Below are 72,089 nucleotides of genomic sequence, written 5' to 3' on the forward strand. Positions count from 1 at the left end.
CAGGAGAAATAGATCATCACACCTGGACAGGTGGTGGGGTTTTAAAGACGGTTCTCCAGGGCAGTTGCTCATATAACCACTGAGGGGATGCCCCGGTACAGGACTGCACAGGTGATTGTATCCCCTAGTGGTCACTCTGAGCCATGCAGGCTGCAGAAACCTGGTGACTTAACCAGCTACCACTCCATCCACCAAAGACTTGGAGCTGAAAGAGATCACCCTTAAGGTCAGGCTTTTACTCTGAGAAGAGGAGAGGAACACGAGGACATGGTAATGAGGCTATTTTGCATCATTCATTAGTGTCAAAAGTGGCAGTATCTCTGGTTGATTTAGTACTTTTAACTTTAGTGGTTAGCCCTTTCAGTGGAGAAACGAGTCAAATGACAGTCTTAGAGAATGTGACTGCGCATAAGAAAATGACAGAAAATTGTTATTTTTAAGTGTCAGTGCTAAGAGTAACATTTATCTTAATGACACATACTCTGTACCCAAATTCGTCATTAGATTATTTAGCTCTTTTCTGATTGCTTCTTATTAATTTTCCCATAATGCTATTTTCAGCAGTGATTCCTCTCTCTGTCCTGACATAGGTATTTCTCATAGGTAATTTGGCTGTTGAAGATTTTACTTGTGTATCTGCATTCTGTTTAATGAGGACATTGGGATGACCAGCGGACCCAGCCACTTCCTTCACTATTATTGACTGCAGCCCTGCCTAGGCTTGTCCACTGGATGCTCTGCACAGTGGAACCAAGTGGAAAACTCTGACGTGAAGCATGCAAGTTGTTAGGGGTGCTTTGCTGTCAGCACCCTGCTGTGCAACCACCTGACACAGGCCTGTACTATGCCAGAGCCTGTGTGACCGGAAATCATAGCTGTCAATATCTTATGTGCTCAGCTTCAGATCTTCTGCCTGTGATCTGTCCTGTGGTGTCCACATGGATGGAAATGTGAGATGGACATTAGGAAATGAGGTGGGGCTGGTGCATTGTTCCAAGCTCCACTCTGCTGTCGACACTGTGGGAGAATCTGGGATCAGTGGGCAGGGCTGTGACCCCATGTACCTCTGAAGTAAGACAGATTTAGTGAGAGTGTAGACAGTAGAAGACGGAAGGTGATGCTGAGGTGGATTTCTATGGGATACTCGAGGGACAGCAGAGAGTGGGCAGGAATCAAGACTGTTCAGCTCACCTTCATTTTCCACATGGATTGTCCACATGGAAGCTGAGACATGTGTTAGAACTCAGCCCCCGGCCTGTTTCCATGGTCCCCACTGACAATGCTGCTGAGCAGCGCTGAGGTGGGTTCTCATGTCTGGGCTCGTCTTGCTGTCTGCTGCATGTGAACTCTGAGAGACAATTCTGCTCATAGGTGGGCTGCTTCTCTCTCGAGGGGCTGAGGGTGGAGAGCGTGGGGCAAACCCTGTACATCAGCACCCTCCAGAGTGGGTGGGGGCCGAGAGGTGAGGCTGTCCCTCTGTCCTTGTGGATGCCTCTGAGAACAGACGTGTGCCCATCTGAGGAATGGGCTCCTGTCGGAGCAGACGTGTGTGTGTTCGAGAGCAGGAAGACTGAGCTCAGTCATGGGGTATACAGATTTCGTCGCTGTTTCTTAGAATGCCCTTTTTTGAAAGGAAAAACAAAAGTCTCACAGGAATCTAGTAAAGTCACAATCTGCATGGACTGGGCATATGTCACCTGCAAACGGAATGTTACTTACTCTTTACTTGTCTGCAGCGAATCAGTGTGAACATAGAGCACTGAGAACAAGGCAAACATGTCCCCGGGGACAATGAACAGCTGGAAGAGGAGAGGAAGTCTATGATCACTTCAGGAAGCAGGTTCTCAGCCCCTCACTGCACTTGCTCCTAGGCTACATTCCCATACACAGTGTACGCTGACCACCCCCTGAAAGTCTGGAGCACTGCCAGGTGTCCAGGACATCCCTGATTGTCCTGATCACCCCTCATGATTAGGGGAGGGCCTTCTGGCATCCCAAGTGTCCCATGGTGGTCTCCAGTGCCCTCTGTGCCCTAAATTCCCTCTGTGTCCAAAAGGTTCACCCCCTGATGTCCTTACTGCTTCCCGCTGTCCAGGAGGACCCTTGCTGTCCTGCACACCTCTTGCTGCCTGGGCTCACACTGACTTCCCCTCACTGTGTGTCTCCTGCACAGTACTGTATGGCAGTGGTTGGCAGCTCTCAAGCTGGTCATTTGTATATTTGGCGTGTTGTTGGTGTGTCTGGAGACGGTGAATCAGCCCTCCATAGAGTCTGTTTAGTAGGTGCTTGCACAACCACCACTGATGGTTGACACTCACTCAAGCCCATTCTCTGGAGCCAGGTGGGCCCAGCTCATGCAGCAGGTATGCAAGGTGAATCCAGAGGCTGCACAGGAGAGTCTCACAGACAGCCGCCCACCAAGTCAGGCCACATCAAGTGTCCCCCAGACTGCACCAGGTACAGCTCATACCGGACACCGGAACACCTGCAAACACAGAGACATCCTGCTCAGGAAACTGTCAAACATCCCATTTCCATCACTCATATCTGCACCCATGCTCAGTATCTTTTGTTCTCCACAAAATACCTTGTAAAATAGCAGCAAGGAAAACCCAGCTGAGCACAACTGCTGCCCGAGAGCTCCAAAGGGCAGGAGTCCACGGGGGACCCAACCTTGAGCTCCAGGGTCAGGGTTCTCATCTTATGTTGCAAAGGAGAATTAAAAGGCCAGGTGGACAGCAAGCAGGGAAGCGCAAGTTTTATTAAAGTGAAAGTAATGCAGGTAAGAGAAGGGTGCAGGCAGCTCAGACAGAGTGTCTCCCCGAGCTGTGTGGATTAGGGGCTTTTTGTTTTACTGGGGGATGAAGAAGCCTGGAAATGTGGTACTTGGAATGCAGCTGATATTATAACGATTTTACAGTTGGCCAAAGCTGAGCAAAGGACAAGGGGAAGACTCCGGAGCCATCTACCTTGTCCCCTGGACTTCGCTTGTTTCTCATGTCAGTCCCACAGCTGGAGTCCAAATGGGAAGAGAGCAAAAAATAAGGGGAAAGGGAGAAATTTCAGAGGCGCAGGAAGAGTGTCCCAAGTCCATCTATCCTTCTCTCCAGCCTTGTCTTGTCTCTCATGCCACCTGGCAGGGGTAGCAGCCCAAGTCTGTCCATCTTGTCTCCTGGCCTTGGCCTGTCTTATGCCACTTGGGGAGGGTGGTGCCGCCACCCAAGACCCCCTATCTTATCCCCGACCTCAGCTTGTCTCTCATGCCACCTGCGGGACAAGCAGCCCAGGGCCATCTGCCTTATCTCCAGGCCTTGGCTTGTCTCCCATGCCACCTGGGGGTGGAGAAGCAGCCCAAGGCCATCTACCTTGTCCCCTGGACTTGGCTTGTTTCTCATGTCAGTCCCACAGCTGGACTCAAGATAGGAAGAAGGCAAAAAATAAGGAGAAAGGGAGAAATTTCAGAGGCACAGGAAGAGGGCTGAGTAAGGAAAAAATTCCAGAGCCACATCCTGCAGGGGAGGGAGATTGACCCTAGGCTAAATATATTGCCTCATAAATCCCCCTGAGAGGTTTTCAGACCCATAATCATGTGAGGGTGTTGAGGGACTGGAAGTCAGGCTTTTGCAGCTATTTCAACTTAAACAGGGCATTGTCTTTATGTACCCAGGGACCAAAAATCTCTCCCTGCCTGATCTAGGGGTTCCAGCTTTCCTTCCAAAATGGTGTTTGTTAGAGGAATCAGCTTAAATCCCTGCAACATCATCATCTTTATGTGCAACTGTTGTAATCTGGAGAAGACAAAGTTAACGATAAAATTAGAAGTAGGCTAAGACATAGGCCAGCAAAGCACACTTGGGATGTGGGTGCTAGATCCAACAATTAGACAGACCGTTTTCCTTAGCTATGATGTTAGGAAAGTTTACGAAAACATTGCATTCCCGTGCTCCTCAGAGGGGCTGAGTATAGTTTAGAATTAAGAGGAGTAGGGTCATATTGATAGAGTTACTAGGTTATGCGCATAGTCTAGAAAGGAGGGTAAGCCTGATCAGGAGGAAGAAGCCGAGTGTGATATTACGGAGCAGATAGTCTCAAGGTCAGAGTCTGACTGAGATCTAGGCAGTGACTGAGATGAGCGCCTTGGGAGGGAGTGGGGAGGACAGGTTCCAAGAAGAATAAGGGCCAAAAGAAATTCAAGCAAGGACCTCGGCAGCCTTCTGGCTAGTCACCTTCTTATCCTGTAGAGGGATCCCTGCTTCTGCTTTTTGAAGAGTAGAGCCTCCTCTTGGAGGCTCCCACATAAGCTGTCAACCTGGTGTTCCTGTAAGAGCCTGGGGAGAGAGTTTTTATTCCTGGTAAATGAACCCAGGACTGTACACCCTGTAATTTTATTGTGGTGCATGTGGCGAGGAGAACCTGATGTGGCCCTATCTATAACCGAGAGCCTTTTTTTCCAGATTTTAAGGGGAACCCAATCTCCAGGAGATATGGTTCAGAGATGCTCAGAGGTATCTGTGGAGGACCTGTTGGACTTGTCCCAGACTGATAATGTATTTTAGTTGATCCTGCACCTCTGAGTCAAAATATATGCTGGAGGATGGGAAGGGCTTCCCATACACATCTCAAAAGGACTTAACTTTAAGTGAGACTTAGGAGACACTCTGTTCCTTAGGACAGGGAGAAGCCGGAGCCAGGTCTCAGAAGTTTCCTGGCATAAATTGCCCAGGATCTTCTTTAGAGGTAGTTGGCCCTTTCACTGGAAGATTGTGGTCTCTGGGAAGCATGCAGGTGACAGTTGATGCCTAAGGCCTGAGATAGCTAGCTGTTCAGTGACTGACCAGGGAGTAAGGACTGCTGTCACCCTGGAGGCTCTGAGGCTGTCCAGATCTTGGGATAATTTCATTAAAAGAACCTTAGCCACTTCACTTGCTGGGTAGGGAAGGGTTCTATCCAGCCAGTGAAGCTAATAAATACTAGCAGGTAGCAGTAACCCAGAGAAGGAGGCATTCGAGTGAAATCTGCCAGTTGTCCGAGAAGGTGCCTCCCCTCTGTACTGGATGTAAGAGCAGAGGGGGCTTTGCCTTCCCACCAGGTTCATTGACAGAGCAAAGGATACAAGCTTACATGACCTCTTTAATGGTCTTAGGAATAGTTAAAGGGATCGAGTTAACTATTAACTAAACAGTTTAGTTAAAGGGATGGAATAGCATTATGTCCCAGGTGGAGGGAATCTTGGAGGGCTTTTAACATTTTCCATTGATCCTTAGTGGGAAGCAAGCAGAGGGCCTGTGGCATTAAAGCCATCGTGGGGACATGAGCTAGCAACCCTCTTTGCTGCTGTATTGGCAAGAGAATTTCTGCTGGAGAGCTCAGTGGCATCCTTTTGGTGTCCTTTGCTTTGGAGGACTGCTGCCTTTTGAGGGAGTTTTACAGCTTCTAGCAGCATGAGATTTCAGGACCCATAATAGGGGAATGTCATGCATTTAAAATTCACCATCCTTTCCATATGGCTGCATGGGTGTGTAGGACAAGGAAAGCATAGAGTATATGCTTATGCTTAGAGTATATGCTAACTCTCAGGTCCTTGCCTAACTCCAGTACACAAACGAGAGAGATCATTTCAGCCTTTTGAGTGGCGGTGCCAGGTGGGAGAATTGGCTTCTACAGTCTGCTGAAGGCTGATGATAACACATGCAGCCCGTTTGATTTCCTGTCCAACATAACTGCTTCCATCAATAGCACTCCTTATCTAGATTCTCCAGGGCCTGGTCTTCTCGGTCAGGCCAATTAGGGAAAAAAAATCGGTTCAATTGTCTCAGGGCAGGACCGAGTGTCCTCCTGGTCTTCATGAGTTCCCTTGGGCATCAGAGTGGCAAGATTTAGGGCTTGGCATACTTTTAGAGAAAGGTCAGAAGGAATGAGGCCAGTGGTGTCCTTTGGCCTCAAGGACAGTTTGGAACTGATGTGGGGTGTAGACCTCAAGGGATTACCCCAGGGTGAGCTCAGAAGCTTCCATTAGCATGGCTGTGGCTCACACTGGTAACAGAGTCCGACTGTTCAGAATATTTCCCAGCCTGGGGATATTTCTGAGCTTTGGGGTGATAACCCCTAAGGCGATTCTCTGTCTCTCTGCCATGAACAAAGTAAAAGGTTTTTCTAGATTAGGGAGTCCAAGGGCCAGTCCTTCTGTCAAGTCCTGTTTAAGGCCCAGAAGTCTCTCTGTAGTCCCCAGTTCCAATCTAACAGCTCTGAAACATGTCCGTTGGTTGCCTCGAAGACAGGGCTTTGCCGTTACCCAAACCTGGGGATCAAAATTCTGCAAAAACCTGCCATTCCCAAGAAAGTTCTTAGCTGTCTCTTACTTTGGGGAATGACCACATTTAGGATGGCTTTTTCCCAGTCTATGGAGAGGGACCCACGAGTGAGATGACAGACTAGACACTTAATAGTTGGAGAGAAGATTTGGGCCTTAGATGGGGAAACCTGGCAGCTCTTTTCTCCTGGGAAGTTGAGGACCAAGATGGCATTAGCATCAGAATCTTGTTTAGTGGGGCTACAAATTAAAATGTCACCAACATATTGGAGTTCTGTTTCCAGCATAGTTTGGAGTTCCCAAAGGTCTCATCCTAGAGCTTTCCCAAAGAGGTGTGGGCTATCCTGGAACCTTTGTGGAAGGATAGTCCAGGTGTAGTGGGCAGCTTCATGAGTGTTAGGATCAGTTCATTGAAAGGCAAACAATGGCTGGTTTTCAGCGTGAAGGGGGATGCAAAAAAAAAAAAAAAAGCATCCTCAAAGACTAACACTGTAATCCGTTTTGCACCTGAAAGAACTTGAGGTCTTTCTGATGGAGGGCCATATAGGGAAACTATATTCTTTGCCATTTTGTTGACAAAAGAAGTGTAATTGTAGGATTGTGCTATAGCTTAATTTCCTATTTTCTGGACAAACCTCTTGTTCTCCAAGTTTGTATTGGGGCCAGGCCATATTACAGAAGAACACCATCTTCTTCCACTGTATGCCATCTAGCTTAAAAGCCTTCCAACTCTCTAGAATGTGACTCACAGGTGAGTCTTTAGGTACCGATGAAGTATTCCCCATTGTGCCTGGGATGGGAGAAGAACTAGAATTAGGAAAGTGGATTTCAAGGGCAAAAGCATGCCCCCACCACTATCATTTAGCCAACATAGTAGGAGCCCAAACTGAGAGTTAGGGCATCCTTGACTGTCCACCATAAGTGGTCTGGAGGTTGGATGACCCTATGCAATCCAGAAACTGCCAAAGTCTTGATGCCTGACAACTCCAATGTTTCATGAAAAACTGATGGTTGCAGGTCAGAAAAGGCTGAGTGGTGAGACAAATGGCTTAAGACTGAGCTAAGAAGAGACCAGCCCTCCTCTAATGTGTATCAGAGAGTCTCGGGTAATGGCCTGCAGTAGGAACTGTGGGTCAGAGCTGGGAATCTACATAAATTTCTCCGAAGGCACCTTGCAGCTAAAACAGACCAAACAGAACAATGTATGACTCTTAGACAATAGACCTTTTCTCGAGGATCCTTCTTTGACCAGTTCCATTCCCATGCTCTGCTGGAGACTCAAGCATAGTGGTCTGGGAGAAACAGAAGGAGAAAGCGAATGAGGCACAAAACAATATTATAAAGGGGAAAGTCAGAATCGTGGAAATCAGGACATGACTCGGGTGCGGAGGAGGCAAGTCTTTTGAGGCCAGGAGATCTGACTAAGTTGAAGAAGAAAGGGAGCACCAGGACAAGTAAAATGAGAGAGGACAGAAACAAGAGAACAGTCTCAAGAAGGCTCAAACAGAAGACAGAAGGCTGACTCTAGAAAGGGGAGAGGAGAAGAGGGAGGAATCCAAGACAAAGTGAAGAACGACCGGAAGGTGAACTGCCAGGAGTGATTGCTGCAGATGAACGTTCTTTCATTGTGTGCCTGGGTGTACTGCCTTGAGCTCAGAGGGAATGCCTGATGCCAATCTACCCTGGTCCAGAACCCTATTATCCTGTCATGGGAATCTCCTGGCTGTGAGCAGGAGATGGATTTTAAGGGCTTGACGCATGCCTGCAGTGCAACTGGGGCTCTTTAGACATGGGCTTAGAAATAGAGGGGACAAGGAATGCACAGTAACTCTGGTCTTAACTCACCCTAGATGGAGGATTGGCATCATCATGAACTGGTCATTGGCCAAACTCTGTGTCATTAAGTTACAGTAAAGTGAACAATTCCACTTTCACCTGATAACCTCAAAACGAAACATGCCAATAATGTCTTAGTATTTTTCTTAAAAGGACTGTGATCTTCTGGACTTCATGAAAGTGCGTCACGGACCCTAAGACGACCTCAGACCACATTCTGAGAACCTCTCATTTACTCTGTGTCTTCCCACTAGTCAAGGGCAGGAACTATTCTTCTGCTACTTTATGTGTTCCAAATGTCTATAGAGAAATGCCTCTTAATTACATGATAAAAGGAGACAAAAGACAGACTGGGAGTAGGCAAAAATGACACAGAACTTGACAAGTCCTTCCCAGATAAGATCCCTCTATAACCGACCATGCTTCCATAGTTCCTAGGCCCACATCAGCAATGACTAAAACAGTGAAAGGACAACAAAAGGATGAGGGAGGTGAACAATGACAAATGAAGTAAAAATATGTATTCAGTACACAACAAAATATGCACTGAAAGCAAGACTTATATGGGAGAACAGCAAAGGAAAGGATTTATGAAGATCGATAACACAAAAAAGATGAGACAGAAGTGGGAGAAGCAGCTCACGCCTCACCATGCCTGCCCCACTCACCGTGACATCCCGAGGCCGGAACAAAAACTGTCGGTTCAGGTTGGACTTGTCAATAATGTCCATGTCTGTAATAGTGACTGCCCCGCAGCCTAGACCTATCATGGCAAAGTTCTTGAGCAGCTCACAGCCAACGGCCCCTGCACCCACCTAGGAGGTGCACAAGGAGAGAGACAGAGGCTGGTTAGTGAGACTGAGTGTAGCGAAGCCACAGAGTTAAGTCCTTTATCCCCTCAATCCCCCTGTAGAGACAGCAAGAGCGTATGAGTCTAATACTCCACAGTGAGGTCCCAGGGCCATAAAAAACTGAGGGTCACCTAAGGAAGGAGGCTGTAGAGGGCAGAATAAAGGAGGCCACCAGAGGCGAGGATAAAGGGACAGATCAGGCTTGTCCTTGGTATGAAGAAAATAGAAAAGAAGATGAGACAAGGATGTAAGAAACAAGATTCTCCCTCATGAGATGGGAGGAGACTCCAGATGAGGTGATGAGAGGGTATTAGAGATGAAGGTAGCTGGTATCCAACGTGGTCACTCACCAAGAGGTAATTCTGCCTGCCTAACTTCTCTTGAAGGTCTGAGCCAAATACAGCCACCTGCCCATCGTAACGGTTCTGGCACTGAGTCACGTGAAAGAAAGAGGGTCAGAGAAGAGCTGTTTTACACAGACTTGCAATAACCCTTTCCCCATGGGTCCCACCCACATACCGGGAGACACTTGTCTTCTATGAGGGCCTATTTGTCCTTGGGGAGACACTCAAGGGCATCAAAGTACAGCCACTGCATGAACTTCCTAGAGCAGGCCTGGGCAGGGGACAGAAAGGGCATGTGGTCTCCAGTTAATTAAACCCTGAAGACAAGACAGGAAGCCACCTGGACCATTTCTAGCCCTTTCATTCTCCACCCACACCAACCTTCATGACCTCTTGGGCAGCCAGGCCCCCAATGAAAGCGTTCATAGGTTCCAGGTCCCCAGCAGCCACATGTGCCAGTTTCCAAATGAGCTCTTCATCCAAGTCGCCCTGCTGTACTGTTGGCAGGGCTTAGGCATTCACAGTCTGCCAGTTCTGGTGCATACTTCTGGTAGGACAGAAAGGATCAAAAGAGAATTAGTCAGGAAACTATGGGGACAGGGAGAAATGGGTGAGAAAGTAGACAGAAAAGAATGGTTGGCTTTGGACCTGGGACTCAGGATGGCTTTCCCACCCATGAACCTCATTGTGGGGACAAGGGGATGGGTGTGCTGAGCACAGAACTGGTACAGGGCCTGGAAGCCAATGTGCAGCAGGGCAGGGCAAGAGGACTTGGCAAAATCTGTTACCACAAAATCTGGCTCTGCCAGCGAGGCTGGCAAGGATTTATTAGGGAGAGATATTGGGCTCTGAGAAGAGAAAGACCTACATGTGTCTGCAACCCTACAGCCCATCCCCCACACATTCTAACAAAACTGATCTTCTTAGGTACTCTGACCTGACTGACGATGCCTCCATGGTGTAGTCAGAGAAGCTGGAGGTACTGTTCAGAAGGGATCTACGAGAATGAATAGGACAGATGTGTATCTGTCAGTCCATTCACCAACCGTCCTGCCCTGCCCACCCCCTCCAAATCAACAGCACCACCAAAACAGCAATGTAAAAGCTGTTCTCCTCCAACTCAGATGTTGGAGACCTTGGCTCTAAGCCCTGTTAATACATCAGAAACCTCTACTCCTTCTGCCCCAGATCTACTGCAGACCCAATAAGTCCCCTAGGCTAACGTACCACACCAGGAAATACAAAAGCAAGACCTAAAGAGTTCTAATGGTAACTCAAGAAATTCTCTACAACGAATCTCAGAAATATTAAAGTAACACAAAACAAAAACAAACAAACAAACAAACAAAAAGCAGAACACACTTCCATTAATGCCCACCTAAAACAAACAAACAAACAAAATCATAATTAGGAATAAGGTGACTAGCAGGCTGATAAAAGCAGAGGAGTGCAATCCTTACTAAGAACAGGGCATTCTAAGCTTAAAATAAGAAAAAAAATTGCTTTAACAAGATAGTAATGAACTTTTAGCAGATAGAAGGACAAATTGAGACAAGAATGACTGAAAAGGGGAAGATTCAAATATTTAAATTCACAAAGGGGAATGGAGATAAGGCATGTGCAGAAGAAAAGGGACAACTGTATATATGCCACTATCCTTTTCATATTTGTAATGGTAACCACAGGCCAGATTTAGAAAGGAAGTATGTAACATAAAACAAGAATGATCAGAGGGAAAACCCGCAAAACCCAACCAAAATAAAGAAAACAGAAACATAAGAACAAAGAAGCAATGGAAACACCAAGCTACCAGAAAGCAAAAATAAAATGGTTATAAGAAGATCTCATATTTCAATAATTATCCTAAATGTAAATGGACTGTACTCACCAATAAAAAGGCACAGAGTTGCAGAATAGATAAAAAAACAAAACCCAACCGTATGCTGCCTCCAGGAGGCACATCTCAGCTCCAAAGACAAAAATGGACTCAAAGAGAAAGAGTGGAAAATATTTCAATCAGATGACTTTCATAGAAAATTGGAGTAGAAGTACTAATATTGGATGAAATAGACTTCAAAATAAAGAAGGTAAAGAAAGATACTGAGAAACACTTTATAATGATAAAGGAAATCAGTCACCAAGAAGAGATCACACTTATTAATATCTATTCTCCCAATCAGGGAGGCCTAAAATATTAAAGCAATTACTAACAGAACTAAAGGGAGAAACAGACAAAAACACTATCATAGTAGGGAAGCTAAATACCCCACTGTCAGATATAGACATATCATCCAAGCAGAAAATCTATAAGGAAATAACATCCTGAAATGATACTTTAGACCAATTGGACATAATTGACATTTACAGAACCTTCCATCCCAAAACAGCTGCTTATAAATTCTTCCTTAGGGCACATAGAACATTCTCAAGGATTCACCAAATACTGGGACACAGAGATAGCCTCAACAAATATAAGAGAGTTGAAATCATACTACCATGTTATCTGATCATAATGCTTTGAAACTAGAGATCAGCTGTAAAAAGAAAGCAGGAAGAACCACAAATAGATTAAACGACTTACCACTGAAGAAAAACTGGCTCAGAGAATAAAAAGAGATATCAAGAAATACATATAAATGAATGATAATGATAATACAACATATCAAAACTTTTGGGACATGGAAAAATCAGTCATAAGAGGAAAGCTTATATTATTACAGGTCTACCTCCAAAAATAAGAACAATCTGAAATAAACAACCTAACACTTCATCTTTAAAAACTAGAAAAGGAAGAAGAAATGAAGCCTAAAGTCAACAAAAGGACAGAAATCATCAAAATTAGAGCAGAAATAAATGAAATTTAAAACAAACAAACAAAAAAATAGAAAAAATAAATGCAACAAAGAGCTTGTTCTTGGAAAAGCTTAACAAAATTGACAAACCCCTGGCACACTCACTAAAAAAGAAAAGAGAAAGGAAACAATATCAGGGATGAAAGAGGAGAAATTTCGAGACACTGCAGAAATACAAAAGATACGAGAATACTATAAAAAAATATATAACACCAAATTCAATAATCTAGAAGAAATGGATCAGAACTTAGAAAAATACAACCTTCCTAGACTGCATCAAGAAGAAATGGAAAATCTAAATAGTCCAATTAGCATACGGAAATTTAAACAATCATCAAAAACCTACCAAAAAGTAAAAGTCCAGGACTAGATGCCTTCACCAGTGAATTCTACCAAACATTCAAAGAACATTTAATACCTATTCTCCTCAAACTCTTCCAAAAAATCAAAGAGGAGGCAATATTTCCCAACTCATCTAATGAGACCAATATTACAATATTACAGGTTTTGTCACCAAAACCTGGTAAAAATATAAAACTACAGACCAATATCTCTCATGAACACAGATGCAAAAGTCCTAAATAAGATACTAGTGAACTGAATACAGCAACATATTAAAAAAGATTATACACCACGACCAAGGGGCCTTCATCACAGAGGCATAGGGATAGTTCAACATATGCAAATCGATTAATATGATACACTCCATAAACAAATTAAAAATAAGAATCATATGATCATATTAATAGATGCAGAAAAAGCCTTCATCAAGATACAGCATCTATTTATGATCAAAACACTTAACAAAATATGTATAATAGGAAAGTAACTTAACATAAAAATGGCCATATATGACAAGCACTCAGCCAACATTTTACTTAATGGTGAGAACTAAAAATCTTCCTTCTAAGATCAGAAACAAGGCAAGTCTGTCCATTATCACCACTGTTAATCAATATAACTTTGGAGGTCCTAGAGAGTGCAATTATGCAAGAGAAAGATATAAAGTATAAAAGTCATCCAAATAGGAAACAAAGAAATCAAATTGTCACTATTTGTGGATGACATGATTCTCTATATAGAAAACCCTAAAGATTCCACAGGAACACCACTAGAAACAACAAGCAAATACAGTCATTTCTGGATACAAAATCAATGTTCAAAAATGCATAGTGTTCCTATACTCTAATAATGAAGTATCAGAAAAAGAAGTAGGAAAAATAATTCCTTTTTCAATTGCAATAAAAAGAATAAAATACCTAGAAATAAATCTAATGAAATAAGTGAAGGACCTATATAATGAAAACCGTAAGACCCTATTAAAAAGAAATTGAAGAAAATACAAAGAAATAGTAATATATTCTGTGTTCTTGGATTGGAAGAATCAACATAGTTAAAATGACCTATTATCTGAAATAGTATACATATTTATTACAACCCCCATAAAAATCTAACCAGTATTTTTTAAAGAAGTACAACAGAAAGATCATCAGATTTGTATGGAAGCACAAAAGACACTGAATTCCCAAAGCAATCCTGAGAAAAAAAGAAAGAGGCTGGTGGCATCACTCTGCCTGACTTGAAATTATACCTCAAAGTGACAGTAATTAAAATCGCATGGTATTGGCAGAAAAACAGACACAGAAAGCAGTGAGACAGATTTGAGAGTCTAGAAGTAAATCCACATTTACATGGGCAAATAATTTTTGACAAAAAAAAAATACAGTGGAGAAAGGAAAGCCTCTTCAATAAATGGTGCTGGGAAAACTGGAAAGCCACCTGCAAAAGAATAAAACTAGACTGTTGTTTATCAACACACACCCAAATGAAATCAAAATGGATTAAGGACCTGAATATAAAACCTAAACAATAAAATGCATAGAAGAACACATAAGATGAAAGTCAAGGACCTTGGACTTAAAGAGGATTTTATGAATTTGTCCTCAAAGGCAAGTGAAAGAAAATCAAAAATAAATGAAAGGGACTACATCAAACTAAAAAGATTCTGCTCAGCAAAAGAAACCATAAACAAGGTAAAGAGACAACCATCTGAATGGGAAAATATATTTGCAAGCAACACTTCCAATAAGGGGCTCCTGTCCAAAATATACAGAGAACTCATATGACTCAATAACAAAAAACAAACAAACAAACAAAAAACAATCCAATGGACAGAGGACCTGAACAGACACTTCTCCTTAGAGGATATACAAATAAATGTGTCCAAAAAATAAATGAAAAGATGTATATCACTAGTTATTAGGGAAATGCAACTCAAAACCACAATGAGATACCATCTCTCACCTGTTAGAATGGCTATAAGCAACAGTACAAGTAATAAATGCTGAATAGGATCTGGAGAAATAGGAACTCTCATATACTGCCGGTGGGACTGAAAATTGGTACAGCCACTATGGAAAACAGTATGGACGTTCCTCAAACAACTAACAATTAATCCACTGTATAATCCAGGAATCCCTATACTGGATATTTACTGCAAAGACTTGAAAACTCCTATCAGAAAAGATATTGACACACTGATATTCATAGGAGCATTATTCACAGTGGCCAGGATATGGAAGCAACCAAAGTGTCCTATGATAGATGATTGGCTAAAAAAGCTGTGGTACATATAGACAATGGAATATGACTCAGCCATAAGAAGAGATGAAATACTGTCATTTGAGACAACATAGATGGACCTTGCAATAATCATACTATGTGAAATAATCCAGACAGAAAAGGCTGAAAATCACATGATATCACATATGTGGTATACAAACCTAAAAACAACAAATGAACAAGACAAACAGAGAATCATGTGCATAGACCATGGAGTAGTGGTTACCAGAAGAGAGGGAAGATGGAGAGAGAAAAATATAAAAAAAGAAAATCTTTAAAAAATTATGTATATATAATACAAAAAACCCCAAACCAAAAAACACTGGCCTTTAAAAAAGAATAAAATAAAGTTAAAAAATTACTAGACCATCAGTCTGTGCCTTAAGTTGTCAAGAAATTTGTAAATTCGGGGGCTCTTATTGATTCCAAAACTTGTTTTGGTCCCACAACTTGGTTGGCTATGTGCAGTTTTCACCCGTAATTTGTGTGTTTAAAATCTTCCAAGTATCTCCTTCATGTAGTAATGATTTTCTAGAAATTTTTGTGTCACATGAAATATTTCAAACAGCACTTTTAATGATATTGCTCTACTAAATTTATACAATGGATGGATTAACAAATTAACACACCAAAAGATGAGCAAATTGGACACAGTAAAAGAAAATATCCAGTATTATAATAAAAAGTCAAAAAGTAAAACTCAGTGGCTTAATAATACGTAATGGCTTTCTGGAAAGAGAAGATTGGGCCGGAGGGAGTGAGAAAGTATTATTTTGAAGAAAAATGTGACCACTAACTTCAAATATGATAAAACCATAAACTCACGGACAACATAAATTCAGTAAACAACATGTAGAAAAACAAACATGGAGAAAATTACACTAAAATACACCATAATCACATTGCTTAACAACAAGGGAAAAGCAGCATGCTACCTACAGAGGAACAAGGACCAGAAGGGCAGCAGGCTTCTTGTGGACAATAATGCGAGCAACATCTTTAAAGCGATGAAAAACATGTCAATCTGGAGCTCTACAGCCCCGCAAAAAATATCTTTCAACATAGCCGCAAAATAAAGAGAATTTCAAGCTTAAACTGTAAAGCTCAATGACTCACCACCAGAAAAGCCCACACTATGACAAATGTTAAAGGGCATCCCTCTTGTAGAAGGAAAATGATACCAGATGTAAACCTGGATCTACAGAGAAGTAGTACACTGGAAATGGTGACATGTGGGTAAAAATAAATTTTCTTCTTTCTTCTTTAAATCGCTTTAGAAAGTTAAATACCGAGACAAAACCAATGTATTGACAAGTTTCAGACCCACAACAATTATGAACAATAGCAAATGGTGAACCACAACCTGGACATTGTGTTGTGAGGCCCTTTTACACGTGTGCAGTGAGAAAGGATTACTTTGAGACTATGCTAAGTACACTGAAAGTTGTATACCACATCTAAAGCAAGCACTTAACAATGAAATACAAGCAAGACACCAAAATGGAAATCAAATCAAACGCCAGTGGTATAAACCTCTTTGGCCACTGGTTCAACACAAACCTCTTTTGTAAGGTCCCATGAACACAGTCCTCCTAAGTCCTAGCTCAGATTTCAGAGAGGCCACTCCACTTGGCCTCTGGCACAATTCAGGCTACCAATATGCAGTCACCTCTTGGCCTCTGAGTGAGCACACAAGCTAGAGTCACCTCTCATTTGCTCTAAGCAACTTGTCCTTGCCCTCAGCCCCAGCTTACCCAGAACTTTGATCTGCATGGGGCCGGTGCCGTTGAGTTCATTCGTGTCCTGGACTTCTGTGAAGGAGACAAAGTCACCGCTCTCGAATCCATGCCGGACCTCATCCAGGCAGGTGACGACACCAGGGCTGTCCTGGTTGGAAGAGAAGTGAGCCTCAGAGATAGGCTCAGGGCAGCAGGAGAGGACAGGAATGACTACTACTGCCCACTTCCCTGACAGGTCCTTGGTAACCATAGAAACCATAGCACTGAGAGGCTATTTTCTTGCCAAATCACAGAACAATTGCCTCCAGAGAGAGACAACAGAATTGATGCCTGAGACCCATGCACCCACGTGCCCTCCAAGATGCACTGAATCATTGCCAAGCAAACTCAGAACATCACTGCTGTCAACCATGTGCTGCTCATGCTCCCTGGTGAGAGCTGAATATGCCACAATCAAAAACCTAATTGGCTGGGGTGAGCTTGAGGGTAGTGAGTGCCCCTGGAGGTTTGGGCCTTGGCTTGTCAGGGGTTGGAAGAGAAGGGAGAAGATGGCACTCACCCATACAGTCCCCGTGTATCTGCCACCACCAGCTTGATTCCATGGCTGTGACAGAATGCACCCATCTGCAATTGTTCCTCCAAAGGTGTGTTGCTAAGGACTACCACCTATACAGAGAAGAGAGCTTGTACACAGGGCCAAATGTTGGGGTTGGGTGGGGTGGAAGAAAACAAAGGAGAAAGGCACGCTGGGGTGAGTGAGGTGTCAAGACTCAAGTTCTGCTGGTTCATTTCTCTTCTATAAATACTATATTAAAGTATTACATGCATCACTCTCAGTGAGCGAGAGACTCACTGAAGAAGAGGAATCCTCAGACTATGATAAGAAAGGTACAGAGGTACCAGGAAGTGAGTATGGATTCTGAAACCAAAGCAAAGAATAAACACAACAAAAAACTTAATCGCAGTACAGGGAACAAACCAGTGATTGTCAGGTGGCAAGGCTGGGTATAAAAGTTGAAGGGATGAAAAAGTACAAACTAATAGTCACAAAAGACATGAGGATGTGGATTACAGCACAAACAGTGAAGTCAGTAATACTGTAATGGTTGCGTATAGTGCTGGGGCTACCAATTTGTGGAATTACCTTCCCAGTGAATTATATATACATCTAACCACTGGACTGTATACAGGAAGCTGATAAACAAAACCACCACCCCCAATTTAAATAAAAAAATAAACACACCACACGCATAGCCCCAATGTGTAGGGATGTCTGAGTTACTTCCTCATTCACCAGGATAATTTCCCACTCCAACATCACAAGTTCCAGTACCCTGACCCTCTGGGAAAACCCAGGGCAGCACATTGGCACCTACAGCTCCTCCTTCCCATCCAGTTATTTAATAAATACCTATATAAAGCTTTCCACATCCAACTGTTATTCTAAGTGTTTAACTTTAACACTCATAGACACTCTCATCGGTTTTGCTATTGTTCCTGTTTTACCAATAGAAAAACTAAGTTCACTGTCATACAACCAGAAGAGCTCTCACAGACCAAGGCAGTTTGGCTTTCGGCGTTCAGGGTTTATAGCCTCTCTGTCTAGCCACTTCTTCTCTCCTGAAATGGTGTGTGTTCCCACAAGGACAAGTTCAGGTCCTTGCCCCTAAGCCTCCCAGGACAAAACCTGACACACAAGGCTAGCCCAGTAAACTCATTCTAAACAAACAAGCCAGTAATGGGACCTGAGAAAATCAGGAGTCAGTGTAATGCTCTGAGGTACCTGGAAACCACTAAGTAAGTCCTCAACGAGGGCGCCCATAGAGGTGCTGACAGACACATAGCTGTTGAGCTCAGCAAGGTGGGGCTGTGATGTCTCAGCCCTATTTTTAAGAATGTCCTTCTCCTGCAAGTAGAACTACAAGAGGCAGAAAAGAGGTGAAGTGGATGTCTGGAGATGCTTCACTGCCTCATGGCCCAGCACATACCTGACATGTTACAGGAGACCCTGAGTCAAGGCTCACCCCAACCAACCCTATAACTCGCCATGCCCTGTCCCACCTCACATCCCAAGGCTTAGGCATACTCACAGCTGATGGGAGTAGAGACCTTCGTGTAGGTATGCTTCAATGCCCTTTTTTGGCATTCCCTAAGAATGGAGGCAAAAAAGAAACAGTTTCAGGGGGACAGCAGAAATGGAGCTCAGGCGGGTGACCGAGACATTTTCCTGCCCCCCAGCCTACCACCTCACCTAGGCGTCTCCAGGGGAAAGACACTCACGCTGCCAGGGCCTGAGGGCCCTTTGAACATCACAGAATAGGCAGAGGCACAGGGAGAACTTGGTTTTGAATCCGGCCCAGACACACACAGCTTCTTGGATGGTGGGAAGCTGGACATATGAGGGTCAGAGATGGTGCAAATGTGGTGGGCTACGCTTGTGGTTAGTGACAGCTCTGTGGGAAACAAAAATTTAAGAACTAGTAGCACCATTTTAAAGGGAAGAAAGGAAAAGATAATGTGCTTGGCACAAGGGCTGCTCTGGTGGGACAGAATCAGGAGTCTGAGCTCAGGTAGTTTAGGCCTAAAGACTGACTGTGAAGGCAGTGGCTTGATCCTGAAGTTGGGCTTGGTCTCTGTCCAGCAATGCTGGCTGGGGCCTACAGAGGCCCATTAGCAGAAGCTGAGGGTTTTCTGAACTGAAGATGATGATGACTTTGAAAGGCTTCAAGGGTGCCCAGGAGCTCAGGAGTGCAGGACAGAAAAGACTGGCCTTAGAGGTGGATGGAGCCACAGGCAGGAACTGCTCATCGTTCCTTAACAGCACCTGGTTTCAGGCGGTGAAATTTCCTCTCTGCCACCAGGGCTGCCTGATTTCCATTCCGCACTCCTGACCTGGCTGCTTCATGGGCCACCGCTGCCTCGGATTCCTCTGCCATACCCCTCAGAGAACAGCTTCAATCTCATAACTCATTTCAGTATGAGTTATGAAATCTGAAATCCTAGTTACATGGAAGTAAGATAAAATTAAAAGTTTGCACTATTTGTGTAAAAGGTTTAGCACACTGCCTTGGGCGCAGTAAATAGCACACATTAAATGCAGGTAGTAAGGAAATATTGATAGAGTAACATATATTTTATATTAACATGAAATTAGTTGTGGGTGAGGACATTTCCACACACTTGAGAAAACCCCTTTGAGGCTGTTACTTCTAAAGGAGGCCTTGAAACACTGAGAGGAATACTGCGAAGCAGAATGCTAATGCTATCAAGGCCTGTGAAATAGGAAAGACACCAACAGGTCAACAGAGGCAGCACCGTATAACGAAGCTTTAGGTACACTGTAATTCCCCGATGCATTTCTGTTTAATAATGATAAAAATTCGCATCAACTGCTTGCTCTCATGTGGCACACCCTAAGTCTTTTGCATATTGCTGTTGACATCTTCAGGAGAGCATTTCCTGGAGTGCCCCATAGAAACCAGCTGGTTTCAGGCTTTTCTTGGTGGAAAGTTTCATTACAAACTCAATCCCCTTATTTGCTATGGGCCTATTCTGGTTTTCTACTGTTGTAAGTTAATTTCTGTCGCTTTTGTTTTTCCGCTGTTTGACTATTTTATCTATGAAATCTCTTGGCATGTAATTGCCCATAGGACTCTCTTATCATCCTTACTTTTATAAGGTTGGTAGTGTTATCTCATTCTTTGCAGCTTTAGTAACTGAATCTTCTCTTCTTTTCCCTTGTTCAGTCTAGCTAAGTCTTGGAAATTTTATTATTCTTTTCAAATAACCAAGTTTTGTTTTTTGTTGCTTTTTTCTCTTCTTTTTCTATCCTGATTCATTCATGCACTAATTTTTATTGTTTTACTCTTCCTCTTTACTTTGGATTTAGGTTTGTGTTCTAGTTTATCAAGATGAAAGCTTAGCCTTAGAGACTTGAAATCTTTCTTTCTTTGTAGGCATTCACAGCTATAAATTTCCCTTAAGGTACTGTAAGTCCTCATTGTCGTTTAAAGGGTTCTGCAACAATTTGTGAAAGGTGAAATATTGTGGATTCATGAATGGAGAGATGGGACACAGAGGCTGTAAGGAGGAGGCAGCATTTATTGATGCCGGCACTGGCCCTGCTAATTATCTTACAAAGGCTGAGCGCAGATTGTAACATAACAGGCAGTTTTATAGTCTTGTCAATCCTATAGAACTATACATATAAAGAATAACATTAATTAGTAGACAAGCTATGAATAAATGAATGTTACTTGGAGAGACCTTGAGGTGGGGGAGGGTAGTCAGGAACAAACTCATTCAACCAGGAAATGGCCAGGCAGGGTCACACTGCCACAATATAATCAAACCAATTTTGTGAGCATGTGTCAGTTTTCACATATTTTCAAATTTCCACCATTTCCTTCCTCACTCCCTTGTGGTCATAGAAAATAACTATTCAATTTCAGAACCTGTTTTACAGCCTATTATGAAGTCCATTCTTGAGTGTGTTCCTCTTTTGCTTCGGAGGGATATCTCTTCAGTTCTTGATGGCAGCAGTGTTTTCTATATGTCTGTTGGATCTAAGTGATTTATAATGTTGTTCAGGTATTGTGGTTCCTCAGAAACCTTTTGTTTTTCCACATGTTATAGGCTATGTGTTTGAACTATCTTTTCCTCAAATATTATCATTTTTTTCATTCAGGTATTTGGAACTATGTTGTTAAATGAACAGATATTTAAAAATCTTATTTCTTTTGACTAGTTGACTTATTTATCACTCTGTAAGGTCTTTTTGATTTCTGTTTTATTTTATTTTATTATTTTATTTATTTTATTTTATTTTATTATTTTATTTTATTTATTTTATTATTTTATTTAAAATCTCTTTTGTCTGCTATTAGTATAGCCATAGCAACAATCTTTTGGATACTAATTGCATAGGAAAACATATGTATTTTACATATTTTACTTGAAATCTATTTGTCTTTTGTCAATAGCATGTAGTTTTGTCATGTTTTTTAAAAAAAATCTGCTCTGCCAATCATCTTTTAATTGGACATCTTCTAGCTAAAAGTCTACCTTTTAAATTACAATGTTCTTTCTTTTTGTATATATTGTACAGGCATTTTCTCAGTGGTTCTCGATATTCAAATAGACATTTTAATGTATAACAATAGTTCAGATTAATATGAGCTTAATTTTAATGGTAGATAACATTCTGCTTCTGTATATTTTATTCCCTCTTTTTTTTGTGATATTATCACAATTCCATCTTTATATACTGTGTTCCAACTAGCACAGATTTACAATGGTTTCTCTATGCAGTTGTCTTTCAATTCAGACACTGAGGTGGTAGGGAGGGAAGTTACCTCATTAGTTTCCTAATGTTGCTGCAATACATTTCCAGAAATGTAATGGCTGAAATAATGGCTGAATTATTCTCTCACAGTTCTGGATGTCAGAAGTCCAAACCCCATTTTACTGGGCTGAAGTCAAGTGTTGCAAGATATTGGCAGGAGTGGCTTCATCGGGAGACTCTCACGTTTTTAGATATGTCCTTAGCCTTTCCTGCTTTGGGGCCATATGTATCTCTTCGCCAGTGGCCCCTTCCTCTGTTTTCAAATACATATTCTCTGCTTCTGTTAACATACTTTCACCTCTGACTTCGACTCTTCTTGCATATCAGACTCATGCAGGCAATTCCAGTATTCATTCCCTCAGCTCAAAGCTCTGAATTTAATTATGTCTGCACAGTTTCTTTTGCTATACAAAAAAAAAAAAAATCCACGGATTCTGGAGATTTGAATGTGGACATATGTGGTGGCTAGTATTGACTCTAGCATGATTGAGACAATGAACACTTTTAAACTGTGTTTGGTATTTATGTACAGAATTACATTTTCTGATGCTCTTTCAGTCTATGGATTTGAGGTGCTGTCAAATATTGTTTTGTTTTAGTCTGAGGGACTCCATCTAGGAATTCTGCCTTCTGCTAGGGCAGATATATTAGCAATAGATTCTCTCAGATATTTTGTTTGTTTGTTTGTTTGTTTGTTTGTTTTTAAATCTGGGTTTGTCCCAGTTTTGTCTTCATTTTCTAAAACACTTCTACCTAATATAAAATTCTTGGTCAGCAGTTATTTTCTTTCAGGACTTGGAGTAAGCCACCCCACTGCCCTCTGCTCTGCATGGTTTCTCATGAGAAATCAGATGTAAATCTCATTGAGAATCTCTGCTTTCAAGATTCTCCTTTTGTCTTGGGCTTTGAATGGGTGGATTACAATGTGTCTTAGTATAAATCTCTTTGAATTTATTGTGTTTGGGGTTTTTTTTTTAGCTGGTTGGATATGTAGATCATTGTAATCAAATTTGGGATGTTTCTTGCCATTATTTCTTCAAACTTTACTTCTGATACTGGAATTATTTTGGCAAATCCCCAGGGACAAGATCCTTTGTACCGAGGGAGCTCCAAATCCAGACAACTACAGGCATTTTTACATGTGGGATCTTCCAAGGAACATCTCAGATGTATGAAATCTTTGGCATGAGTTTGTGAAAAGAATACCAGATGTTATTTTTAAAGGCTATCACAAAGCAGAAAAAAGGTGGATTAGATTAGGATAAGTTAACATCTACAAAGCAGGGGGCTGTTAACATGATTGAGGCATGTCTTTTTTGTTTATATGTTTATTTGTTTTTGGTTATTTAAATAAACACTTTCCTAGCCTCTGCAAAATTTTGTCAATGCCAGAGTTTTGTGACAGCTGATTCTGACAACTCTGGAGTTTTGTGGTGGAGGTCCTCACTCTCATTTTCTGACATAACTTATTAGTTGTCTCCTTGTCAGAGAAACAGAGTGACCAAAAGAGGTCTCAACTTATAAGTGACCAAAAGAGGTCTTGGGCCCTCATGATAATCATACCTGCCTACTAGTTCCCAACTGTGTGATCAGTGAGCAGACATTCAACTTCTGGGGGCCTCATTACTCCTCCATAAAAATTAAGTAGTGTTAGTGATACATATTGAATGAATATTACTTACATGGGTAGTCCTCCCCAAAGACTCCTAAATTCCACCTCATAACCCTCAAATACAACCTCCTAAAGGTCCCCTCAAAAATAGGCACCCCTAAGTGGCAATATGGTCTGTAGATCCAGGTGCACACATCATGAGGACCCTGAAGTATGCACACTTGCAATAAATGCTGTCTAGGGCTGTAGGGAACCTGTATTAATCCTGCTCGCTCCCTGATGGGCACAGGAGATAGCTTTCCTGCTGATGATAAGCCAAAGCTACAGAGCAGAAGAGCAGCATCTAAATACGTATAAAGTGCTCAGATATCCCATGACACACATTAAGTGCTATATAATAACATTGCTATTAAGTTGCATGGAATTATAATAGTTAAGACTCATATTCTAAGGTTACTTACCACCACTGTAAAGTGCCTCATGAGTATTTGCTGTTGTTATTATCATTATCCTCATGTCCACCTATGGGTACTACAAAAAACATGCTCAAGATCATGCAGCTGATAAACAATAATAAGCCTAGAATTTGAATTCAGAGCTTTTGCAGCTAATCAATGTATTGGACCAGAAGGCTTTATACTCTTCACATATACAGGAAGACCCCAATCCTTCTCTGAATGCAAGGCTTAAAACACTATTAACTGTAAGAGGAGCATATACATGGTTTACATGCATGGTAAGCAGAAGCCATATTCTTTGTGACATATGTGCAACTATCCTAAAAAGGGCCTCTCTAAATTGAAGGTCTACTCTCCTTACACTGTGCTGTCCCTCACAAATAACCAGTTCATGGAATTTCACACAATAATATCTCTGCTCATGTAGCACAATTCCCATTCCTCTTTCCCTCAAAGGAGGCCCTATCATCTCCTGAATGATGAATGAAATTGTAGCCAATGAAGGCCTGGTGGTACCCTGATTCTCAGAAAGAACTCAGAAAACTGGGCTCCAGTGTCCCTTTTCAGACTGAGGTGGAGACTATTTTTTCAAAATCCAAAAATCCAGTTTAAAACTGTGAACCCTGATGTGTCCAACCTCATTGCCCAAGGTCCCCAAGTGATTGAAAGACTGCTTTGTGAAACCTGGTCCCTAAGGCTACTTTAGCAATTTCCCAGACATTTTCACCAGGACTCTTAGTAACAGAAATTCTTAGAAAATCCTGCCTTGGTGGGAAACTTCGAATTCCATCCAAATCTACCTCCCCATTGGCAAGAGCACCCCAAATGTTGCATGCTATTCAAATATGAATGCTAAGAACTCCCAATGTCCCCAAACCCTACCTTACATGTGTAGTCTCCCCAAAAGACTCCCACAATCCTCAAATACCACCTCCTATAGGTCTCCTCAAAAATAGACACCCCTAAGTGACAAAAATGGTCTGTAGACTCCGGGTCACACATCGTGAGGACCCGTAGTGTACACACACTTGCCATAAATGCTGTCTAGAGCTGTAGGGACACTGTATCAATGCTGCTTGCTCCCTGCACTGGGCACAGAAGACAGCCTTCCTGTTGGTGATAAGCCAAGGCTACAGAGCAGAAGAGCAGCAGCTAACACTATCACTGCCAGGAACATAGATGTGGTTTCAGCTAAGTTCAACATGTGAAGCCAAGGAGGAGCCCGTAGGCTATGCTTCTCCATCACACCTGCTACCAAAGAGGAACCTAAATCTGAGAGCCCCTTCAGATCTACATATTTTCAAATGGCATGATGATTCCACGTGATATACTCCTACTGAACTATCTGGCTGAGGATTCAAAAGAGCGCTTGAGGCACAGTGTTTTGGGAGTGTGGAAGGCCTAGGGAAAGGATATAAAGAACCAAGCATAGAAGTCCTCAATGCTGTAATTTCATAATAGTGCATTTAATTAAACAAATCCCTGCTTCATGGAGGGATATTCTCATTGAAGTGATAAACATGACAAAGAAAACATGTAGAAACAATTTATATTAAATTTAATGCAGAAAACATGTATACATTATTCACTCTATGGGCTGTTTCATTTACACTATGTAAATTGATTTATACATGTTTTTATTTGCATTTTAAAAATATGTAAATGCTATGTATTCTCTTACTGATATATGTACATATTCATAAGTTAGTATATATGTAAGTTTATAGATATGTATAAACATATGTGTGTGTGTGTGTATGTGTGTGTGTGTGTGTGTGTGTGTGTATTTATGGACCTATGAATATATTAGACAGAATAAGGTCTAGGTGACCTGAGGGAACAAGTTGTAAGTCTGATGAAAAGCTTTTACTGTGAGTAAACATTACCACTCGAGGGAAAAGGTGGCACAAAGACCTAGTGATAAAGAAACAAAGTTAATGAGTTGCAAAGAGGTAATTATATATAAAGATAACCTGAAGTGAGTATTATTTATAAAATCTTTACTTTCACCTAAAGCCTGAGCTAAGTAGTTTGCTATATGTGCCAATTTGTCCTCTGTATTGGTACGGTCACCATCTGTTCTCAGAAGCTGTTTATAACTAACTTGTTCATGACAATGTTGTCAAATCTAAAGCTTTTAGTGTTTGCCAGTCTGATAGGATCTTTAAATAAATGATACTTGGTGTTTTTATTATGAAAAATTTAAATGCTGTGCATCTCCTTACTTTTAATTAATATTAACATTGCTTTTTATGTGAATACATATCACGTTCTCTGTTTTACATTGTATCTTTTCCTTTTTTTCTTTTTTTTAAATTAATTAATTTATTTTTGATGGTGACATAGGTTAAAACAATCTGATTAGTTTCAGCTGTACATTTTCACAGCAAAGCATACATACACACACACACACACACATTGTGTGTTTATCTCCCACAGTTAGATTGCTTTCTATCATCACATATTCGATCTCTTTTATGCCCATCTATGTCCCCCTTACCCTCTGGTAACCACTAGTCTATTGTCCACATCCATGAGTCTCTATCCTGTTTGTAGCTTTTAAGTTTCTATCTCACATGTAAGTGATATCATGTGGTTTTCAACTTTTTCCGTCTGGCTCATTTCGCTTAGCATGATTATCTCGAGGTCCATGTTATTAGAAATGACAGTATTTCATCTCTTCTTATGGCTGAGTCATATTCCATTGTATATATGTACCACAGCTTCTTTAGCCAATCATCTATCATAGGACACTTCAGTTGCTTCCATGTCCTGGCCACAGTAAATAATGCTGCAATGAACATCGGTGTGCAAATATCTTTTTGGATATGGACTTTCAAGTCCTTGGGGTAAATACCCAGTAGTGATATTGATAATTCATATGATAGATCAATTCTTAGGTTTTCATGGATCATCTATACTGTTTTTTCATTGTGGCTATACCAATTTGCAATCCCACCAGCAGTGTATGAGTGTTCCTTTATCTCTGTATTCTCTCCAACATTTGTCATTACTTGTCCTGTTAATTACAGCTATTCTAAAAGGTGTGAAATGATATCTCATTGTGGTTTTGATTTTCATTTCCCCAATAGCTAGTGATGATGAACATCTTTTCATATATTTGTTGGCCATTTGTATGTCCTGTTCCAGTCCTCTGCCCATTTTCTGATTGGATTATTTTATATTTTCCTATTATTATTGGATCAAATATATTTTCCTATTTGGATGGTTGTCTCTTTATTTTATTGATGGTTTCTTTTGTTGAGCAGAAACTTTTAATTTGATGTAGTTGTATTCATTAATTTTGCTTTTCCCTCTCCTGCTTATGAGGTCAAATTCATAAAATCCTCTTTAAGTCCAAGGTGCTTGAGTTTTGTTCCTGTTTTCTTCTATGCATTTTATTATATTGGATCTTGTGTTCAGGTCCTTAATTCATTTTGAATTAATTTTGGGTTATGGTGATAGACAACAGTCTAATTTCATTCTTTTGCAGGTGGCTTTCCAGTTTTCCTAGCATTAGTTTTTCACCATTCAGTATAATATTGGCTGAGGTTTTGTCCTATATGGCCTTTACTATGTTAAGGCTCTTTCCTTCTACACTGATTTTTTTCAGGGTTTTGATCATAAATGGTGCTATATCTTGTTGAAGGCTTTTTCTGCATCTATTGATATGATCATATGGTTCTTTTTTTTTCATTTGTGTAAAAAATGTAGTGTATCACATTAATCTATTTGCATACGTTGAACCATCTCTGTGCCTCTGGGATGAAGTTTACTTGATCACGGTGTATAATCTTTTTAATATGTTGCTTTTTCGGATTGCAAGTATTTTATTTAGAATGTTTGTGTCTATGTTCATGAGAGATATTGGTCTGTAGATTTTTGCCTTGTATTATCTTTACCAGGTTTTGGTATCAGGGTAATATTGGCCTCATAAAATGAGTTGAGAGGTATTGTATCATCTTTGATTTTTTGGAAGAGTTGAGGAGAATAGGGATTGTATCTTTGAATGTTTAGTAAAATTCACTGGTGAATTAACTGGTCCTGGACTTTTCCTTTTTGGTAGGTTTATGATGATTGTTTCAATTTCCAAACTGCTGATTAGTCCGTTTAGATTTTACAGTTCTTCTTGATGCAGTCTAGGAAGGTTATATATTACTAAGTACTGATCCATTTAATCTCAGTTATTAAATTAGGTATTATATACTTTTTTGTAGTATTCTGTATGATCCTTTATGTTTTGGCGGTGTCTGTCATAGTTTTCCAGCTTCTTGTCCCTGATTTTGTTTACTTGTGTCTGTCTTCTTTTTTCTTTAGTGAATGTAGCCAGGGGTTTATCTTTTTTCTATTAATTTTTTGTTTTAAATTTTATTTGTTTTTGCTCTATGATTATTTCTTTCCTTCTCCTAACTTTAGGCTTTATTTCTTCTTCCATTTCTAGTTTTTGAGGTTAATGTTAGGTTGTTTATTTGGGCTCCTTCTCAATTTGCAAATAGGCCTGTAATGATATGAACTTTCCTCTTATAACTGCTTTTACCATGTCTCAAAAGTTTTGATATGTTTTACTATCATTATCATTCATTACTATGTCTCACTTGATCTCTCTTTTTATTTCATCTCTAACCCAGTTTTTCTTTAGTAGTATGTTGTTTAATCTTCATGTATTTTTGGTTCTATCTGCTTTCTTTTTTGGCTGATCTCTAGCTTCAAAACATTATGATTGGCAAATACGATTGGTATGATTCCACCCTCTAATATTTGTTGAGACTATCTCTGTGTTTCAGGTTCTGATCAATCCATAAGAATGTTCCATGTGCCCTAGAGAAGAATGTATAAGCAACTGTTTGGGGATGAAAGTCTTTGTAAATGTCACTTGTGTTAAGTTGATGTAATGTGTCATTTAAAGATGAAATTTCCTTATTGATTTTCTGTTTGCGTGATCTGTCCATATCCAACAGTGTTGTATTTAGATTTCCTACAATGATAATGTTCTTTTCTGTTTCTCTTTTTAGTTCTGTTAGTAATTACTTTCTAGATTTTGGGGCTCTCTTATTGGGATCATACGTATTAATAAATATTATGTCTTCTCTGTGCATGATTCTCTTTTATCATTATGAAATGTCCCTCAGTATCTTTCATCTTTTTTATTTTGAATCTATTTCATCCGATATCAATACTGCTATTCCCGCTTTTCTCTGAATGCCATTTGCTTGAAATATTATTTTTGACCCTTTCTTTTTGAGTCTATATTGTCTTTGGAACTAAGATGTGTCTTCTGGAGGCAGTATATATTTGGGATTTGTTATTTGATCCATGCTACAACTATGTGCCTTTTTTATTGGTGAGTTGAGGCTTTTACATTTAGGATGATTATTGAAATATGAGGTCTTCTTTTAACCATTTTATCTTTTGCTTTCTGGTAGTTCTGTGCTTCCATTGCTTCATTTTCCTAGTGTGTCTATTACGTTTGTTTGTTTGTTACTTTAAATTTGATTAAGTTTTGTAGATTTTCCCTCTGGTCCTTCTTGTTTTATGTTATATAATTCAATTCTGAATCTTTGGCATATGGTTATTATGAATATGTAAAGGACAGTTCCCTATATACAGTCACCCATTTTCTTCTGTGTATGCCTTATCTCCATTCTCCTTTGAGAATTTGTATCTTTGAATCCTCCCCCCTTCAGTCATTGTTGTCTCAATTTGTCTCTATGTGTGCTGAACATTCATTACTATCTTGCTAAAGCATATCTCTTCTTATTATTTAAGCTTATAATGCCCTGTTCTTCGTAAGGGTTGTACTCCTCTGCTTTTTTCTTCTCGCTAGTCACTTTACTCCTAATTATGTATTTTATTTTTGGTCATTTTGTTTTCAATGAGCTGACCTTTTTCAGTATTTTCTGTAATGCAGGCCTCATAGTGGAGAATTTGCACCATCCATGTATGTCTAGAAAGCATTTATTTCTCCTTCATATCTAAAAGTGAGCATAGTCGAGTACATTATTCTTGGCTGCTATTTTCTTTCACTTAATAGTTTGAATACATGATTCCTCTCCTTTCTGCTTCTCAGGTTTGGGCTGAGAAATCAGATGATAATCTAATGGATTTTCCTTTATAGGTTACTGCCGTCTTTTTGCTGACTTCCCTGAGAATTCTGACTTTGTTGTTGAATTCTAATAATTTTAATACAATGTGTCTTGGAGAAGGCCTTTTTGTGTTGAGATAATTGGGTGTTCTATTGACTTCTAGAATTCCAAACTTCAGCTCATCGCTTAGATTTCAGAAATCACATCACATATTTGACTGAAAATTATTTGTAATCCCTGCTCCTTTTACTCTCCTTCAAGAATACCCATTATTCCTGTTTCCTTTCCTGACGGTATCAGCTAGTTCTTGTATTTCCCTTACATTATTTTTCTTTCTTTGGTTTCTCTCCTCTTGCTTCTGATTTATTTCTAGATCTCTGTCTTCAATATCACTGATCCCTTCCTCCATTTGGTCAAGTCTTTTTCCCAAGATTGCTATTTCATTTTTCACCTATTGTGGTGTTCTTCATCTCTAGAAGTTGTACTTAGTTCTTTTTATGAGTTTCAATCTCCTTGCTAAAGAACTCCTTCTGCTCATCTAGTTGTTTTTGTTCAGGCCCTGAAATTTTTGATATGAATTGATTTGGATCTCACTGAGTCTTTTTGGAAGTATCATCCTGAATTCTCTGTTATTCAAGTCTCATATTTCTATGTCTATAAACTTATTTTCTGGAGATTTTTCTCTTTTCGAGATGTCTCATCACCTTGGATGTTTAATGGACTATTTCTCCTTCTGGGCTTTAATGGTAGTGTATGCTGCTTTTTTCCAGAAAGAAGATTTATTATGTAAAGATCTCTCTTTAGCCTGTTTCAAAGAAGACATTTTTTCTTTTGTTTTCCAGTAGGTGGTGTCTAAGACCCTTGGATCTCTGCTTTATATAAAGTCTTAATATGCCATTTTAGTCCTAAAGAGATTCAACTACACTCTCTATCCTCAGTCTCTGTCAGTGTTGGCGACAGTTTCCGTAATGTTTGCTCAGATTCCCCTGGAGCTCAGCTGTTTGGTCTCAGAGGATATGGGGAGAGGGGCGTGGGTTGCAGAATAGGGGCTGCAGCTCAGCCCTGTGTTTTATAAACATGGTTGGTAATAATCAGCTCTTGCTTCTCTGCCATCCCTGCTCCTTTGCAATCCTCATTTCTCTGCTTTCTGCCCTGATGTCTAGGCACTGTTGCTGGCCACATGTAGCTCACAGCTCTCCCAGGTGTGGAGAGCTGCGAGCTACATGTGGCCAGCAACAGTGACACGCCTTCTCCCCCACCTCCCACCCCTCCTACTGGGAGCTCCAGCTTCGAGAGGCAGCTCATTTCTTTCTCCCAGTCGACCACCTGAATGCCTGGGTTCTGACCTGTAGTAGCTCTTATGTAGAGATCATGCTCAGAAGTGCTGGTGTGTATTTTCCCTTGACTTTTAGATGTTCAGCTTATTATTATTGCAAGGGGGAGAGATCTGGAGACATCTCTTACTCCTCTATGTTTCTAATGTCACTTGATTGTTTCTTTTCTTAATGATATTTTGGAGTTTTTTACTACTATACCAGGAAACCTAGCTCCTTTTCAGGGAATTTAAAGAAAATATTTACAGTGTACTTATACAATGTGTTTTTACTTACTGTTCTTTATAAAGTAAATACATTAGAATGACACTGACAAATAAAATCACATAAGTTGCAAATGTACAATTCAGTAATCAGACATATGTGTATTACTTTGTGTGTTCACCATACAAAATCAAATCTTCTTCCATCACCATATATTTGACTCTCTTTACCCTGACCTACCTCGCCTCTCCCCCTTTTCCTCTGATGACCACTGAACAGTTGTCTGTGTCTGAGTATCTCTCTTGGTTGTTTCTTGCTTTCAGTTTTATATCCTACAAAGGATTCAGATCACTTGGTTCCCAACCTAGAAGAGGGATTGTGGGGTCATATGCTAATTCTATTCTTAATATTTTGAAGAACCTTCACACTGTTTTCCAGAGGAGCTCTACCAATTTACATTACCACCAGTGGTGTATGAGTTTCCTATTCCCTCACAACTTCTCCAACACTTATTATTATTTGTCCTATTGACAAAAGCCATTCTACCAGATGCGAAGTTGTATCTCATTGTGGTTATGATTTACATTTTTCTATTAGCCAGTGAAATTGAGCATGTTTTCATGTGTCTGCTGGCTCTTTGTATGTTTTCTTGGGAGAAATATCTGTTCAAGTAGATCGCCCCCCCTTTTTTTTTTAAATTGGATTGTTTCTGTTTTTGTGTTTGAATTGTATGAACTTTTTATATAATTTAGTTACTAGCTTCTAATCAGAGGCATTGCTGGCAAATATCTTCTCCCATTCAGATGGTTGCTTCTTTATTTTGTTGATCATTTCTTTTGCTCTGCAAAATCTTTTTAGTTTCCTATAGTCCCATTAATTTATTTTTGCTTTTACTTACCTCGCCTTTGATGTCAAATCTAAAAATCCTCTCTAAGTCTGTTTACAAGTGTACTATCTAGGATTTTTTTCCTTTACAATTTATCGTTTAGGTGATATATTCAGGTTTTTGATTCATTTTGTGTTAATTTGGGGGTATGGCGATAGACAACAGTCTTGTTTCATTCTTTTACATGTAGCTTTCCAATTTTCCCAGGACCGATTATTGAAGTGGCTTTCTTTTCTCCATTGTATATTTTTTACTCTTTTTTTTTTGAAAATTATTTTCCCTTATACACAAGGATTCAGTTTTGGACTCTCTTCTGTCTCATTGGTCTGTGTGTTTGTTTTTCTGTGAGCACTATGCCATTTTGATTATTGCCACTTGGTGGTATAATTTGAAGTCAGGCTGAGCGATACCTCCAGCCTTGTTTCTTTCTCTCAGGGTTGCTTTGGCTCTTCCAGGAGTTCTGTGCTTCCATACAAATCTGATTATTTTTGTTCAATTTTTAAAACAATTTTGTTGGAAATTTGATGAGGATTGCATTAAATCTGTATTATTGCTTTGGTTAGTAAAGTAACTAATTATGTTGATTCTTCCAATCCATTAATACAAAATATCTCTTCATTTTCTGTCTTCCTCAGTTTATTTTAATAATGTCTTATCGTCTTCTGAGTGTGGGTCCTTCACGTGCCTCGTTCGCGTTATTCCTATGTATTTTATTATTGTCGCGATTGCAAATGCAATTGTTCTTTTCATTCCTTTTTCTGAAAACTCATTGTTAGTGTATAGGAATGCTGTAGATTTCTGTACATTGATTTTGTATACTGTAACTTTTCTGTATCGGTTTATTGTTTTTAATAGTTTATTAGTAGAGTCTTTAGCATTTTCTATATAGAAAGTTATGTCATCTGCAAAAAGTGACACTTTGAGTTCTTCTTTCCCAATTTGGACGCCATTCCTTTATTTCTCTTTTTGCTTCAGTGATTTTGATAGCATTCTATTAATCCTACAATGCACTGGTGTTTCAAAGTGCATCTTTTGGGTAAAGGTTGGCCCCTGTAGATCTTTGCACATTCTGCTGGTCCTAAGCGCTTTGTTCATTTAATAGTGCCTTGGTGATTTTGAGTGGCCCTTTATGGTCCTCAGCACTGCCTAGTTGTTCTGGGTGCCCCCTGCTTACCCAGAAGACCACATGGTGGCCTTCAGCACCCCTGGTTACTTTGAAAGTGCTCTGGTCATCCTGAGTGCTACCATGTGATCCTGAAAAAGCCCTGTTTACTTATGTGCCCCCAGTGTTACTGAATGCCTCATGGTGGTCCTGATGCCCATTTTCATCCTGAGTGTTTCCTGATGTTTCTGAGAATGTCCTGGTGGTCATGAGCTACACTTGCTTGTCCTAAGTGTTCTCTTGTTGTCCTGAATACTTCCTGGTAGGTTCCTTCCTAGTGGGTAATATAGAAAGGGCCCTGGTGGCCTAGAGCTACCACATGCATTTCTGATAGCATCCAGGTGGTCTTGAATCATTCTTGATACAATTAAGTGTTACCTGGTGGTCCCAAATATCCTGCGATGGTCTTGAGAATTGATTGTTGTTCTATGACTCCCCTGGTGATCCTCATAGCACCCAGATGGTTCTGAGTGTTCACCAGTCTTTGCTGGGTGTTCTCTGGTAGTCCTAAGGTCCCTCTAATCCTCTTAGGTGTCCTTGTAGTTACTTAGAGACCTCGGTGAGTTCGAGAGTTCCCTGATGGTCCTGAGTGACTCCTGACTATCCTAGGCACCATCTGGTTGTCCTGGTTGTTCCCTGTTTGTGTTCAGCATTCCATGGTGGTCCTGATAGCATCTTGGTAATCCTGAGGGTTTATTGCTGTTTTGATTGCATCCTTGTTGTCTGGAGTGCTCTCTTCATTATCCAGATATTGACATGCTGCTCCTAAGGGCCCTTTTGTGTTCTTGCTTTCTTGTTGGTGGTGAGTCACCCCAATGTTGCTGATAGAGCCCTGATTGTCCTGAGTGACCTCTGTATTTTTGAGCATATTTTGGTTGTTCTGAATACCCCTTTGATTTTCTTAGTGCTCCTCAATGGTCTAGATTGTTCCCTTGTGATCATGAGAGCTTGTGGCAGTTTTATTTGTGCCTTGGTGTTCCTAGCTTCCTTTGTGTCCAACAGTGTCTCCTGGTGGCCCTGAGTGTCCCTGGGTTGTGCTGGGTGGTCCCAGCTCTACCAGAGTGACCCGTTGTGGTCCCAAGGAGCTCTTGTTAGTTTTAATAGCTTCTTGGTAGTCCTGAGTGCCACAAAGTGTTTCTGAGGGCCCCCAGGATTTCCTGAGATCTTGCTGGTGGTCCTGAGTTTCTCTATATTTTTCTGGGTTTCCATTTTTCTCACTGGAGTGCCCATTGTTCATTTTGAGAGCAACCTGGTAATGCTATATATGCTCTAGTCTTCACGATTGCCCCTTGGGGATTCTGAGTACCTCTGGTGTTCCTGAGCACCTCCTGATGGTCCTGAGTCCGTCTGTTATTTCTAAGCACACCTTAGTATTTCTTATTGCCCTATGCTGGTCTACAGTGCTCCCAAATGTCCCTGAGTACTTCTCGGAGGTCCTATTAGTAGCTTATTGGTCCTTCGCACCCCTTGGTTTTCCAGAGTGCCTCACAATGGACTGGAGAGATCTTTATTGGTTCCTAGAGTCCCTTGGTGATTGTGATAGCATTCTTCTAATCTGGGGGTCCCCAATTCCTGGGCCAAGGAAAGGTACCTGTTTTTGCTCTGTTAGGAACCAGAGCGCATAGCAGTATGTCAGCAGTGGGCAAGCTAGCAAGCCTTCATCTGTACTTGCAGCCACTCTTAGCACTAGCATCACTGCCTCAACTCCACCTCAGATCATCAGGCTTTAGATTCTTGTAGGAACACTGGTCCCTGGTGCCAAAAATGTTGAGCATCGCTAGAGTACAGCCTCACTGTCCTTATAGTGCCCTTCTTCTGGCAGTCTCTAATGTTCCTGAGTACCTCTCATATTTCTGAAGACCTTCTCATTGTCTTGAGTTCCCTTGGTAGATCCTGCATACCCTATGCTAGTCCTGAGTGAACCCTGGTGCTCCTTGGTGTCTCATACTGGTCCAGAGAGCTGTCCTATTGTCCCAAGTGCTTTATAGTGGTTATAAGCCTCCTGGTGGTCCTTACCTCTCCTGTTGTTTTTTAGTGCCCTCTGGTGGTCCTGAGTGCTTTGTTAACCCTAATGGTGCAGTGCATGTCCTGTCTGGTTCCTAGTGGTTCTGGACAACTCTTGATTGTTCTTTGTACCCAGTAGTGTTAATGAACATGACTTTGTGGTCAGGAAAGCTCCCTGGTCATCCTGAGAGCTCCCTAGTTTTCTTGAGCACCCTCCAGTGGTTCTGATTGAGCCTTGGTTTTCCTGATCACACCCTGTTGGATCTGAGCACCTAACTAGTTATGCAGGTTATATTCTGCTGATCCTGAGTACCCTCTGCTTGCCCAGAGTGTCTCCCGGTTGTTTGGAATGTTCCCTGTTTTGCCGAGTGCTTCTTGGTAGAACTGATTGCCTGCTGGCATTCCTGAGTACTATCTTTTTGTGCTGACAGTCCTAAATTTTCCTGAATTATCCTAGGTGTCCTTGTTGGTCCCAAGAGACCCTAGCATTTCTAATAATGCTCTAATAGTGTAGTAATAGTTCTGAGTGTGTCCTAGTAGTCCTGGGCACCCGTGGTGGTGCTGAGTCCCGTTGGCTGTTCAGAATATTCTCTATTGTTTTTGAGCACACCCTGTTAAGATTGATGGTTTCTCAGTGTACCTGGTGCCTTTTGCTATTCCTGATAGTGTCTGGTGGTCCTGAGCTAATTCAGAACATTATTTGTGAAACTGGATGCCCTCCTGGTGTTCCTAAGTGACTCCTGATCATCCTGATAGCATCTCGTTAGTCCTGCAAACTTCCATTTGGTGCTAGTTTTCAGTGGCAGTCCTGGGTGCTGGAAGCGGTCTTTTGAAATCCCTGGTGATTCTGGAAATCCTTTACGCCCTCTGGGTGTCATGAGTGGCTATTTATGGCCCAGAGCATTCACTGCTTGTTCTTAAAGACAACTGGTCATCATTATAGCATCTTGGTTTTTAGAAAGCCACCTGGTGAATTTTGTCATCATCTGGTGGTGCTGATAGTGCCTTGATGGTTTTGAGTGGCATCTAGTATTCCTGAGAGCCTCCTGGTGAATTTCGGTGACCCTTTTTGGTCCTGAGTACTTCCTATTTCTCCTGCTTGTGACCCTAGGGTTCCTTAGGTCCTCTTCGTGTTCCTGAGTGCTTTGTCTGTTCCGAGAGTAGTGTGATGGTTCTGAGTGTTCTCTGGTAGTCCTGAAGCCCCTAGTTGTGCTCAGTGCTTCCTAATTATTCAAAATAAACTCTGGTGTTCTCCGACACACCTTGGTTGTGCTTAGAGTGTTCTGGTCATTGTGAGTACTTCCTGTGAGTTCCAAATATCCTCCTATGTTTCTACGATCCCCAACAATATCCAATGCCCCTTGGCTTTTCTGACTGTCTCCTGCTCATCCATAGTGCTCTCTAGTGATCCTCAGTGCGCTCCTTGATGGTCTTGACAGCCACTGTTGATCCTGAGTGCACTGGTACCTCTGGGTGGCCCTTTCTGGTCCTTAATGCCCATGTTAGTCTTGAGCGATCCCCGAAGGTCCTAAGCAGCTCATATCTCTGTCTCTGACAGAGAGGTTTGTGCCTGTGCTCACACTTCCCCTCACTGCTTTGCAGACTGCTACATGGCAAAGACCTCAACTCTCAGGCCAGTCCTTTTCAGAAACAGTTTGTTCTTGGCTTTTTCTCTAGAGATGATGAATTGCTATAGTATGTACTACTTCCATTAGTATTAATAGACAACCCCCTGTCCCGACCTGGTGGACCTGGTTTATGTTGTAGACACCAAGGGTGCATACAGAGACTGTACAGGAGAATTTCTAAGATTCCCCACCCCTGTCAGTGTACATCATGTTCCACCAGACATTTGCAAGGCTATACCTTGCACTGGATTCCTGAAAACACAGAGATGTCTTGGTCAGGAAATTCACTAATTCTCTGCTTTTCTCTGTATCTCTGTATCTCTTGTTGGAGAACAAGAGACAATTTATTTCTTAAAATAACAACAAGGAACCCAACTGAGCTCATAGTCCATTCCACGTTGCATCATCTGTATCAGTCCAGATCACAAATGCACTTTGGAAACCCTGGGCTGCAATTCCTGTCCCATAGCTGCAGGATCAAGTCTTGGCTTTTCACTAGGAGAGAAAGTTCTCCAACTATAGATGGAATTCTGGGGCTGGGCACATACAGAGAGAACAGAGCCCCAGAGAAGGTATGAGAGTCCTGGGTCAGTATGGTGGCCATGAGAACACTGGAAAAGTATGACTTTTATTAGATGTACTGAGTTTAAAGCTCAGCATCCATCTTCTTTGATTTTTACGTATTTACAGAAATCTTCTTTGATTTTCAGTCAGAAAAGCCAAGCGGCATCCATCTTCTTTGATTTTCACGTATTTACAGCCATCACTTTTACCTTCATTTCATGGGTGAATAATAGCAAATAGAAGTATTGAGGGTTGTTGTGGTGTCAAGAGCACATGTGTGGTAAGAGTGAACTCGTCTGTCTGTCCCTCTGCTCCTTCCGTCTGGCAGTCACTGTTCCCTGAGCCACCACCAGGCAGAGGTGGACATGCCCAGTGAGGTGCAGGTCTACTTTCCGTGATGAGTGCAGGTGCGATTTGCTCCCTTCTAGTGCTTACTGAGAGCATGTGCAGAGAAGCAGGGTCACATGTGTATTTCAGATGTCTGATCCATCTGTGGTGTCATGCCAGTATCTGTTTCTCTTAACTTTCTTCCTCTTCTGATACATGCATTTTTATTTCTACTCTTTTTGTAGTGGCATAGCTATGTTAGTTACAGTCAATGTCATTGTAATAAACTACACATAATGAAAAATTACATTGGATGAGTACTGGTATGTGTTCACTTGTCAAACATCACCACAGCAAATGGTGAACAAAATCATCACCTCAGTGCTTCCTAAATTCCTCTGCAATTCTTCCCTCCACTTCATTATGACTACCAACCTGTGCCCAGAAAGCTCCTATGTTCTTATTATTTCCTCACATTAATTTTCATCTTTTAGAGTTTATACTAATGAAATTACATAGTACATATTAGTAGTTGTTGGTCCTCTCAACAGCATGATTGGAAATGTATAATATGATGTGACTCAGATTTAGTACTGTGTCTTATTCCCAGTGTAGAAATCACATTGCATTTCTACTAACCTGCTCATGGGTGTTTGGATTTTCTGCAGTTTCTGGAAACTGCAAAGAGAGGTACTACTCAACTTGTAGATGTAAAGAACTGTGGAAATGTACTTAGTCTTACAACATTCTGAGGAACAATAATAAGAAAGCTGGACTAACTGCGAATCAATACATTTCTTTGGCATTTCCGATAAGCAAAGTCATGGAAAGCTACAAACTCTGTCTAGAGATTCATGTCTCTGCAGTAGGAAATGCTACAAAACATCAGCCTGTTTGTATGGCAGATATCACAGACCTAGGAAGCTCAGAGGTTTAACTAGAAATATTTAATCATTCCAAAACGTCAGTGTGCTAAGGTCAGAGTGTAAACTTACCAGGGTGCAAAGACTGAGGGGGATGCATACACTTTTGCTGGAGTTTCTCCAGGATTGAGGAGAATCCACACCCATTCCCACCCATCGAGGTGGCAGTCTCTGGAAGAAAATCAGCATACACTGCCTCCATGTGTCCACACCCCTTTTTGAGCCCACTAACATGTAAACATTATGATATGCAGCAAAAGTCAGAAAACGGAATCTGAGGACCCTGGCGGAAAAACCACTGCATGGGAGGGACAGCCTGCTAAGATGACTATCTATCATGGGACAGGGAAGAAACATGTGTCAGGATGAATACTGCTCTGGGAGGAGAGATGAGAACAACTGAAAAGACACAACCCAGACCCAGGACACATAGCTGGCTGAGAACAAGGCTCAGTGAAAAGTCAGATAGAGACACTCTCCCAGCCCCACCACCACACCAACAATCATAACATAAACACAAGGGTCATGCAGCTGGGAGAGCAAAAGCAAATAGATGCTCCGTGAACAGAATAGAATGTACAGATCTTACACCAAGTAAGAAATATAAACAAGGAATCAGGGCGGAAATGGAATTCTCCAAACTTGATAAAAGAAACCAACTTCTACCGTGGTCTCCATGGCAACAAAAGCCCACAGGAAGAGCTCTGATTGGATTCACAGAGACATTCACAGTGAAGGGCCAACAGGAGGTAGCAGGAGATCATGTCCCCCCAAAGTTAATTAATTAATTGTGACCAGACACAATGACACATAACACAATCAAACACATTTGTACACCTTTAGCTACTGTCCTTCTAGCATGTCTGAAAGCAAGAGAAATGATGAGGAACACAAACACAAGAGTCCTGATGGACATATTTTCGAAGTGACATTCAAAATGCTGCTGGTTAAGATGGCAGAGGAGATAAATATTGTGTTTGCCTTCTATCATAGCCACATCAAAATGACAACTAAACTATGGAAAAATGTTTATTGAGAATCACCCAAAGTCTGCCTATAACAGACGTTCTATTAAAAGATAGACACTGGTAGTCAGGGTGGAAATGCAGAACCAGCTGTTCGTACACTCAGATGTGCAAGCAAAAAATTGGGAGAGATATTTCAGCTGTGAGGGACCCCCTGAGGAGTGAAGGGTTCTATTCCCTACTAGGCTCCCCCAGCCCAGAATTTCAATGCTGGGAAAAGAAGTTTCCACAAGTTCTGGTCATTAAACCATTGGAGATCGTTTCTAAGTGAGATGGAGAGTGGCTGGAATGCAGGTAATCTTAAAGAGCCCACACAGAGACTTACTTATCGATGTATTCACTTCCTTTGAATTTCAGCACTGGAGCAGGAGCTCAACAGATACCAGGGACATAGGAGGAGAAACAAATTTGTCTAGCTTCACAGCAAAGGCTGGAGGAGAAGCAGCCTCCCAGACTGAAGCAATTGTGCTGGCAGAAGACAAAGTTTCTTTGCTGAGCCCTCCCCATATTCAGCATGTGGATGCAGGCAGACACAATATCTGAGTGTTCACCAGTCTGCTCTAGTGATTCTCGGAGACCCGATATTTAGTGCCAACTAAGCTCCTTACTGTGGCTTCTGCAGACAAATTGTCTGTTCTTGCTCATAATGTAGACTTTCCTAAAACTTCTCAGAGATTCACAATGACATATCATGTACCTCTTGCTAAGAATCCCTAAGCCTGGCACTGATAGCATTGGCTTTGGTTTGCGGCTTATCCACAAGTTCTGGTCATTAAACCATTGGAGATCGTTTCTAAGTGAGGCACCTCCAGCCCAGCACAAGTGGCAACTGTAAAAGTGGAAATCCTTCAGTTTCAAGGAGGTGGATCTCCAGGCGCCAGCCCCCAGGGAGTTGACTAAGTTACAGGGAGGTGACCAAGAAGATGACCAAGGTCCTGCTTGCAACCCTGCAAGGAGCCAATCCAAAGGGCCCTGTCCTCTAGTTGGATCAAGTCTATTCTGAGGATACCCCAGCCATGCACCAAGCAACAGGTTTGAGAGTTCCTGGGAGCAGTAGGTTACTGCAGGCTTTGGATTCCCAGGTTCGCAGAAATAGCTAAGCCCCTGTACACTAGTACCGTAGGGAAAAGAGAGGACCTAGCCTGGGGAAAAGAAGAAAGGAAGGCATTTGAAGCCCTGAAGGCAGCTCTAACCACAGCCCCTGCATTAGCCCTGCCCAACCTGGAAAAGGCACTGTAGCTCTTTGTTACTGAGGTGCGGGGAATCGCAAAAGGGGTCCTGACACAGATCCTAGGACCCTGGAAGCGACCAGTTGCCTACCTCTCCAAAAGATTGGACTACGTGGCGGCAGGATGGAACAACTGTTTGAGGGTGATCGCTGCCACTGCAATCCTCACTAAGGAAGCCCTAAAATTGACACTAGGGCAGACCCTCCAGATCATTGTACCACACGCAGTTGAATCAGTGCTTTGCAGTCCACCGGACTGGTGGATTTCCAATGCTCAAATCACCCAGTATTAGGTCTTGCTTCTCAACCCACCCCACCTACAGTTCCTGAAAACTGCCACACTCAACCCAGCCACCCTACTGTCTGACGATGACCCCTGCCAACCCGTCTTGAGGTCCTAGAGAATGTCACCTGGACCAGACCGGACCTGACAGACAGCCCTTGGCCGAACCTGGACGCTATTCTGTTTACGGATGGGAGTAGCTTCTTCTCAGAAGGAGTCAGGTATGCCGGGGTTACAGTGGTTACCACCGAGACTGTCATCTGGGCACAAGTCCTAAGCCACAGAACTTCAGCTCAGTGGGCTGAACTAGTAGCAGTGACTCAAGCACTGCGGTGGGGTGAAAATAAAACAGTTAATATCTATATGGACAGCAGGTATGCCTTTGCCATGGCACATGTACATGAGGCGTTATATAAGGAAAGGGGGCTACTTACCTTAGGAGGAAGAGAAATCAAGGATAAGGAAGAAATATTAGCCCTGCTTGAGGCAATTAGGCTGCCAAAGAAAGTGGCAATCATCCACTGCCCAGGGCACCAGAACTCAGCCTCTGAGGTAGCACAAGGCAACTCCTTCACTGACCAGACAGCAAAGGAAGCAGCCCGAAAACCAGTGGGACCAACTGATATTCTGCTGGCCGTACCGCCCAGGGTGCTAACAGACACCCCTACCTACACTTCAGGGGAAGTTGAACTGTACAACAAGCTGGGAGGCAAAGAGGAATCTACTGGGTGGGTTAGGCTCCCGGATGGCTGCATCGTAGTACCTGAGGCCTTGAGCCGAGACCTTATAACTCAGGTTCACCAGAGCAACTCACTTGGGAGGAACCAAGTTAATTGAACTGATAAAACGAGACTATTACATCCTGGCACTGCAACGAATGGCCAAGCAGGTATCAGCCCAGTGCCATATCTGCGCACAAGTGAATCAAGGGCCCTCCAAGGAAATACAGCAAGGGACGAGGCTTTGTGGACAGGCACCGGGGGAACACTGGGAGTTGGATTTCACTGAGGTCAGCCCGGGAACCTTCGGATTCAAATACTTGCTTGTGTTCATTGATACTTTCTCAGGATGGACTGAAGACTTCCCCCCAAGCAGATCACTCAGGTAGTAGCAAAGAAATTAGTCTCAGAAATAGTGCCTCGATTTGGCTTGCCCATAACACTGGGGTCTGACAACGATCCGGCGTTCATTGCCCAGACCAGCCAATCTCTGGCAAAGGTGTTAGGGATCAATTGGAAATTGCATTGCATTTATAGGCCTCAGAGTTCAGGGCAAGTAGAAAGAATGAATAGAACCTTGAAAGAAATCTTACCTAAGTTCAAGCTGGAAACTGGCAAAATATGGGTGAGTCTCCTCCCCTTTGCCCTGTTAAGGGCACGGTGCACACCCTATTGTAAGGGCATCGTGCCTTATGAAATAATTTTTGGAAGACCCCCTGCATCAGCTCCAACTACTGGTCTCAGGGAACATATGGCTTCTGTGTACTAGTTCACATTATCCCTGAAGCGTATTTCTACTCCGGGGAAGGGGGCTGGGAACATTTCCAGTACATAGATCATCACATTGCAAAGAGGGCACCTATCCTAATAACTGCACTAGTAGGTCTAGGTATGGGCGGATCAACCACTGTTGGAGAGTCAGCCTTAGTAACGGGGGATTCTAACTACCAGACCCTGAGTCGACAAGTAGAGAGGGACTTGCAAGACTTAGAGACATTGGTTTCTCACCTAGAGACCTCCGTAAACTCCCTAGCAGAGGCAGTCTTACAGAATAGGAGAGGACTGGATCTCCTCTTCCTGAAACAAGGAAGTCTCTGCATGGCTCTGGGTGAAACCTGCTGTTTCTATGCTAATCATTCAGGTATTATTAGAGATAGTTTAGCCCTGGTCAGACAGAAACTCCGTGACAGAGAAGAACAATGTCAGCGGACAGGGTCTTAGTATGAGAACCTGTTCAACAGATCTCCTTGGTTAACTACACTACTTACCTCCATCACAGGACCCCTAATGCTGGTATTTCTGGGGTTGCTATTTGGCCCCTGTGTAATTAATTAGATAACTGCCTATGTCAGAAAGCAGGTCCAGGCAGTAAAACTCATGGTCCTCAGAACAAACTACCAACCACTTCAAGTCGGATAATCAATGTGATTTCCCTTCAAAAACCAGTGAGGAATGTAAAAGTGGAAATTCTCCAGTTACAGGGAGGTGATATCTCCAGGCGCCAGCCCCAGGAGAAGCACAACATTCCAAGGTGAAGATGATAAAACTATCTACTAGGCCCTGTTTGATTTGAGAGTTCTCCAGATACATTTATCTTTGCATAAAGCATTAATGGCTAACTTCTGCTTCTTGTAATTGCTTATTCAAGGATATAGTAGGAGGCTTTATAAGCTGCCTCCTCTGGAAGCTCGATCCCCTCTGGAAGCTGATCCCCTCTAACCCTGCGTGGTAGAGAATCAGTCGCCAGTCGGCTAATAAAGGCTCATAATTAATCTCAATTGGCTCCGCGGGCCTTAGAATCATTTGCACCATAACACAACCATCTGCTGGTAACTTCGCAGCTCACACCAAGTGGCCACAGGGAGGCTACTGGAAGTGGCTGAACTTAGACTGCAACTAATCCCCTCCCAAGAGACTCCAGAACCAACATGACCAATCACCAGGTTCAAACCACACTACAGCAACACTCATCACCGCCACATATGACACATCCTAAGGGCAGACACGATTGGCACCAGTGTCCTGCTAAAGCAAGTCCTCCACAGGGTCAGCCCATGCACAACAGCTCCTCCACTGTAGTCATGGCCAGTTCTCAAAACCAGTCAGCCAGAGAGTAAATCCATTTCATTTATGAGCAAATAGAAAGCAAGATCAGCAAAAACAGGAGAACCCATACAACAGACACATGAGACGCAGATGGAGCACCCAGCTCAGATGGTCAGAAAACCTACATTAATAAGAACCACAGGACACCTACTACAGAAGGCCACTCAACAAAGACTGGGAGACCAATCAGCCCTCCCTAATCCATAGAACATACACAGAGAGACAGCAAAAATGAGAAGACAAAGAAACATATCCCAGACAAAAAAATAAAAAATAAATAAAAAAATAAATAAAACAGAACAGAGCTCCAGAGAACTAATTAAACAAAATGGAGACAAGCAATCTACCAGATGCAGAATTCAGAGCGCCAGTTATAAAAATGCTCAGTGATCTCTGTACAAAGTTCAGCAAAAATATAGAAAACACAAAAATGGATATGGAAAAGATCTGGTCATACACAAAAAGTAACCATTGACAAATAAAACATACAATAACCCAAATTAAATTGCTGTAGAGGGAATCAGCAGTAGAAAAGAAGTAGTAAGGGGCCAAATCAGCAATTTGGAAAGTGTGTAGCAGAAAACACCCAATTGGGACAGCAACAAAGAACTAATAATCCAAAAATAAGGATAGTTTAAGAGGTCTCTGGGACGACATCAAGAATACCAACATTCTCATCATAGGGACTCAAGAGAGAGAAGGAACAGAGCCAGGAGTCGAAAACCTTTTGGAATAAATAATGTCAAGAAAGCTTCCTAAACAAGTCCAGAAAATGCAGAGAGTTCCAAAGAAGAAGAAACAAAGGATACCAAGACACATAATTAAAATTCTAAAGATTAAAGATAGAGAATTTTAAATGCAGCAGGAGAAAAACAATTAGTAACCTACAAGGGAGCTCCCATAAGAATGTCAGCTGATTTCTCAAGAGAAACTTTACAGGCCAGAAAGAGATTAACACGAAATAGTTAAAGTGATGAAAAGCAAGGGCCTACAACCAAGAATATTCTACCTAGCAAGTCCATTATTTATAATTAAAGGATAGATAAAATACATCCCTGACAAGGGAAAGCTAAAGGTGTTTATCAACACCAAGCCAGTATTATGAGATATGTCAGAGAAATGTTTTAAAGAATAAAATGAAGAAAGAAAATATAAATATAAATAATAAAGTGGTAATAACTACATATCTGTCATCTTGTCACCCTACTTGAATTTTAAATGAAGTGCTCCAATGAAAAGACATGGAGTGGCTTAATGGATAAGCAAACAAGGGCCTTACATATGTTGCGTGCAAGAGATGCACTTCAGATTGAAAGACACACAAAGACTGAAAGTAAAGTGATGGAAAATATGTTTTGTAAAAATGGAAACAACAACAACGAAAAGCTGGCATGGCAATCTTACATCAAATGAATTTGTATTTATTTTAAAAATCCAAAAACAATGATTCAAAAAAGATTAAGGCATTCTTCTGTTCGTCGAAGCACTATTTACAATAGTGACCTTATCGAAAGAACGTAAGTGCCCACCAATCCAAATGTGAGTAAAGAAGTGATACATATATATAACAGAATATCACTAGACCTTAAAATAGAATAAAATCTTGCCATCCTTAACAATGTGGATGGATCTAGAGTGTATTGTGCAAGATGAAGTAAGACAAATGCCGTATGATTTCAATATATATGAAATCTAAAGACAAAATAAACAAAACAGACATAGACTCACTGATAGGGAAAATATTCTGATCATTGCCAGATGGGATAGAGTGTTGGGGAGGATGGGAAGAGGGAAGGATTTAAGGAGTACAGACTGACAGTTACAAAGTAGTTATGGGTATGTAGAGAATATGAGCATAGAGAATATAGTTGAAAATGAAAATATTGTGATAACTATGTATGGTGTCCTGTGGGGAGTGGCTTTATTGGGGTGATCACTTTGTTATATAAATGTCATTGCTGTTGTACATCTGACATTAATATTATCTTTATGTCTGCTGTCAATTTAAAAATTATAAAAAAAAATCAAAGTGACATTTGTGTGTAACATAGATATAGGGTTTGCTAAACAGTGAAATAAAACTTACTTTCATTATTATTTTAAAAGGTCAAAGGAAAGCTAGACAGATCACAGGTAATTATAGCCGAGGGATGGAAGCTAAAAGAAAGAATCAAATGGAAATGAGAAAATGGTGACAAGAACAAAACAACAGAAAAATTAATAAACAAAGCTGTCAACAAGCTCAGAACTAGATTAGGCAAAATTGTCAAAGAAACAGTAAAGATGAGCATGTCAGCAGAAGTTACACAAATTGAAATTCAAAAAGAAAAAACAAAGCAATGTGGGGCTCTATTAAATAATGTACTATGTGAATAATTACAATCTGAATAGAAAAAGAAAAAGAGAAAGAATAAGAGGTAAAATAAATAATAATTGTTCATTACTTTTTTACAAAATCACGTCAGTCCCTCAAACAGAATAAAACCAGAATAACACACACGTTTACCACACACACACAAAAACACAATAATTCTAAACTGTATTAAAGGCTGAAAATCGCATAAATGACTGAATTGGGTCCGCGCATGAGGGTTTGACTTTTTTTTTAGAACGGAATGGAGAAAACACATACCGCATCTTGTCAGAAGCATATAACCAGAGGTTGTGTATTTAAAATGTCAAAAAGGGGCACTACAGCATTCTGAATCCTGTGAATAGATTTTTAAAATGAAAGACAAAGATTGCATTAAATTTGTGGGTCACTTGGGGTGGTATGAGCATTTTAACTACGGTACATCTTCTAATTAATGTACTCAGAATATTTTTTCATTTTTGTGTGACAAAAAGTATTTTATCAGTTTTTGACATGCAAATCTTTCATCTTCTTTGAAAAAATATTTATAATATTTATTCATGTGGGTACTATAGTAAGTGGGCCTTTTTTAAAATTTCTGTTTTAGAAAGGTCATTGTTAGTATACAGGGACAATTTTCTGTAGGTTTATTTATATCCTTTAATATATTGTATTTGTTAGTTATTAACAGTTTTTTGTAGTCTTTATCAATTTGTACATGTAAAATTACATAATTGCAAATAGGTAATTTTAATCCCTTTCTAATTTAAATGTCTTTTATTTCTTTTATATCATTATTAGAAGTTTTATTTTAAAGTATGATTTTAATAACAAAGTTTAGAGCGGGCATCCAGGGAAGGTCCTTGAATTTGTATATAATTTTTGACTAGGAAATCCAAGGGGACATAGAAGATGACATGATATTATGGAAATATCTAGAAACACAGCAATCACCAGTTTGTCCTCTGTATCTGTGAGTCTGGTTCTGTTTAGTTTGTTTGTTTCTTTTGTTCTTCAGATTCTGCATATGAGTGAGGTCATATGGCATTTGTCTTTTCTCTGACTGACTTATCTCATGTAGCACAATACCCTCTCAGTCCATCCATATTATGGCAAATGGTAAGGTGTGTTTTTAAAATAGCTGAATAAAATTCCATGGTGTATATGTACAATAAATTGTTTATCCCATCATATATTATGGAAAAGTAGGTTGCTCTCATATCTTCACTCTTGTGAATAACGCTACCATAAACAAGAGAGGTGCATAAATCTTTACAAAATTGTGTTCTGATTTTCTTTGGATAAACACCAACAAGTGCATTTGCCGGGGCAAAGGATTGTTCAATTGTTAATTTTTTGAGGGTCTTACATGCTGTTTTACATAGACACTGTACCATTTTGCAATCTCATCAAGAGTGTTTGAGGGCTTCCTTTCTTCCACATTCTCACCCACATTTGTTTATCTTGGTGTGGGCCTCTTTACCTCATCTTGCTTCAGACTCTCTGAACTTCCTGGACTTGTATGTTTTCTTCACCAAATTTGAAAACTTTTAGTTATTATTTCTTCAAATAGGTTTTAAATCCTTTACTCTCTCTTACTCTGTGATGAAATGTTACACTTGATGCCAGGCCAAGGTGATTTAGGGTTTGACTTAGGGTTACGATTAAGGTGAGATTGAGAGTTAGTGTTGAATTTAGGATTAGACTACATTTAGCTTGTATAACAATATCTGTTAATAACAAAACAAGTAATACCAAGTGTTGCAGAGGTTGTTAGGGAAAAGGAACCCACATACACTGCTGAGAGGAATGTAAATTGGTACAGCCACTATGGGAAAATGTATGGAAGATCCTCCATATTAAAAACATATTAAAATCCTCCAAATTTAAACAGATTTACCATAGGACACAGGAATCTTTCTTTGGCATCTCTATCACCATAATTTGAAAGTGTTTTACTGTAAAGATATATACACTCAATATTCATGGCAGCATTATCATGGTGGCCAAGACATGGAAACAGCAAATGTATTTTCGATAGATGATTGAATAAAGAAGGTTTGGTACATATATACAATAAGATGTTGCTCAGCCATGAGAAAAGATGAACTACTGACTTGGCAACAAAAATTGATCTTGAGATCACCATACTAAGTGAAGTAAGTCAGATAAAAAATATTGAGAACCATAGGATTTCACTCACACATGGGATATAAAATCTAAAGCAACACACAAACACGATTAGAGGAGACTCAAGGACACAGAGAAGAGTTTAGTGCTTACCAGAGAGAAAGGGGAAGCAGAGGTGCATAGGGATAGAGGGAGTCATAATTTGGTGGTAGAAGGAAATTTAACTTTGGGTACTGAACACAATGCAATATACATGTGTTGTATTTGTGAAGTGTGCACTTGAAACATATGTGATAGTATTAACTGATATCACCCCCAACAAATTTATTTTAAAAATTAAAAAGAAACAAAATTTAGGAACAAAAGTTACTTATTGCAATGCAGTGACATTCGGTATATTTATAATAGTGTGGAATTGTCAACTCTACTTAGTTCCGAGACATATTTATCACCCTCAAGAAATGTTTTCTTCTTAGGTAGTCACTCTTATGCTGTACTTTACATCTCTATGACTATTTTGTTACTACCAGTTTGTTTTTTAAACCCATTCCTGATTTTCACCCAGCACCCCAAACCCCTCTCTATCTGGTAACCATCAGTTTGTTCTTGTATCTGTGGGTCTGCTTCTGTTTTATTTGCTCATTCACTTTGTCTTTAGATTCCACACAGAAGTGAGATCATGTGGTACTTGTTTTCTTCTGTCTGACATATTTCACTTAGCATAATAAGAGCCTCTTGGTCCACTTATGTTGTCCCTTTGGGTTGTAGTTAGTAATACTGTAATAACTGTGTATGGTGTCAGGCAAATATTAGATATATTGGATGATCAGTTCATACGTTATATAAATGTCTATTCACTAAGAAACTCGAAATTTATTTCTATTCCTCTGGCTCTGTCAATCTGTAGTCTACTCTCTGGAGAGTGAGCTGGAACTGATGATTTACTTCTAGAATACAGCAAATGGGTTGTGATGGTACTTCTTAAAGTAGAAAAGACAGAGACTGTTTCTTGCCCACCATCTATTTGCTTATTCTGATAATGCAAATCAGCCATATTGTGAGTTGTCCTTATGGAGAAATCCATGATACAAAGAACTGAGGACACCCTATGAAGAATAGGCATTGAGGAACTGAGGTTCTATATCCATAGGAAAAGAGACTTGCAAATAATATTTTAAGCAATTTTGTAAGTGAATGCTCCAACAGTCAATCCTTGAGATAATTCCTGATGCCTAGTGAGACTTTCACCATAAAATCCAGCTATTCTATCCTCAGATTCTTGACTCTCAGAATCATTAGATATCAATGGTTGTGGATGTGACTTTTTTCCCTGCTTTATCGAAATGTGAGGCAATTTGTTACTTGTGTTTACATTGTACAATTCAATGAGTATGTTTTCAATTATAATTATTTGTTTCAATTATACATCCTAGTGATCAGAGGTCCAAATGACTCCCAAAAGATCACTCCACTAATCTAGTACCCTTCTTCTTCCTTACATATTTAGTAAAACATTGTTAACCATCTTCCCCATGCTACGTTCTACACCTCCATATCTATTCTGTAACTATCCATTTGCCTGTTTTTTTCCCTACCCTCCAAAGCCCCCTCCAATGTAGTAGCCCTCAAATTTTCTCTGTATATTACTGCTGTTTATTGTTCTGAGTTTATTACTTCTTTTTTTGCTGTTACTGTTTATTTTGTTCTTTAGATTCCATGTGTACTTGAAATCATGCAATGATTGTCTTTCTCTATTTGATCCATTTCATTCCGTGCAATACCCTCTCGGTTCATGAAAGCAATATCTTTTTCTATCCCTTTCTCTTTAGACTGTGTGTGTCTTTTAATCTGAAGTAAATCTCTTGTGGGTAGCACATGCAGGGGGCTTGTCTTCTTATCAATTCAGTCATCCTATTTTTTGATTGGAGNTTTTGTCAAAAATTATTTGTCAATATAAATGTGAGTTTACTTTGGACTCTCGATTCTGTTCCACTGGTCTATGTGTCTCTTTTTCTGCCAATACCATGCAGTTTTCATTATTGTTGTTTTGTGGTATTCTTTGAAATTGGAATGAGTAATGCCTCTAGTCTTGATCTTTTTCTTAGGATGGCTTTGGCAAATCTGATTATCTTTCTGTCTTATTTCTTTAAAAAATGCTGATGGGATATTGATGGAGATTGCATTAAGTTTGTATAATGCTTTAGGTAATGAGGTCATTTTAACAATGTTCATTCTTCCTCTCCAAGAACAGAAAATATCTTTCCATTTTTTTGTATCTTCTTTGATTTTTTTAAATAGTGTCATAGTTTTCATTATATAGGTCTTTCATGTGTTTCATTAGATTTATTCCTAGATATTTTATTCGTTTTGTTGCAATTGAAAAAAGAATTGTTTTTTCCACTTCTTTTTCTGACACTTCATTATTAGAGTATAGGAATGCTATGGATTTTTGAACATTGATTTTGTATCCAGAAACTTTACTGTATTTGCTTATTGTTTCTAGTGGTGTCGTTGTGGAGATTTTAGAGTTTTCTATATAGAGAATCATGCCATCCACAAATAGTGAGAGTTCGACTTCTTTGTTTCCTATTTGAATGCCTTTTATGTCTCTCTCTTGCCTGACTGCACTTGCTAGGACCTCCAATGTTTTATTGAATAAGAGTGGTTGTAGTGGACGGCCTTGCCTTATTCCTGATCTTAGAGGGAAGTTTTCTAGTTTTTCACCATTCAGCATAATGTTGGATGAGAGTTTGTCTTACTTATATGGCTTTTATTATGTTAAGACACTTTCCTTTTATACTTATTTTGTTAAGAGTTTTGATCATAAATGAATGCTATGTTCTGTTGAAGGCTTTTCTGCATCTATTAATATGATCATATGATTCTTATTTCTTAATTTGTGTAAAAAATGTGGTGTATCACATTAATCGATTTGCATACTTTGAACAATCTCTGTGCCTCTGGGATGAAGCTTACTTGATCATGGAATATAATCTTTTAATATGTATCTTATTTAGAATTTTTGAAGCTATATTCATGAGGGATATTGGTCTGTAGTTTGATTCCTTGTGTTATCTTTACCAGATTTTGGTGTCAGGGTCATACTGACCTCATAAAGTGAGTTGAGAAGTATTGCATCTTCTTTGAATATTTGGAAGAGTTTGAGGACAATAAGTATTATATCTTTGAATTTTTGGTAGAATTCACTGACAAAGCCATCTGGTCCTGGACTTTTACTTTTTGGTAGGTTTTTTGACAATTGTTTCAATTTCCAAAGTGCTGATCAGTTTATGTAGATTATCCAATTCTTCTTGATGCAGTGGAGAAGGTTGTATATTATTAAGTATTGGTCCATTTTTTTCTAGGTAATTAAATTTAGCATTATATACTTTTTCATAGAATTCTGGTATGATTCTTTGTGCGTCCGTGGTATCTGTCATAATTTCCCCTCTTTTCATCCTAATTTTGTTTACTTGTGTCTGTCCTCTTTTTTCTTTAGTGAGCATAGCCAGAGGTTTGCCAATTTCTTAAGCATCTTAAAGAACCTGTTCTTTGTTGCATTTATTTTTTCTATTGATATTTTGTTTTAAACTTCATTTATTTCTGCTCTAATTATGATTATTTCTTTTATTCTGCTGAATTAGGCTCCATTTCTTCTTCCTTTTCTAGTTTTTTGAGATTAATGTTAGGTTTTTTATTTGGGCTCATTCTCATTTTTGGAGATAGGCATGTAATGATATGAACTTTCCTCTTTTGACTACTTTTACCATGTCCCAAAAGTTTTGATATGTTGTACTATCATTATCATTGATTTCTATGTGTCTCTTGATCTCTCTTTTTATTTCATCTCTGAACCAATTTTTCATTCAGTACTATGTTGTTTAATCTCCCTATATTTGTGATTCTTCCTGCTTTCTTTCTACAGCTGATCTCTAGCTTCAAAGCATTATGATTGGAGAATATGGTTGATATGATTTCTACTCTCTTATATTGAGTCTATCTCTGTGTCTCAGCATGTGGTCAGTCCATGAGAATGTGCCATGAGCCCTAGAGAAGAATGTACAAGCAGCTGTTTTGGGTTGAAAGGCTCTGTAAATGTCACTTGTGTCCAGTTGAAAGGCTCTGTAAATGTCACTTGTGTTCAGTAAATGTCACTTGTGTCCAGTTGATAATTTAAAGATGTAATTTCTTTATTGATTTTCTGTTTGTGTAATCTGTCCAAAACACAGTGGTGGATTTACATTCCCTACTGCAATAATGTTTGGTTCTGTTTCTCTTTTTAGTTCTGTTAGTGATTGCTTTCTATATTTTGGGGCTCCCTAATTGGGAGTATAGATATTAATAAGTGTTATGTCTTCTCTGTGCATGATTCCCTATATCACTATGAAATGTCCCTCAGTATCTTTCGTATATTGAAGTCTATTTTGTCCGATATTAGTACTGCTACTTCCACATTTCTCTGAATGCCATTTGCTTGAAATATCATTTACCATCCTTTCTCTTTGAGTCTATATTGTCTTGGAACTGATATATGTCTCCTGGAGGCAACATATGTTTGGGATTTGTTTTTTTAATCCAATCTGCAACTCTGTGCCTTTTTATTGGTGAGTTCAGGCTATTTACATTTAGGGTGATTATTGAAATGTGAGGTCTTTTAACCGTTTTATCTTTTGCTTTCTGGTAGCTCTGTGTTTCTATTGGTTCATTTTCCTAGTGTGTCTATTATGGTTGTTTGTTTGTTTGTTTGTTATTTCAAATTGATTGGGTTTTGTAGTTTTTCCTTCTGGTTCTTCTTGTTTTATATTATATACTTCAGTTCTGAATCTTTGGCATGTGGTTATTATGAATATGTAAAGGACAGTTACATATATATAATTATCCATTTTCTTTTGTTTGTGCCTTATCACCATTCTCCTTTGAGAATTTACATCTTTGAATCTTACCCCGTTCAGTAATTATTGTCTCAATTTGTCTTTGTGTGTGCTGACCATTCGTTACTATCTTGTTAAAGCATATCTCTTCTTATTGTTTAAGCTTATAATGCCTGCTCTTAGTAAGGGTTGTACTCCTCTGCTTCTATCTTCCTGCTAGTCACTTTACTCCTAATTACAGTTTTTCTTCTTTTTATTTTGGGGGGGAGGTCATTTTGTTTATTTAACCCTTTTCAGTATTTCCTGTAATGCAGGTCTCGTAGTAGAGAATTCATTCCATTTTTGTATGTCTGGAAAGGCTTTATTTCTTTCTCTTTTATATCTAAAGATGACCATAGTTGGATACATTATTCTTGGCTGGTATTTTCTTTCACTTAATAATTTAAATATTTGATTCCACTCCTCTCTGCTTGTAAGATTTGTACTGAGAAATCAGATGATAATCTAATGGGTTTTTCTTTATAGGTTACTGCCTTTTGCTGGTGGCCCTGAGAATTCTGACTTTATCATTGAACTTTGATCATTTTAATACAAGGTGTCTTGGAGAAGGCATTTTTGGGTTGAGATAATTGGATGTTCTGTTGACTTCTTGAATTCCAAACTCCAGCTCATTCCTTAGATTTGGGAAATTTTCATCACATACTTGACTGAAAATTATTTCTAATCACTGCTCTTTTTGCTCCCCTTCAAGAATGCCCATTACTGCTATGTTTCCTCTCCTTATGGTATCAGCTAGTTCTTGTATTTTCCTTTCATGATTTTTCTTTCTTTTGTTTCTCTCTTCTTGCTTCTGATTTATTTCTAGATTTCTGTCTTCAATATCACTAATTCTTTCTGCCCTTTGTTCAAGTCTATTTCCCGATCCTGCTGTTTCTTTTTTCATCTCTTGCAGTGTGTTCTTCATCTCCAGAAGTTCTATTTAGTTCTTTGGAAGGATTTCAATCTTCTTGCTAAAGAACTCTTTCTGCTCATCTAGTTGTTTTTTTCAGGTCCTGAAGTTTTTGATATGAATTGTTTTGGATCTCATTGAGTTTTTTCAGAAGTACCATTCTGAATTCTCTGTCATTCAAGTTTCATATTTCTATGTCTATAAGCTTATTTTCTTGAAATTTTTCTCTTTTTCTGAGATGCCTTGTCACCTTGGATGTTCATGATGTTTAATGGACTATTTCTCCTACTGGGCTTTAATAAAAGTATTTACTGCATTTTTCCAGAAAGAAGATTTATTATGTAAAGATCTCTCTTAAGCCTGTTTCAAAGAAGAAATCTTCCTTCAGTTTCCAATAAATAGTATCTATACCTCTTGGATCCCTGCTTTATATAAAGTCTTAATAATGCCTTTTTATTCTTAAAGAGCTTCAACACTCAGTCTGTCAGTGTTGGCGATAGTTTCCATAAAGTTTGCTCAGATTTCCCTGGGGCTCAGCCATTTGGTCCCAGATGATATGAGGGGACGGGTCTGCATTGCATAATGGGGGCTGCAGCTCAGCCTTGTGTTTTGCAACAATGGCTGGTAATAATCAACTCTTGCTTCTCTGCCATCCCTACTTCTCTGCTTTCTGTCCTGATGACTTGGTACTGCTACCGAACACATGGAGCTCACAGCTCTCCCAGGCAGGGTTGCTCAGGGAACTCACCACACCTCCCCAGGGAACTCATCACACTTCCCCACAGAACTCACCACACCTCCCCACTCCTCCTACAGGGAGCTCCAGCTGTGAGAAGCAGCTCATTTGTTTCTTGCAGTCGACTGCTCGACTGCAGGACTTCTGACCTGTGGTAGCTCTTATGCATAGAGATCATGTTCAGATGTGCTTGTGTGCATTTTGGATGTTTTTCTTTGACTTTTAGATGTTCAGCTTATTATTATTTCAACAAGGAGAGATCTGGGGACATCTTTTACTCTGCCATGTTTCTAATGTCACTCGATTGTATCTTTTCTTAATGATGCTTTGGAATATTTCACTAATATACTAGGAAATCTAGCCCCCTTTCAGGGAAAATATTCACAGTGTAGTTATACAGTGTGTTTTTACTTGCTACTCTTTTTAAATTAAATACATCAAGGTGGCATCGACAAATAAAATCATGTAAGTTTCAAATGTACAATTCAGGAATAAGTCGTATGCGTATTACATTGTGTGTTCACCACCCAAAATCATATCTCCTTCCATCGCCATATATTTGACCCTTTTACCCTAATCTACCTCTCCCTTCCCACTTTCCCTCTGGTGACCACTGAACTGTTGTCTGTGTCTGAGTCTCTGTTTCTCTGGATTGTTTCTTGCTTTCAGTTTTATATCCTACAAAGGATTCAGATCACATGGTTTCCAACCTAGAATAGGGATCGTGGGGTCATATGCTAATTCTATTCTTAATATTTTGAGGAACCTCCATACTGTTTTCTACGGTGGCTGTATCAATTTACATTACCACCAGCAGCGTATGAGTTTTCCAACACTTATTATTATATGTCCTGTTGACAAAAGTCATTCTAACAGGTGCGAAGTTGTATCTCATTGTGGTGATGATTTGCATTTTGCTATTAGCCAGTGAAATTGACCATGTTTTCATGTGTCTACTGGCTCTTTGTATGTTTTCTTGGGAGATGTGTCTGTATGTGACTGCCCATTTTTTGAAATTGGATTGTTTCTGTTTTTGTGTTTAAATTGTATGAGCTTTTTGTGTTTAAATTGTATGGCTTTCTGTGTTTAAATTGTACGGCTTTTTGTGTTTTAATTGTATGGCTTTTTATATAGTTTAGATACTAGCTTCTAATTAGAGGCATTGTTGGCAAATATCTTCTCTCATTCAGATGGTTGTTTCTTTGTTTTGTTGATTATTTCTTTTGCTTTGCAGAAGCTTTTTAGTTTGCTACAGTCCCATTCATTCATTGTTGCTTTTACTTCCCTTGTCTTTGAGGTCAAATCTAAAAATCTTTTCTAAGTCTGTTTATGAGTTTAGTACCTAAGTTTTTTCTCCCTTACAATTTATTGTTTCAAGTGTTATATTCAAGTTTTTTATTCAGTTTGTGTTAATTTTGGTGTGTGGTCATAGACAACAGTCTTGTTTCATTCTTTTGCATGTAGCTTTTCAATTTTCCCAGGACCAAATATTGAAGAGTTTTTTTTTTTTCCTCTATTGTATATTTTTTACTCCCTTTTTTGAAAATGATTTGCCCATATACACAGGGGTTTAGTTCTGGACTCTCTATTCTGTTTCATTGATCTGTGTGTCTGTTTTTCTGCCAGAACCATGCCATTTTATTTATTGTCACTTGGTAGTATAATTTGAATTCAGGCTGAATGATATCTCCAGCCTTGTTTCTTTCTCTCATGGTTGCTTTGGCAATTCCAGGTGTTTTGTGCTTTCATACAAATCTGATTATTTTTGTGCAAATTTTTAAACAATTTTATTGGAATGTTGATGCGTATTGCATTAAATCTGTATACTGCTTTGGTTTGTAAGGTCTCTTTAACTATGTTGATTCTTCCCATCCATGATTGCAAAATATCTTTCCATTTCTTTTTATCTTCCTCAATTTCTTTTAATACTGTCCTATCATCTTCTGAGTGTAGGTCTTTCACATACATCATTTGCTTTATTTCTATGTATTTTATTATTTTTGTTGTGATTGCAAAAGTAATTATCTTTTTCATTCCTTTTTCTGAAAATTCATTGTTACCTAGAGGAATGCTGTATTTTTCTGTACATTGATTTTGTATCCTGCAACTTTTCTGTATTTGATTATTTTTTTAATAGTTCTTCAGTGGAGTCTTTAGTGTTTTCTATATAGAGAGTCATGTCATCTGCAAAAAGTGACATTTTGACTTTTTTATTGCCAATTTGAATGCCAGTCCGTTCTTTATCTTATCTGCTCCAGTGATTTTGATAGCATTCTATTAACCATACAATGCACTGGTGGTTCTAAGTGCATCCTTTGGGTAAACGTTGGCCCCTGTAGATCTTTGCACATTCTGCTGGTCCTAAGAGCTTTGTTCATCTGATAGTGCCTTGGTGATTTTGAGTGGCTCCTTATGGTCCTCAGCACTGTCTAGTTGTTCTAGGTACCCCCTGCATACCCAGAAGACCACGTGGTGGCCTTCAGCACCTCTGGTTAGTTTGACAGTGCTCTGGTCATGCTGAGTGCTACCATGTGCCCCAGTGTTACTGAGTGCCTCCTGGTGGTCCTAGTGCCTGTTTTCATCCTGAGTGCTCCCTGATGTTTTTGAGAGTGTCCTGTTGATTATTCTCGCACCTGCTTGTCCTAAGTGCTCTCTTATTGTCCTAAGTGCTCCCTTGTTGTCCTAAATACTTCCTAGTAGTTTCCTTCTGGTAATTTGGAAAGGGTCCTTGTTGCCTAGAGCTACCCCATGTGTTTCTGATAGCACCCAGGTGGTCTTGAGCCCATCTTGATGCATTTAAGTATTACTTGGTGGTTCCGAATACCCTTTGATCATCATGAGAATTGTTTATTTTTCTATGACTCTCCTGGTGATCCTTATAGCACCCTGGTGGTCTGGAGTATTCATTTATTTTTGTTCATTGGTCTCTGCTAGTCCTAAGTCCCTCTAGTCCTCTCGGTGTTTCCGACAGAGCCCTGGTGGTCCTGAGTGACTCCTGACTGTCCTAGGTACCATCTAATTGTCCTGGTTATTCCTTGTATGTGTTCAGCAGCCCATGGTGGTCCTGATAACACCTTGGTAATCCTGAGGGCCTTCTGCTGTTTTGATTGCATCTTCAATTTTGAGTCCTACCTGGAGTTTCTGAGCACCCAGTGCTGTTTGTAGTGGGTGCTCAGCAATGTGCCATTGCTGGTCCAGATTGTTCTTTTGCCATACTGAGTGTTCCTAGTTGTCTTAATGGTGTCCTGGTCACTTTTAGTTCCCCCAAGTGTTTCTGAGAGCTCCCATGTGATTCTGAGCACTTTTTGGTCTTGATAGCATGGTAATGATTCTGAGTGTATCCTAGTAGTCCTGTACACTCCTGGTGATGCTGAGACCCTCTATCTGTACAAAATATTCTTTATTGCTCTTGAGCATACCCTGTATTTCTTGATTGTTTCTCGATGTAGCTGGATGTCCTTGCTGTTCCTGAGAGTTTTCTGGTGGTCGTTAGCTAATCCTTAGCTTTTTTTTGTGGAACTGGGTGCCCTCCTGGTGTTCCTAAATGACTCCTGGTCATCCTCATAGCATCCTGGTATGCCTGTGAACCTCCTTTGGATGCTACTTTTCAGTGGAAGTTCTGGGTCCTGGACATGGTCTTTTGAAACCCCTAGTGATTCTGAAACCCTCCCTGGAAGTTCTTCACACCCTATGGGTGTCATGGGGCTCTTTATGGCCCAGAGCATGCACTGGTTGTCCTGAGAGACTGCTGGTCATCATTATAGCATCCTGGTTTTTCAGAGAGCCACCTGGTGAATTTTAGCATCATCTGGTGGTGCTGATAGTGTTTTGGTCATCTTGAGTTCCACCTGGTATTCCTGAGAGCCTGCTGGTGAATTGTGGTGCCCCTGTTGGTCCAGAGTACTTCCTATTGGTCTAGTTGTGACCTTGGGATTCCTTAGGTCCTCTTGGTGTTCCTGAGTGCTTTGTCTGTCCTGAGAGTACTATGATTGTTCTGAGTGTTCTCTGGTAGTCCCGAATTCCCCAGTTGTGCTCAGTGCTTTCTAACTATCCAAAAAGATTTTCTGGCATTCTCTGGCATACTCTGGTTGGGCTTAACATGTTCTGGTCATTGTGAGTGCTTCCTGTGGGTTCTGAGTGCCTTCTTGTGGTTCTGAGTATTGTCAGCAATATCCAATGTCTCTTGGCTTTCCTGAATGTCCCCAGCTCATCCTTAATGCTCTCTGGTGATCTTCAGTGCTCCTTGGTGGTTCTGTGTGCCTCTGTTTGTCCTGAGTGTGCTGGTGGCCCTGAGTGGCCCTTTTCTGGTCCTTAATATCCTTGCTTATCTTGAGTGATCCCTGGAGGTCCTGAGTAGCTAAGGCCTTCCCTCTGTCAGGGAGGTTTGTGTCTGTGCTCACACTGCCCCTCTTTGTCTTGTAGACTGCTACATGGCACAGTCCTCAACTCTCAGGCTAGTCCTTTTCAGAAAAAGTTTGTTCTTGGCAATTTCTCTAGAGATGATGAACTGGTATTGTATGTGCTACTTACATCAGAATTAATAGAGCCCCTTCCCTTGCCCAGTGGACCCGGTTTATGTTGGCGACACTGAGGATGAATCCACAGGAGAATCTGCACAGGAGAATTTCTGAGACCCCCACCCTGGCAATGTGCATCATGTTCCAGCAGACATGGACAAGGATATACCTTGCACTGGATGCCTGAAAACAGAGATGTCTTGGTCAGGAAATTCACTCATTCTCTGTTTTTCTCTGTCACACACCTTCACGTGTTCACTATCTCTTGTTGGAGAACAGGAGACAATTTATTTATTAAAATAACAGCAAGGATCCCAAATGAGCTCAAAGTCCATTCCATGTTGCATCATCTGTATCAGTCCAGATCACAAATGCACTTTGGAAACCCTGGGCTGCAATTCCTATCCCATAGCTGCAGGATCAAGTCTTGGCTGGTTTTCACTAGGAGAGAAAGTTCTCCAACTATAGATGGAGTTCTGGGGCTGGGCACATACAGAGAGAACAGAGCCCCAGAGCAGGTATGAGAGTCCTGGGTCAGTATGGTGGCCATGAGAACACTGGAAAAGTATGACTTTTATTAGATGTACTGAGTTTAAAGCTCAGCATCCATCTTCTTTGATTTTTACGTATTTACAGAAATCATGGGAAGTAGCCATCACTTTTACCTTCATTTCATGGGTGAATAATAGCAAATAGAAGTATTGAGAGTTGTTGTGGTGTCAAGAGCACATGTGTGGTAAGAGTGAACTCGTCTGTCTGTCCCTCTGCTCCTTCCGTCTGGCAGTCACTGTTCCCTGAGCCACCACCAGGCAGAGGTGGACATGCCCAGTGAGGTGCAGGTCTACTTTCCGTGATGAGTGCATGTGCGATTTGCTCCCTTCTAGTGCTTACTGAGAGCATGTGCAGAGAAGCACGGTCACATATGTATTTCAGATGTCTGATCCATCTGTGGTGTCATGCCAGTATCTGTTTCTCTTAACTTTCTTCCTCTTCTGATACATGCATTTTTATTTCTATTCTTTTTGTAGTGGCATAGCTATGTTAGTTACAGTCAATGTCACTGTAATAAACTACACATAATGAAAAATTACATTGGATGAGTACTGGTATGTGTTCACTTGTCAAACATCACCACAGCAAATGGTGAACAAAATCATCACCTCAGTGCTTCCTAAATTCCTCTGCAATTCTTCCCTCCACTTCATTATGACTACCAACCTGTGCCCAGAAAGCTCCTATGTTCTTATTATTTCCTCACATTAATTTTCATCTTTTAGAGTTTATACTAATGAAATTACATAGTACATATTAGTAGTTGTTGGTCCTCTCAACAGCATGATTGGAAATGTATAATATGATGTGACTCAGATTTAGTACTGTGTCTTATTCCCAGTGTAGAAATCACATTGCATTTCTACTAACCTGCTCATGGGTGTTTGGATTTTCTGCAGTTTCTGGAAACTGCAAAGAGAGGTACTACTCAACTTGTAGATGTAAAGAACTGTGGAAATGTACTTAGTCTTACAACATTCTGAGGAACAATAATAAGAAAGCTGGACTAACTGCGAATCAATACATTTCTTTGACATTTCCGATAAGCAAAGTCATGGAAAGCTACAAACTCTGTCTAGAGATTCATGTCTCTGCAGTAGGAAATGCTACAAAACATCAGCCTGTTTGTATGGCAGATATCACAGACCTAGGAAGCTCAGAGGTTTAACTAGAAATATTTAATCATTCCAAAACGTCAGTGTGCTAAGGTCAGAGTGTAAACTTACCAGGGTGCAAAGACTGAGGGGGATGCATACACTTTTGCTGGAGTTTCTCCAGGATTGAGGAGAATCCACACCCATTCCCACCCATCGAGGTGGCAGTCTCTGGAAGAAAATCAGCATACACTGCCTCCATGTGTCCACACCCCTTTTTGAGCCCACTAACATGTAAACATTATGATATGCAGCAAAAGTCAGAAAACGGAATCTGAGGACCCTGGCGGAAAAACCACTGCATGGGAGGGACAGCCTGCTAAGATGACTATCTATCATGGGACAGGGAAGAAACATGTGTCAGGATGAATACTGTTCTGGGAGGAGAGATGAGAACAACTGAAAAGACACAACCCAGACCCAGGACACATAGCTGGCTGAGAACAAGGCTCAGTGAAAAGTCAGATAGAGACACTCTCCCAGCCCCACCACCACACCAACAATCATAACATAAACACAAGGGTCATGCAGCTGGGATAGCAAAAGCAAATAGATGCTCCGTGAACAGAATAGAATGTACAGATCTTACACCAAGTAAGAAATATAAACAAGGAATCAGGGCGGAAATGGAATTCTCCAAACTTGATAAAAGAAACCAACTTCTACCGTGGTCTCCATGGCAACAAAAGCCCACAGGAAGAGCTCTGATTGGATTCACAGAGACATTCACAGTGAAGGGCCAACAGGAGGTAGCAGGAGATCATGTCCCCCCAAAGTTAATTAATTAATTGTGACCAGACACAATGACACATAACACAATCAAACACATTTGTACACCTTTAGCTACTGTCCTTCTAGCATGTCTGAAAGCAAGAGAAATGATGAGGAACACAAACACAAGAGTCCTGATGGACATATTTTCGAAGTGACATTCAAAATGCTGCTGGTTAAGATGGCAGAGGAGATAAATATTGTGTTTGCCTTCTATCATAGCCACATCAAAATGACAACTAAACTATGGAAAAATGTTTATTGAGAATCACCCAAAGTCTGCCTATAACAGACGTTCTATTAAAAGATAGACACTGGTAGTCAGGGTGGAAATGCAGAACCAGCTGTTCGTACACTCAGATGTGCAAGCAAAAAATTGGGAGAGATATTTCAGCTGTGAGGGACCCCCTGAGGAGTGAAGGGTTCTATTCCCTACTAGGCTCCCCCAGCCCAGAATTTCAATGCTGGGAAAAGAAGTTTCCACAAGTTCTGGTCATTAAACCATTGGAGATCGTTTCTAAGTGAGATGGAGAGTGGCTGGAATGCAGGTAATCTTAAAGAGCCCACACAGAGACTTACTTATCGATGTATTCACTTCCTTTGAATTTCAGCACTGGAGCAGGAGCTCAACAGATACCAGGGACATAGGAGGAGAAACAAATTTGTCTAGCTTCACAGCAAAGGCTGGAGGAGAAGCAGCCTCCCAGACTGAAGCAATTGTGCTGGCAGAAGACAAAGTTTCTTTGCTGAGCCCTCCCCATATTCAGCATGTGGATGCAGGCAGACACAATATCTGAGTGTTCACCAGTCTGCTCTAGTGATTCTCGGAGACCCGATATTTAGTGCCAACTAAGCTCCTTACTGTGGCTTCTGCAGACAAATTGTCTGTTCTTGCTCATAATGTAGACTTTCCTAAAACTTCTCAGAGATTCACAATGACATATCATGTACCTCTTGCTAAGAATCCCTAAGCCTGGCACTGATAGCATTGGCTTTGGTTTGCGGCTTATCCACAAGTTCTGGTCATTAAACCATTGGAGATCGTTTCTAAGTGAGGCACCTCCAGCCCAGCACAAGTGGCAACTGTAAAAGTGGAAATCCTTCAGTTTCAAGGAGGTGGATCTCCAGGCGCCAGCCCCCAGGGAGTTGACTAAGTTACAGGGAGGTGACCAAGAAGATGACCAAGGTCCTGCTTGCAACCCTGCAAGGAGCCAATCCAAAGGGCCCTGTCCTCTAGTTGGATCAAGTCTATTCTGAGGATACCCCAGCCATGCACCAAGCAACAGGTTTGAGAGTTCCTGGGAGCAGTAGGTTACTGCAGGCTTTGGATTCCCAGGTTCGCAGAAATAGCTAAGCCCCTGTACACTAGTACCGTAGGGAAAAGAGAGGACCTAGCCTGGGGAAAAGAAGAAAGGAAGGCATTTGAAGCCCTGAAGGCAGCTCTAACCACAGCCCCTGCATTAGCCCTGCCCAACCTGGAAAAGGCACTGTAGCTCTTTGTTACTGAGGTGCGGGGAATCGCAAAAGGGGTCCTGACACAGATCCTAGGACCCTGGAAGCGACCAGTTGCCTACCTCTCCAAAAGATTGGACTACGTGGCGGCAGGATGGAACAACTGTTTGAGGGTGATCGCTGCCACTGCAATCCTCACTAAGGAAGCCCTAAAATTGACACTAGGGCAGACCCTCCAGATCATTGTACCACACGCAGTTGAATCAGTGCTTTGCAGTCCACCGGACTGGTGGATTTCCAATGCTCAAATCACCCAGTATTAGGTCTTGCTTCTCAACCCACCCCACCTACAGTTCCTGAAAACTGCCACACTCAACCCAGCCACCCTACTGTCTGACGATGACCCCTGCCAACCCGTCTTGAGGTCCTAGAGAATGTCACCTGGACCAGACCGGACCTGACAGACAGCCCTTGGCCGAACCTGGACGCTATTCTGTTTACGGATGGGAGTAGCTTCTTCTCAGAAGGAGTCAGGTATGCCGGGGTTACAGTGGTTACCACCGAGACTGTCATCTGGGCACAAGTCCTAAGCCACAGAACTTCAGCTCAGTGGGCTGAACTAGTAGCAGTGACTCAAGCACTGCGGTGGGGTGAAAATAAAACAGTTAATATCTATATGGACAGCAGGTATGCCTTTGCCATGGCACATGTACATGAGACGTTATATAAGGAAAGGGGGCTACTTACCTTAGGAGGAAGAGAAATCAAGGATAAGGAAGAAATATTAGCCCTGCTTGAGGCAATTAGGCTGCCAAAGAAAGTGGCAATCATCCACTGCCCAGGGCACCAGAACTCAGCCTCTGAGGTAGCACAAGGCAACTCCTTCACTGACCAGACAGCAAAGGAAGCAGCCCGAAAACCAGTGGGACCAACTGATATTCTGCTGGCCGTACCGCCCAGGGTGCTAACAGACACCCCTACCTACACTTCAGGGGAAGTTGAACTGTACAACAAGCTGGGAGGCAAAGAGGAATCTACTGGGTGGGTTAGGCTCCCGGATGGCTGCATCGTAGTACCTGAGGCCTTGAGCCGAGACCTTATAACTCAGGTTCACCAGAGCAACTCACTTGGGAGGAACCAAGTTAATTGAACTGATAAAACGAGACTATTACATCCTGGCACTGCAACGAATGGCCAAGCAGGTATCAGCCCAGTGCCATATCTGCGCACAAGTGAATCAAGGGCCCTCCAAGGAAATACAGCAAGGGACGAGGCTTTGTGGACAGGCACCGGGGGAACACTGGGAGTTGGATTTCACTGAGGTCAGCCCGGGAACCTTCGGATTCAAGTACTTGCTTGTGTTCATTGATACTTTCTCAGGATGGACTGAAGACTTCCCCCCAAGCAGATCACTCAGGTAGTAGCAAAGAAATTAGTCTCAGAAATAGTGCCTCGATTTGGCTTGCCCATAACACTGGGGTCTGACAACGATCCGGCGTTCATTGCCCAGACCAGCCAATCTCTGGCAAAGGTGTTAGGGATCAATTGGAAATTGCATTGCATTTATAGGCCTCAGAGTTCAGGGCAAGTAGAAAGAATGAATAGAACCTTGAAAGAAATCTTACCTAAGTTCAAGCTGGAAACTGGCAAAATATGGGTGAGTCTCCTCCCCTTTGCCCTGTTAAGGGCACGGTGCACACCCTATTGTAAGGGCATCGTGCCTTATGAAATAATTTTTGGAAGACCCCCTGCATCAGCTCCAACTACTGGTCTCAGGGAACATATGGCTTCTGTGTACTAGTTCACATTATCCCTGAAGCGTATTTCTACTCCGGGGAAGGGGGCTGGGAACATTTCCAGTACATAGATCATCACATTGCAAAGAGGGCACCTATCCTAATAACTGCACTAGTAGGTCTAGGTATGGGCGGATCAACCACTGTTGGAGAGTCAGCCTTAGTAACGGGGGATTCTAACTACCAGACCCTGAGTCGACAAGTAGAGAGGGACTTGCAAGACTTAGAGACATTGGTTTCTCACCTAGAGACCTCCGTAAACTCCCTAGCAGAGGCAGTCTTACAGAATAGGAGAGGACTGGATCTCCTCTTCCTGAAACAAGGAAGTCTCTGCATGGCTCTGGGTGAAACCTGCTGTTTCTATGCTAATCATTCAGGTATTATTAGAGATAGTTTAGCCCTGGTCAGACAGAAACTCCGTGACAGAGAAGAACAATGTCAGCGGACAGGGTCTTAGTATGAGAACCTGTTCAACAGATCTCCTTGGTTAACTACACTACTTACCTCCATCACAGGACCCCTAATGCTGGTATTTCTGGGGTTGCTATTTGGCCCCTGTGTAATTAATTAGATAACTGCCTATGTCAGAAAGCAGGTCCAGGCAGTAAAACTCATGGTCCTCAGAACAAACTACCAACCACTTCAAGTCGGATAATCAATGTGATTTCCCTTCAAAAACCAGTGAGGAATGTAAAAGTGGAAATTCTCCAGTTACAGGGAGGTGATATCTCCAGGCGCCAGCCCCAGGAGAAGCACAACATTCCAAGGTGAAGATGATAAAACTATCTACTAGGCCCTGTTTGATTTGAGAGTTCTCCAGATACATTTATCTTTGCATAAAGCATTAATGGCTAACTTCTGCTTCTTGTAATTGCTTATTCAAGGATATAGTAGGAGGCTTTATAAGCTGCCTCCTCTGGAAGCTCGATCCCCTCTGGAAGCTGATCCCCTCTAACCCTGCGTGGTAGAGAATCAGTCGCCAGTCGGCTAATAAAGGCTCATAATTAATCTCAATTGGCTCCGCGGGCCTTAGAATCATTTGCACCATAACACAACCATCTGCTGGTAACTTCGCAGCTCACACCAAGTGGCCACAGGGAGGCTACTGGAAGTGGCTGAACTTAGACTGCAACTAATCCCCTCCCAAGAGACTCCAGAACCAACATGACCAATCACCAGGTTCAAACCACACTACAGCAACACTCATCACCGCCACATATGACACATCCTAAGGGCAGACACGATTGGCACCAGTGTCCTGCTAAAGCAAGTCCTCCACAGGGTCAGCCCATGCACAACAGCTCCTCCACTGTAGTCATGGCCAGTTCTCAAAACCAGTCAGCCAGAGAGTAAATCCATTTCATTTATGAGCAAATAGAAAGCAAGATCAGCAAAAACAGGAGAACCCATACAACAGACACATGAGACGCAGATGGAGCACCCAGCTCAGATGGTCAGAAAACCTACATTAATAAGAACCACAGGACACCTACTACAGAAGGCCACTCAACAAAGACTGGGAGACCAATCAGCCCTCCCTAATCCATAGAACATACACAGAGAGACAGCAAAAATGAGAAGACAAAGAAACATATCCCAGACAAAAAAATAAAAAATAAATAAAAAAATAAATAAAACAGAACAGAGCTCCAGAGAACTAATTAAACAAAATGGAGACAAGCAATCTACCAGATGCAGAATTCAGAGCGCCAGTTATAAAAATGCTCAGTGATCTCTGTACAAAGTTCAGCAAAAATATAGAAAACACAAAAATGGATATGGAAAAGATCTGGTCATACACAAAAAGTAACCATTGACAAATAAAACATACAATAACCCAAATTAAATTGCTGTAGAGGGAATCAGCAGTAGAAAAGAAGTAGTAAGGGGCCAAATCAGCAATTTGGAAAGTGTGTAGCAGAAAACACCCAATTGGGACAGCAACAAAGAACTAATAATCCAAAAATAAGGATAGTTTAAGAGGTCTCTGGGACGACATCAAGAATACCAACATTCTCATCATAGGGACTCAAGAGAGAGAAGGAACAGAGCCAGGAGTCGAAAACCTTTTGGAATAAATAATGTCAAGAAAGCTTCCTAAACAAGTCCAGAAAATGCAGAGAGTTCCAAAGAAGAAGAAACAAAGGATACCAAGACACATAATTAAAATTCTAAAGATTAAAGACAGAGAATTTTAAATGCAGCAGGAGAAAAACAATTAGTAACCTACAAGGGAGCTCCCATAAGAATGTCAGCTGATTTCTCAAGAGAAACTTTACAGGCCAGAAAGAGATTAACACGAAATAGTTAAAGTGATGAAAAGCAAGGGCCTACAACCAAGAATATTCTACCTAGCAAGTCCATTATTTATAATTAAAGGATAGATAAAATACATCCCTGACAAGGGAAAGCTAAAGGTGTTTATCAACACCAAGCCAGTATTATGAGATATGTCAGAGAAATGTTTTAAAGAATAAAATGAAGAAAGAAAATATAAATATAAATAATAAAGTGGTAATAACTACATATCTGTCATCTTGTCACCCTACTTGAATTTTAAACGAAGTGCTCCAATGAAAAGACATGGAGTGGCTTAATGGATAAGCAAACAAAGGCCTTACATATGTTGCGTGCAAGAGATGCACTTCAGATTGAAAGACACACAAAGACTGAAAGTAAAGTGATGGAAAATATGTTTTGTAAAAATGGAAACAACAACAACGAAAAGCTGGCATGGCAATCTTACATCAAATGAATTTGTATTTATTTTAAAAATCCAAAAACAATGATTCAAAAAAGATTAAGGCACTCTTCTGTTCGTCGAAGCACTATTTACAATAGTGACCTTATCGAAAGAACGTAAGTGCCCACCAATCCAAATGTGAGTAAAGAAGTGATACATATATATAACAGAATATCACTAGACCTTAAAATAGAATAAAATCTTGCCATCCTTAACAATGTGGATGGATCTAGAGTGTATTGTGCAAGATGAAGTAAGACAAATGCCGTATGATTTCAATATATATGAAATCTAAAGACAAAATAAACAAAACAGACATAGACTCACTGATAGGGAAAATATTCTGATCATTGCCAGATGGGATAGAGTGTTGGGGAGGATGGGAAGAGGGAAGGATTTAAGGAGTACAGACTGACAGTTACAAAGTAGTTATGGGTATGTAGAGAATATGAGCATAGAGAATATAGTTGAAAATGAAAATATTGTGATAACTATGTATGGTGTCCTGTGGGGAGTGGCTTTATTGGGGTGATCACTTTGTTATATAAATGTCATTGCTGTTGTACATCTGACATTAATATTATCTTTATGTCTGCTGTCAATTTAAAAATTATAAAAAAAAATCAAAGTGACATTTGTGTGTAACATAGATATAGGGTTTGCTAAACAGTGAAATAAAACTTACTTTCATTATTATTTTAAAAGGTCAAAGGAAAGCTAGACAGATCACAGGTAATTATAGCCGAGGGATGGAAGCTAAAAGAAAGAATCAAATGGAAATGAGAAAATGGTGACAAGAACAAAACAACAGAAAAATTAATAAACAAAGCTGTCAACAAGCTCAGAACTAGATTAGGCAAAATTGTCAAAGAAACAGTAAAGATGAGCATGTCAGCAGAAGTTACACAAATTGAAATTCAAAAAGAAAAAACAAAGCAATGTGGGGCTCTATTAAATAATGTACTATGTGAATAATTACAATCTGAATAGAAAAAGAAAAAGAGAAAGAATAAGAGGTAAAATAAATAATAATTGTTCATTACTTTTTTACAAAGAGTAGTCAGTCCCACTCAAACAGAATAAACACACACACACACACACACACACACACACACACACAATACACACTCAAATTACATTAATTGCTGAAAATCAGGAACCAAGGAATAATCTTGAATTAAGATCAAGATGAGCATGAAAGGACTTTTTTTTTTTTTTACAAAAGAATGGAGAAAACACATACCGCATCTTGTCAGAAGCATATAACCAGAGGTTGTGTATTTAAAATGTCAAAAAGGGGCACTACAGCATTCTGAATCCTGTGAATAGATTTTTAAAATGAAAGACAAAGATTGCATTAAATTTGTGGGTCACTTGGGGTGGTATGAGCATTTTAACTACGGTACATCTTCTAATTAATGTACTCAGAATATTTTTTCATTTTTGTGTGACAAAAAGTATTTTATCAGTTTTTGACATGCAAATCTTTCATCTTCTTTGAAAAAATATTTATAATATTTATTCATGTGGGTACTATAGTAAGTGGGCCTTTTTTAAAATTTCTGTTTTAGAAAGGTCATTGTTAGTATACAGGGACAATTTTCTGTAGGTTTATTTATATCCTTTAATATATTGTATTTGTTAGTTATTAACAGTTTTTTGTAGTCTTTATCAATTTGTACATGTAAAATTACATAATTGCAAATAGGTAATTTTAATCCCTTTCTAATTTAAATGTCTTTTATTTCTTTTATATCATTATTAGAAGTTTTATTTTAAAGTATGATTTTAATAACAAAGTTTAGAGCGGGCATCCAGGGAAGGTCCTTGAATTTGTATATAATTTTTGACTAGGAAATCCAAGGGGACATAGAAGATGACATGATATTATGGAAATATCTAGAAACACAGCAATCACCAGTTTGTCCTCTGTATCTGTGAGTCTGGTTCTGTTTAGTTTGTTTGTTTCTTTTGTTCTTCAGATTCTGCATATGAGTGAGGTCATATGGCATTTGTCTTTTCTCTGACTGACTTATCTCATGTAGCACAATACCCTCTCAGTCCATCCATATTATGGCAAATGGTAAGGTGTGTTTTTAAAATAGCTGAATAAAATTCCATGGTGTATATGTACAATAAATTGTTTATCCCATCATATATTATGGAAAAGTAGGTTGCTCTCATATCTTCACTCTTGTGAATAACGCTACCATAAACAAGAGAGGTGCATAAATCTTTACAAAATTGTGTTCTGATTTTCTTTGGATAAACACCAACAAGTGCATTTGCCGGGGCAAAGGATTGTTCAATTGTTAATTTTTTGAGGGTCTTACATGCTGTTTTACATAGACACTGTACCATTTTGCAATCTCATCAAGAGTGTTTGAGGGCTTCCTTTCTTCCACATTCTCACCCACATTTGTTTATCTTGGTGTGGGCCTCTTTACCTCATCTTGCTTCAGACTCTCTGAACTTCCTGGACTTGTATGTTTTCTTCACCAAATTTGAAAACTTTTAGTTATTATTTCTTCAAATAGGTTTTAAATCCTTTACTCTCTCTTACTCTGTGATGAAATGTTACACTTGATGCCAGGCCAAGGTGATTTAGGGTTTGACTTAGGGTTACGATTAAGGTGAGATTGAGAGTTAGTGTTGAATTTAGGATTAGACTACATTTAGCTTGTATAACAATATCTGTTAATAACAAAACAAGTAATACCAAGTGTTGCAGAGGTTGTTAGGGAAAAGGAACCCACATACACTGCTGAGAGGAATGTAAATTGGTACAGCCACTATGGGAAAATGTATGGAAGATCCTCCATATTAAAAACATATTAAAATCCTCCAAATTTAAACAGATTTACCATAGGACACAGGAATCTTTCTTTGGCATCTCTATCACCATAATTTGAAAGTGTTTTACTGTAAAGATATATACACTCAATATTCATGGCAGCATTATCATGGTGGCCAAGACATGGAAACAGCAAATGTATTTTCGATAGATGATTGAATAAAGAAGGTTTGGTACATATATACAATAAGATGTTGCTCAGCCATGAGAAAAGATGAACTACTGACTTGGCAACAAAAATTGATCTTGAGATCACCATACTAAGTGAAGTAAGTCAGATAAAAAATATTGAGAACCATAGGATTTCACTCACACATGGGATATAAAATCTAAAGCAACACACAAACACGATTAGAGGAGACTCAAGGACACAGAGAAGAGTTTAGTGCTTACCAGAGAGAAAGGGGAAGCAGAGGTGCATAGGGATAGAGGGAGTCATAATTTGGTGGTAGAAGGAAATTTAACTTTGGGTACTGAACACAATGCAATATACATGTGTTGTATTTGTGAAGTGTGCACTTGAAACATATGTGATAGTATTAACTGATATCACCCCCAACAAATTTATTTTAAAAATTAAAAAGAAACAAAATTTAGGAACAAAAGTTACTTATTGCAATGCAGTGACATTCGGTATATTTATAATAGTGTGGAATTGTCAACTCTACTTAGTTCCGAGACATATTTATCACCCTCAAGAAATGTTTTCTTCTTAGGTAGTCACTCTTATGCTGTACTTTACATCTCTATGACTATTTTGTTACTAC

General features: G+C 40.4%; 1 pseudogene; it reads right to left on the reverse strand.

Annotated features, from left to right (window-relative positions):
* Window positions 1-8,475: 8,475 nt before the first annotated feature.
* On the reverse strand, window positions 8,476-18,951 carry LOC120589129 (ubiquitin-like modifier-activating enzyme 1; annotated as a pseudogene).
* Window positions 18,952-72,089: the final 53,138 nt, after the last annotated feature.

This window comes from Pteropus medius, unplaced genomic scaffold (assembly GCF_902729225.1).
Source record: "Pteropus medius unplaced genomic scaffold, Ma_sr-lr_union100, whole genome shotgun sequence".
Lineage (NCBI taxonomy): Eukaryota > Metazoa > Chordata > Mammalia > Chiroptera > Pteropodidae > Pteropus > Pteropus medius.